Source organism: Lolium rigidum, chromosome 5 (assembly GCF_022539505.1).
Source record: "Lolium rigidum isolate FL_2022 chromosome 5, APGP_CSIRO_Lrig_0.1, whole genome shotgun sequence".
Taxonomy (NCBI): domain Eukaryota; kingdom Viridiplantae; phylum Streptophyta; class Magnoliopsida; order Poales; family Poaceae; genus Lolium; species Lolium rigidum.
In genome coordinates this window covers 35767576-35839664 of record NC_061512.1, presented here as the reverse complement: position 1 = coordinate 35839664, position 72089 = coordinate 35767576, and the positions used below count along the sequence as shown (strand labels likewise).

The following is a 72089-nucleotide window of genomic DNA, read 5'->3' as shown; positions in this document are numbered from 1 at the left end:
CTGCAACAACCAGAGTGAAAACTTAGACTTGTCATAGAAGGGAGCCTTTCCCTAATCCTAGCACCTAAGTAGCTAGATTTCTATAGCAAGCCAATTAGCTCTTAAGCTTAGATTAGCAATAAGTTAGATTACGAGTCGTTCTTCTGGAGCTTTATTTGAAGTTTTACCTCACTGTAAAGTAGGAGGCTGTGTTGATCTTCTGTAAACAGTTTATGTATCCTTCTATAGACATACCTTGGACTCGCATATATTTCTGTTGTACCACTCTGAGGGATGTAATATGAGTGGAACGGTGTTTCACTTGTGTTATGTCAACGACTTGTGTACTACACCATGCAGTGGTACGCTGGGTCGCCACAATATGCAAATACTCTCATGGTATGCAAAGAGTTTTGCCATAACTTCAATACTAGCATGATAAAATTGAGGGATGAGATTGCACAAACCACTCATTATTATTGTCCGTTTTGCACAAACTACTCAATTTATGTGTCTTTTGCACGCACTGCTAACTATATATGCGATCTGTTGCACAAAGGTCCGATTCTCGGATTAAACTATTGACAACAAATCTAATGACAAGGGCCCACATGACAGTGATGATGTGGCGTCCAAGTGTCATCAGATTTTGGCAGAATCTTACAAGCAATGATAAATATTTTAAACGAAATATCTAAATTGTTTCAAAAAGATTCAGATTTTTCATATATTTTTGAAATGTTTGAAAAAGAGTCTAGTTCATAACACGCGGACGCCACATCATCATTGACATATGGGCCCTGGCCGTCTGATTTGTTGTTAAGCAACACAATCCCATATTTTGACATTTATGCAATGGATTACATGCATAGTTGGTGTTTTGTAAAAAAAAAACATATACAAATGAGTAGTTTGTGCAAGGAAGACGGTAATAGTGAGTGATTTATGCAATTTCCGCAAATTGGAGAGTGACTGCATTGTAGATTTTGGGTTCATCTCTTTCTCTGTTTCTCACCTTATTCTCTAAAATTTTCACCCCTTTCTTCGGTTATCTGAAATGCATGTAGTATAGGGGTATTGCACTCCAGTTTTCTAAGTTGCAGATATAGAACTATTCTTTTCCAATTAGTTTATCCTTCAATTTTTTAAATTTATTTTTATAAAATGCACAAAATCAAAAGCGCTAGCCAAGCAAGCAAGTACTGACCCGGCCGCTCGACTGGCAGACCCTAGCCTCCTCCTGGCGGCGGCCGTCTGACCCGGCCGGCGATGGAGATGGAGGCGGCCGGCCGATGCTCGAGGAAGAGGAAGTCCGCTGAGCTGGGCTCGCTCGAGGTGGGGGCGGCTTCAGAAGGTCGGGGTCCGGGACCTACGGCGGGGGACCGGCAGGGACGGAGCCAGCTTTCAACCTTGAGGGGGGCAAAATAGTGTTGTAAACTTCATGAGGGGGGCAGAGTAAGCTAAATCAGCAAGAAATTACAGTTCTAGTGAGCAGTATTCTTCATAAAATCCAAACCATAGGGGGGGCCTCGTCCCCCCTTGTCTCCGTCCCTGGGGACCGGGACCAGGAGCCGCCGCCGCCGCTGCCCGGAGCGGAAGGAGGCGGCAGCGACCGAATCAGCGACCTCCCCGACGCCGTCCTCGGGGAAATCATCTCCCTCCTCCCCACCAAGGAAGGCGCGCACACCCAGGTCCTCGCCTCCCGGTGGCGCCGCCTCTGGCGCTCCGCCCCTCTCAACCTCCACTGCACTCCGCTCCTATTCGACAAGCATGCCCGCGACGCCATCCACCAGGGCCCCGGCCGCCGCTTCTGCGCCCCCGTGTACCATCTCCACGGCGACCGAGCCGAAACCTGGCTCCGGTCCCCCGCCCTCCACAACCTCCAGGAGCTTGAGCTGTGCAGCTACACGTATTACTTACCATTTCCACCGGCAACGCCGCAGCCACTGCCGGCGGCTGCCTTCCGCTTCTCTGACACCCTCCGTGTTGCCACCATCGGAGAATGCCGCGCTTCACTTCCCGAAGCTTCAGAAGCTCGCGCTTGAACGGGTCAGCATCTCCGAAACCTCGCTGCACGCCCTCATTGCTGCTTGCCCCACTATGGAGTGCTTGATGATTCGCAATAGCACTGGCTTCACTTGTGTCCGAATCAACTCCAGTAGCATTCGAAGCATAGGCGTGAGAGGTTTTAGCTATCAGACAGGGCTCGAATTTCTGGAACTTGTTATTGAGAATGCCCCTTCTCTAAAAAGATTGCTCCAACTTGGTTTATGTGATTTCCTGCATATATCGGTAATCTCTGCGCCTAAATTGGAGACATTAGGCTGCCTTTCCTTTTGTTCCAGTTCCAGACTCGTGTTTAACTCCACAGTTATTCAGGTAGCTGTGCCCTTTTCACTTAGCTGCATTTCTTTGCGCTGATGGATTACATAGTACCAGCACTTATATATGGCGTAATGTTATCTTTTATGCTTAATGAAGGGATTTCGTGTTGATAGCTTCACAACAACGGTACGCACTGTCAAGATTTTAGCTGTTGGTATGGAAGCACTTAGTCTGGACGCTGTTATTGACTTCATGAGATGCTTTCCGTGCTTGGAAAAGCTGTACATTCAGGTGACTATTCATCTGTGATGTTGGTTCATAGTATTCAGTGCTCTTTTGATTGATTTACTGCTTTGAAATGATTGGTTTTTATTTGTCTATGTTCATTTTCAGTCGATTGGACCAGGGAAACCCAACTTGTGGCGTCGTAAACACCAGAATCTTATAAGATCTCCCGACATCCGTCTGAAGACAGTTGTTTGGCGGTATTATCGGGGCATCAAGTCACATGTTGACTTTGCCACATTCTTTCTACTAAATGCTAGAGTGCTAGAGTTAATGACCATTGAGGTTGATGACGATGCTTTTTTTGCACAACAACGTGAGATGCTTCAGGTGGATAGAAGGGCCTCAAGAGGAGCACGGCTTCGTTTCACATCAGATTGGTCGTATCGCTATATCTCTTTGGATCCTAGTGTCCATGATTTGGATCCAGCTGATCCCTTTGAAAGGACCCAGCCTCCAAAAGCAGATACCAACTTTATGCTTTGTGGTAACTGTTAGTAGTTCTCACGTTTGTAGCTTGGTTAAGTTTTTGGAACCTTATGGCAGTTAAACATGCTATTCATGATGCTAGTTCTGTTGAAACTAACCTGTGCCGATGGAGACTTATTTGATGAGAAAATGAAGATAAGCGTACCCAAATTGGTGGTTCTGAGTTTTGGTGTCACTACATTTGGTGTATGAAACTCGTCTGATCAAGGTATTACCCGTGGTGCAACAAGCCCCCTTGCCCTATTGCATGACCAAGCAGGTTCCTTGCCCTGTTTCATTCGCCGTCAGCGTCCGTGGAATGTATAATTTGTCTGTCAATTTTGTTGCCTGCTGATGATGTAATGCCGTGGTTGGAACATTGTAAACTTGTACGGCAGTGGAGCCAATTAGTAAACCAATGTATTGATGTTTTTAGGAGTAGGTTGCTGTGCCTCTCCATCCCTCTGATTTATGGTTTCTTAATGCTGAACCCAAGTTTCTGCAATGATCAGCTGCTTTATGTTGTGGTAGTTATCTTGTGTGTTTTGCTTTTGGGTCACACTGTTCTGAATTACGTATTTACGTGGATTTGAGCCACGCCCAACAAGCCCAAGGGCGAAGCTCCCAGTAGCGCAAGGTTGGTGAATATACTTTGATGCTCGTGTTTTTTCTGCAAATTTTGAGTAGTCATACATCGAAAACGGATTCCGTATGTAAAAGTTATGCTTGTTTCAGTGAACATTGCGCAAAATCGATTACAAACCGAAAACATAGACTATTTACCTCCAAATGTAGGCTCATATTCTAAGTTTAATGTAACATTGCTTGTATTACAAAGATTTATCATTCACTGACCTTAGTATATATAAGGTAAACTCGAGTTATTCACTATTTATACTCATAGAATTGCAGACTTTGAAGATTTCTAGATATAAAAGACACATCATACTTTCTCTGACCTTATTGTCACTTCTTTAAGATGACCTTGATTTACCCATGGGCGGCATCAATAATTGAAAGTAATTTTTTGGCAATAAATATAATTAAGATCGAGTTGCCAATCGAACGAGAGATAATCGAACATCTTGATTGTTTAAATACACTAGATTTTTTTAAAGAGGTAAAGCTTTACCATTGAGTTTATATTATTGGTATGTGTTTTTTAATTCTACTTACAATTAAATATATTTTTATTTTTCGTATACTAAAAAATTGTGTTTGAACCATATACGTCATTACTGTTTTAGAATTATTTTGGTATTTGCATCATTCAAGGTTCGCCCTATCTCAGGTTGTTTTCGTCCTTCGCCACTGAACAAGCTTGTTCATGGTGTTCCATGGTTGGCTTTTGCAAGTTGTTCGAACAACAGAGGCTGACCAAGCTCAGCGTTATAGATTTTGCTTTAACATGACCCTGTTATTTCACCTGGTAGCAGCGATAAGTTCATCATTATCTCTAGCTACGCATGAAGTTTTTCATGCTACTAGGTTCATGTATCCTCTGCATGTCTTTCTTCTGAGCGTGACATCTATTTGTGAATGCAAGAACCATTGATTGTACAGTTTAATGGCAGTGCTCCATGATTAAACCTTTAACTGCAATCTTGGTCCGAGCTGCATTGAGCATGTGCCCCCCATACAGCAGCCCCCCAAAAAATTCAGATGTAAAAACATTAAAAAAACGAAATAGTTCTATTTAAAAGTGACTCGAATTTGAATAAAAACTAAAAAAAAACTAGCGGCGTGCGTCGAAGGCACTGAAGTCCAGGTTGTCCGCTCGTCGTCAGAGAAGTCGAAGGACCAGTCGTCCTCCTCCTTTGGCATCGGCGGCACAGATGGACCGGCGAGGTCGACGAAGTTCTCACCGTGGTCCCTGGCGGATCACACCGCCGCCTGCCGCGGTGTAATAACCCAGAACATAGGAACAACGAAGGGTAAATTTAGAAATGGGATGTGCATTGCATCGCAAAACGGGGGAAATTTTCGCGCCTTATTGCAACTAAACCTAAGAGGGATCGAGGTTCTCTCTCATTTTGCACTTAGGGTTAGGCAATGTGAGTTAGGGAAATTTCGACATGATCTCTTTTGTATCTTATTGATTTTGGAAGTTGATTTCATTTGACAAGTGTTAATACATTTAACAATAAACAGTAAACAATATAAATATGAATTCATTATTCAAAAACAAATAATGAAATCAAATGACTTTGAATTTCACATTGAATTTAAATACAATATTAATTCAGAATATAAATATTACATAAACCAAATAGCTCATAAGAAAAACTTGAGCTTTATTAATATACACACACATACATTGTCTTTACATTATTCTTGATACAAGAATTGATAATGTTAAACAGAAAATAAAAATAAAATTACAAGGCTGTTCTAAATTAAAAACCTAGACTAAATGCCTTGAAGAATTCTTCTGGTCATGTTCAACTTCAAAACCTGCAAAACAAATCACAAGTGCTAGCTAGGATACTAAGTGTTAGAAATTCAGTTTGGACAGGGTGAAAAACATCACAGAAATTCAGTTTGGACAGTGCACACTGTCACAGCACACTTGTGCTTGTCCAAATTTCTGGACAGCACAAGATATGCATAGGCAGACCAAAACTGTGGAGCCACAGTGAGCTCAAGTTTCAGCATATGAGAGATGGTGCTGGGCAAGCCACAACAAGGCATGCACAAGCCTAGTCACCAAAGCAAGCCAGGCTTGTGTGTCATTGCAAGCACAGAAGTAGAGTTCATATAAAAGGGGGCCAAACCCTAGAAACAATAACCGATCGACCGATATACGGATTCACAGGGTAAGGTAAAGGTAGCACAGCATAGTTCATCCAGTTCTTGCTTAAGCACAGAACCAACACACACACCACCACCAGAAATCATGGTGACCTGAGAAGATCATCCAAGACCTGGAGGTGAAGGGCTGTGACACAAACCACAAGTCTGCATCAACAAGATATTTCTTTCTAGGAGCTGGAACAAGGTATACCAAGTTCCTGCACAGATCCAATGGATCTGATCCATAAATTATGCATGACATATGTCATGGGATTGAGCAGATGCTCAATGGGTAGATCATCACTTGGTTTTCACCAAGGATCACTGGCAGAAGAGGATAGCTATTAAAACTGAAACCATCTAGACACAAGTCTTGTGCACAGAAGCTAGGATTCATGCATAGAGGCACACACTAGCTAGAACACATGCACAAGCAGCACCAGTAGATGAATTCCTAGGAATAGCAGCTACCAAGACTACACAGTAAGATCCTAAGCATAGAACCATCAGTAACACCCTAGATTTCATCACGAGCAAGCATATTGGCATTCATATTTGTTATGATCCCCAAATATGCAAGCAAAGATGAGTAGCCAACAAGATCCAACCAACCATGTGAGCAACCGATCGGCAGCTAGGCTACTGAGGTCACAGCACACTTTTAACCACCCAAAGAAAAGCCATTTACAAAACATCATTATCCAGAGTGGATTCAGATTCATTTGCTTGTGAAATAATCATGAACAGCAAATTCATATACAAGCAAGACATTTAAAATCATCACTGCATAAGCAGTTCATCATGAATCAATTTATTCAAGCATGAAAATGTAACAGATTCATGCTATTCATTGACAGTAGCACACTGTGAGGCAACAAAGCACAAGTCACTGCATCATAGCCACTGGATCAAGTCCAGTTGAGCTAGGAAGAGCAACAAGACATACACATAGTAGCGATAGCATGCTTGAGCATCAGCATCAGTAAGGAAATGATTCATTTAGCCACATAATTAATCAGTAAACCATCACTGACATTTCATTGATCAAATGGATCAAATGAATCAAGTTAAGCCACACAAATAAGCTAGCCAGCAAGCACTGAATGATCCAATGGATCAATAGTATACACTGGAGGCACAGAAGCATCTCACAGGCATCACTGGTATTCACAAGTGTCACAGATGCACAGTAGTACACCTAAACAAGCAAGTGTAGATTGCCAGTAAGCATAGCAAGCCCATAAGCAATTACATGATAGCATAGCAAGATCAGAGCATGCTAGGAGCAGTAGGCAAGCAACAAATGGCATGTACAGCAAGCAAGGCAACACTGGCCAGTACCAGAAGCTGGTGATTGGCCATAGCTTACAGAAAATGGAAGCACAGGCAGCTTAGGCAGCTATTGCAAGGCTCTGTGTGATCACAGGATCACCAGGGAGCAGTAGAACAGGAGGAAGAAGAAGCACAGTAGCTTGAGAGGCGCACAGAAGAGAAGGAGGAGACGAATCACTTACATGCGCCTGGTGGCAGAGGCTATGGCATGGCGAGGCAGTGCTCGCGCGGCCATAGCAACTGCAAGACCAGGGTAGGCGCCGGCGTTACGCCGACGAGCACGAACACCACCACAGCACGGCACGGAGACGACGGCACTGGTACTGCAAGCAGCACCGCACCAGGTCGGTCTCAGGAGCGCGCATGTCGACGGCGAGGACGAGGGATCACCGGAGACCACCAAATCGTCCAAGGCGATTCTCCAGTGGATCCAGAACGGAGGCGATTCACCCGGTGAGGAAGCAAACGAGGAAACCACGCGGACAGATCGATAGATCGTCGCGTGGCGGTCCAGATCTGCTAGGTGGCGAGGGCAGGGGAGCACAGAGACGGCCGGAGCACGGCGGCGGCCATGGCGGCGACGCCATCGCCACGGGAGTCGCGAGAGGTTAGGGTTAGGTCGAGCGAGTGAGAGACGAGTGAGTGAGCGAGCGAGGTGGGCCGTTCGGCGCCACTGACCCGTTATGGGACACGCCTTAGTGGGTTGTCCCTGGGCTTTAGATAAATGGGCCGGGCCCAATAGGGGTCAGGAGGGCTATTTTAGCCATTTTACATTTAAAAATAACCAGAATTTCACCAAATTTTAATAAATAAAATACAACTCTAAAAATCCATTAAAAATTGGATTGGTGAATGAAAAATTATTCTTAATAAGAATAAAATATGAAATAAAATTTAATGAACAAATTTAAATTTGTGAATTTTATGGATTTAAAATAAACATTTGGAATTTCAAATTATTATTTCCTTGTATTAATAAATCAAGGAAAATCCCAAATAAGTTCAAATACTTATTTTTAAATATTTCAAAAGAAAATTCTATTATTCCAAGTCATTTCTATTTGAAAAAGGTATTTTCCAAAGGAAGATATTCTATTACTCTTTATTTCCAAAAATATAGAGGCAACTCTATTATTTTAAATTATTTTGGAATAAATAATGAATCACCAAGATAAATTAGCTTTACTTTGAATTATGTTACCTTATGTGAATTAAAGTGGTTTATACATTAAAACAATTGCAAATTACTGCCAAAGGCATAAATCTTAACTCAACCCTAAATTCTAAAAACTCATTGGGGTAAAGAGATTCAACATAAAATAATACATCCATGCATGCATCATTTGGATTTTATAACATTGTCCTTACCGGACAATGATGCTTCTTTACAGAACCCGAGGTCCGGGTTCCATCCAACGCATTGAACCGCACTATCTCGCGAGTCCACGGGCAAGTTCACCCTTGCTCATGTCAATTTGAGTATTTTCTATCACTTTAATGCAAAGCTATATTACTTATCATTCCTGCATTGAAAATGAAATGTTACTTTTCCAATTATGAATATGACTATGTGGCTGGCAATGGAACCATGGTATGTGTTGATTGGTGGAGGTTCCATTGCAAGGGTACTATTCATCTAGGACTAAGTACCAATGCCGTCCAGATGATTCTAGCGCCGTACATATCGCGTTGACCATAAGATCTATAATGGCTCGGGGAAGCCAGTGTATCTTTTCCCTCTCGCATGCCAACGGACTGGTAATAAGGGTTGCCCGTATCAGTCTATCTTTGGTAAAGGTGGGGACATGTGGTCCTGCACGATCTACCATTAGATACGGGAGAGGGTAGACTTATTATTGGTCTATGAAGGATTGTAAGGGTTGTCCGGATCGGTCTATCTATGGTGTATAGGACAGGGCACATAAGTTGTTCGGATCGGTCTACCTTAACGGTATAGGAGAGAACAAGTGCCCGTGTTAGTCTACCCATAGATATAGGAGAGGACAGACTTACAAAAGGGTGGGTCTGCGAGGTCGCGGAGAAGGCGGTGTGGGCTTGGATCTTTATACATGGCCTCACACCAAGGAAGTGTGAACGGGGGCAAGTCCCCGCGGATGGCAAAAAGGGTGAGATCTCTTATGGGAAAAGTAACGCACCTCTCGCAGAGTGTATTAAATTGTGGCTGTCACTCCCTGTTCGGGAAGGGAACTGCGAACGCGGCAGAAAGGAACTCCGTGAAGTTCTAGTCAACCTGTGAAGACTGACGGGCATAGTTTTCAGAATAAAATAAATCTTTTGAAGAAATGATTTCGAAACATGCATGACCTAATATTTTCTGATCGAGGGCCGTAGCTAGTGCATCAAACACCTTTTACTCTTTTGAACTTGCTGAGTACCTCTGTACTCACTTTCTTTCGACACCCTTGCTAGACTGTGATACGGAAGTGGAGGCCATCATCGATGGAGCACCAGAAGGAAGCTACGAGCTGGTTTATGAGGAACCTGATCTTACCGGAGGAGTTGAAGGAGTAGACTATGGGATAGTCTACCGACCCGATGACATGGAGGTGGAGGAGTAGTGATATACCTTAGTAGCATAGAGTCGAGCAGCGTAGTGGAATACTTAAATAAGTTGCTGAGCTCTCTTTTCATATCTATGTTGGTTTGTAATAGTACTTAAATAGTGTAGGGTGTTCGCATCGGACCTGTGAGAATACCAACTTGTTAAGACCTTGATTGTAATATATTATCGAGTGTTATGACCTGCAATGTTTCGTTGTACCACTCGAGGGATGTGATATTTGTGAAGAAGTCCCTTCATGAAGATCATATCAACGACTTGTATACTACAACATGCGAGTGGTATGCTCGGGTCACCGCAGCTGGTATCGAGAGCAAATGTTGCGACCTTAGGTTGGAAAAACCTAGTATAGGGAAGAAACCTGTAGGAGTCAAGCTGAAATAGTAAAGGATTCTCTAAAAATATGATGTTTATTCACTTGAGAATAGAAAAATCATATATTTTAGTGCGATAATTCTTTATTATAACTATTATTGTACACTATCACTACTAATGTTCTGCTTTTGTATACAGCCATAATGGCGTACACGTTTCCCAAGAGGACTTTGAGGAAGGTTGATGGCTGGCTCGGTGATTATGAGGGACCACTTACAGATCTCCTGCGTGGGATGCTGAAGGAACTTCATTGTGAAACTCAGATACCTGTTCTCAAGTACATCTATTATGATGGAGAGATAGTAGCCAAGTGCAGAGTTTCGGTTCAACTACCTGCGCAACTGGAGATGAGCCGTATAATGCCATACGGAGAAGCCAAAACCCTTACCACAGCCTTTCACATGGCCATATTCAAGGCAATCCTCGAAATAAGGCAGACACAAGTCGATAGAACTGCTATGTTCGGAGTATTCTCATATACCTCATGCCGAGGAAGATGAGGATCCCACTCCGAATCATCCGCCGATGGCAAACAAACATCCTGAAGTTGCAGCGCAAGCACATGGACAGCTTGTAAGTCTTTGTCGACTACGATGTACCTTCTACACGTGAAGATGGTGGGTGAGATTGACCACATGCTAGCTGAGTTCACGGACCCTGATAAAGTCCAAGCTCGGATGCATGATCTGAGGGCACAACCCCAATATACAACACCCTTCTTTAGCCTAAATAGTCCTGTAGATTGGAGTGGCCAGGCAACCCAGAGAGATCCACTTACACCCAACTTTGTCCCACGCTATCCACATGTGTCAGCATCATATGATTCTGGATATGGGGGAGATAACTCATGGAACCTAAACTGCTCCGAGTCACCAATCGAAAACTCAACCGGTTGGCGTTTCGGGGAACCTTTTGGAGATGAGGAGGAACCTATTCCATGTGACACTCGGAGATGAAAGTGGCGGGGTTAACCAGTATGTTAACCGACACTACGGGAAGGAAGAGAAAGGTACCGATTCCATTTCTTTAGACTTGGAGATGGGGTTCTCAAAACCATCACAGTACGAGGAAGGTGAAAGCTCTGGAGTGAAAAAGAAGAAGAAGAAGATGAGGGGGCAGGTGAATCGAAACCCTTCATGGATGACCAATGAAGGAGGTATGTATCCTACAGGGGATACATACGAGTCATTGTCCAGTTACTTTGGCATGATCGATCTCTCGTCTCGGCACTTCGTCCGATTCAGATTACATACCTACTGGAAGGACCTTTGTTCCGGACGGTGTTCGGAAGATGAGTCGCTGTACCGGATGGACCCCAGGAATGTATGCGGAGGCGAACGAAGACGATGAGGAGTAGAGCTCCAAGGAAGAATAAAGTAGTATAGGTGGTATTGTACTAGAACGTATTTTAAATTCCGTTGGCTTGGGCTTGAAGCCAAATAAGTGGTTATATAAGTACCACATGTAATATATGTGTGTATGTTATGTAAATATACGGTGTATATACATAATAAATGTTTGCTTTGGATTTGCTTCTTGATTTCATTGTGTGACTAGTTCTGGGCAATGAGTTGAGCTCAGAAAGCATTTGCATGGTGTAATTATGAGTAATCGCTCTTTGTTACAGGACTAGGGGGAAATGGCGTTAGTTGAAACCGAAGATGCTCGGAGAGAGCGAGAGGCGAAAGAAAAAGAGGAAGCGGATGCCGCAGCTAGAGCAGAGAATGCACCACCACCACACCCAATGATGCATCCAGATTTCCAACAGTACATGAGAGCAATGGAAGAAGATAGGAGGAGGTACCAGGAGAGTCAAAACAAGAACATGCAAGATTTCTTTACCCACGTCATCAATGATAGGGGTAATGAAGGCAAGGGAGTAACCTTATCGGACTTCCGTGAATGCAAGACCACTACCTTTTGCATCAGCCCCAGTAACCAATGGATGCGAAGACCGGCTCATGGACACCGAAAGAAAGTTGAGGACCGTTGGATGCAATGATGAAGAAAAGATTCGGTATGCCACTTATCCGTTGTCGGGTCCAAGCAAGCATCATGGTGGGAGAATCTTGTGGCAGGACACCCTCCGTAAAAGGTGTTCACCCGGGAGGAATTCAAGAAGAAGTTCCGGGATGCCCATGTTCCGGAGAGCGTGGTGGAGCTGAAGAAGAGAGAGTTTGACGAGCTACATCGAATATCGCACCTATTATGCAAGTATGTCCGAGATTTTAATAGGCTGTCAAGATATGCACCTGAGGAAGTGGACACTGAGGAGAAAAGAAAGAAACGATTCATGAAAGGCATGAATCCATACATGAAGATGCAACTGAGGTTGGCATGGACTGCAGAATTCCAGGAACTGATTGATTCGGCAATCACTTTCGAGGATGACTACAGGCAGGTTCAAGAGGATCGGAGGAAGAGGGCTCGTATCGAGCCAAGGAAGTACCCAGTCAGTAAATTGACTCCAGATCGGAGTTTCAAACCACGATTCCGACCTACTGGTAATCAGTATAACCGGGGAGGTCAGAATCAGAACCCAAGGAATCAGATCATCTGCAACAGCTGTGGGCAGAGGGGACATATCCAAAAGGATTGTCAGAAGCCCAGGATCATATGCTATGGTTGTGGGAAAGAGGGACACATCAAGCCAGAGTGTCCAAACAAGGCGTCATGGAGTGGACAAAGCTCCGGAGGACGAGGCGGAGGTAATAACAACAACAACAACCGGAACTACAACAACAACAATAACAAGAGGGGAAAGCCATATGGAAAGCTGAATTGCACAACTTTGGAGCAAGCGGGAGAGTCGGATCAAGCAGTCTTAGGTACGCTTAGCATCCTTACCCATCCTGGCAAAGTATTATTTGATACTCGGAGCAACTACATCATTTCTTGCACGGGAATTTGTGGAACAATTCGGGCTTAGATGTTCTAAGTTAGAAACACGTATAACTGTCTTATCTGCGGGGGGACGATCTTAGTAACCCACGTGAAAGAAGCACAGGTCATAACCATTTGTGACTGTGTATATTTCGCGGACCTATTCATCATCCCCATGAAGGATATATCAGTCATTCTAGGGATGGACTGGTTAACAGAGAATGGCGCAGTAATCAACTGTGGAGACAAGACAGTATCACTCCGAAACTCCATAGGAGGTCAGATAGTGTTTCAAGGAGACAAGTACACTCAGTTGGAGATAGGATTGGAGCTGAATAGTCTGAAGGAGGTGAAGATTGAAGATATTCCTGTAGTGAATGAGTTTCAAGATGTATTTCCCAAGGAACTACCGGGAATGCCACCCGATAGAGAGATCGAGTTTACCATAGATCTGATTCCGAGCACAAGCACCAATAGCTCAACCACCATATAAGATGGGGCCAAAGGAGTTAGTGGAACCGAAGGCTCGGATAGATGAACTAGAACGAAGGGATTTATCCAAGAAAGTGTGTCACCATGGGGTACACCAGTTATCTTTGTGGATAAAAGAGATGGAGGAAGGAGAATGTGTGGAGATTACAGGAATCTTAACAATGTAACCATCAAGAACAAGTACCCTTTACCCGAATACAAGATCTTTTTGATCAAGTTCAAGGAGCTGGAGTCTTCTCGAAGATAGATTTAAGGTCAGGATATCACCAAATCAAGATCAAGAAGGAAGATGTGCCAAAAACAGCGTTTGTATCAAGGTATGGACACCATGAATACTTGGTTGTACCATTTGGACTAACAAATGCACCAGCTATTTTCATGAATTTGATGAACAAGATATTCATGAAGTACTTGGACAAGTTTGTGATCGTGTTTATCGATGACATTCTGATCTATTCCAAAGATAAAGAAGAACATGCCAAGCATTTGAAGATAGTTCTGCAAATTTTAAGAGAACATCAGTTATATGCAAAGTTCAGCAAGTGCAAATTTTGGTTAGATAGTGTTGAATTTCTTGGACATGTCATAACCAAAGAGAGAATAGCAGTGAATCCAAGCAAGGTTCAGTCAGTATTGGAATGGAAGTCACCTAAGAATGCTAAGGAAATCAGAGGATTCCTTGGTATGGCAGGTTATTATCGGAGATTCATTGAAGGATTCTTGAAGATTGCAGGACCAATGACCAAGTTACTCAAGAAGAATACCCCATTTGTGTGGACTGATGAGTGTGAAACCAGTTTTCAAACACTCAAGGAGAAGTTAACCACGGCACCGGTGTTAGCAGTTCCGGAACCCGGAAAGGATTACACGGTGTATTGTGATGCTTCCAAGAATGGACTTGGATGTGTTCTAATGCAGGATCGTAAGGTGGTAGCTTACGGATCAAGACAACTAAAGCCACATGAACATAACTACCCAGTACATGACCTAGAATTGGCGGCAGTTGTGTATGCTTTGAAGAGTTGGAGGCAATTTCTCTATGGATCCAAATGTGAGTTGTATACGGATCACAAAAGTTTGAAGTATTTCTTCACTCAGAAGGAATTAAACATGAGACAAAAGAGATGGTTAGAGTTGATTAAGGACTATGAACTGACAATCAACTATACACCAGGCAAGGCTAATGTAGTAGCAGATGCTTTAAGCAGGAAGAGTACCGAGAATCAACCTACGGAATGGGAGATTCCGAAGGAACTTCGGAAAGAACTAGAAGAAGCTCAGATTCTGTTTATCCAAGGTGATACAGTGGGAAGCATAGCAACCATGAGGATCATGGATGAAATGTACTCAGACTTAAAATATGAAATCATTCGGAAACAAGTAGATGATTTATTCATCCAAGAAGAAATCAAAAGGATTGGAGAAGGTAAACCATCAGAATTCAATCTCGGAGAGTTTGATTCTCTATACTTTCAGAAGAGAATATGTGTACCAGATGATCCAGAAGTGAAGTCAATCATATTAAAGGAAGCACATGAAACCCCTTATTCAATACATCCGGGAAGTACTAAGATGTATATGGATTTGAAGGAAATGTTCTGGTGGAACAACATGAAAAGAGAGATAGCTCAATATGTCTCTGAATGTCATACATGTCAGCGAGTGAAAGCAGAACATCAGAGTCCTGCTGGATTACTTAAACCTCTAGAGATACCAGAATGGAAATGGGATTAAATCGGAATGGATTTTGTTACTGGTTTACCAATGACCAGTAAAAAGAAGGATATGATATGGGTAATCGTGGATAGACTTACCAAGAGTGCTCATTTCATACCAGTAAACCAGAAAGATGACTCTGAGAAGCTGGTAAACATATATGTTAAAGAAATAGTTAGCAAGCATGGAGTACCAAAGAAGATAGTCTCGCATCGAGGTTCGATCTTCACATCGGCATTTTGGAAACAACTCCAAGAAGCTTTGGGATCCAAGTTGGATTTCAAGTACAAGCATATCATCCACAAACCGGAGGACAAACCGAAAGAACCAATCAGATACTTGAAGACATGCTTAGAGCTTGTGCTCTAAACTTTGGAGGCTCATGGGAAGACCATCTACCATTGGCGGAATTCTCATATAACAATAGTTATCAGAGTAGTATCCAGATGTCACCGTACGAAGCATTGTACGGAAGGAAGTGTAGATCACCAATCTGTTGGTTTGAGACAGGTGAGAACAAGGAGTTTACACCAGACTACATCAAGGAGAGACAAGGAGTCATCGAGGTGATCCGAGATAGACTCAAAATAGCCCAAAGTCGACAGAAGAGTTATGCCGACCAGAAGAGACGAGTTTGGGAACCAAAAGTAGGAGACATGGTATATCTGAAAGTTAGCCCAATGAAAGGACTCAAAAGGTTCGGAGTAAAAGGAAAACTAAGTCCTTGATACATAGGACCATTCAAGATACTCAGTCAGAATCGAGAAACAGCTTTTGAGTTGGAACTACCGGAACAACTCAGTCTAATTCACAATGTTTTTCATGTATCACAACTCAGAAAATGTTTGAAGGCACCTTATGATCCCATTACACATGAAGAAATAGAGCTACAATCAGACTTAACCTATGTGGAGAAGCCTGAAAAGATTTTGGAAGTACAGTGGAAGAAGTTAAGGAATAGAGCAATCAAATACTGCAAGATACAATGGCAACATCATCCTGAACGAGAAGCAACCTGGGAAACTGAAGAAGAGCTCAGGAAGTCCTACCCCGAGTTATTCAGGTACCAATCTTAACTTCGGGACGAAGTTTCTATTAAGGGGGAGAGGCTGTAATAACCCAGAACATAGGAACAACGAAGGGTAAATTTAGAAATGGGATGTACATTGCATCGCAAAACGGGGGAAATTTTCGCGCCTTATTGCAACTAAACCTAAGAGGGATCGAGGTTCTCTCTCATTTTGCACTTAGGGTTAGGCAATGTGAGTTAGGGAAATTTCGACATGATCTCTTTTGTATCTTATTGATTTTGGAAGTTGATTTCATTTGACAAGTGTTAATACATTTAACAATAAGCAGTAAACAATATAAATATGAATTCATCATTCAAAAACAAATAATGAAATAAAATGACTTTGAATTTCACATTGAATATTAAATACAATATTAATTCAGAATATAAATATTACATAAACCAAATAGCTCATAAGAAAAACTTGAGCTTTATTGATATACACACACATACATTGTCTTTACATTATTCTTGATACAAGAATTGATAATGTTAAACAGAAATGAAAAAGAAAATTACAAGGTTGTTCTAAATTAAAAACCTAGACTAAATGCCTTGAAGAATTCTTCTGGTCATGCTCAACTTCAAAACCTGCAAAACAAATCACAAGTGCTAGCTAGGATACTAAGTGTTAGAAATTCAGTTTGGACAGGGTGAAAAACATCACAGAAATTCAGTTTGGACAGTGCACACTGTCACAGCACACTTGTGCTTGTCCAAATTTCTGGACAGCACAAGATATGCATAGGCAGACCAAAACTGTGCAGCCACAGTGGGCTCAAGTTTCAGCATATGAGAGATGGTGCTGGGCAAGCCACAGCAAGGCATGCACAAGCCTAGTCACCAAAGCAAGCCAGGCTTGTGTGTCATTGCAAGCACAGAAGTAGAGTTCATATAAAAGGGGGGCCAAACCCTAGAAACAATAACCAGTCGACCAGATAAGGATTCACAGGGTAAGGTAAAGGTAGCACAGCATAGTTCATCCAGTTCTTGCTTAAGCACAGAACCAACACACACACCACCACCAGAAATCATGGTGACCTGAGAAGATCATCCAAGACCTGGAGGTGAAGGGCTGTGACACAAACCACAAGTCTGCATCAACAAAATATTTCTTTCTAGGAGCTGGAACAAGGTATACCAAGTTCCTGGACAGATCCAATGGATCTGATCCATAAATTATGCATGACATATGTCATGGGATTGAGCAGATGCTCAATGGGTAGATCATCACTTGGTTTTCACCAAGGATCACTGGCAGAAGAGGATAGCTATTAAAACTGAAACCATCTAGACACAAGTCTTGTGCACAGAAGCTAGGATTCATGCATAGAGGCACACACTAGCTAGAACACATGCACAAGCAGCACCAGTAGATGAATTCCTAGGAATAGCAGCTACCAAGACTACACAGTAAGATCCTAAGCATAGAACCATCAGTAACACCCTAGATTTCATCACAGGCAAGCATATTGGCATTCATATTTGTTATGATCCCCAAATATGCAAGCAAAGATGAGTAGCCAACAAGATCCAACCAACCATGTGAGCAACCAGTCAGTAGCTAGGCTACTGAGGTCACAGCACACTTTTAACCACCCAAAGAAAAGCCATTTACAAAACATCATTATCCAGAGTGGATTCAGATTCATTTGCTTGTGAAATAATCATGAACAGCAAATTCATATACAAGCAAGACATTTAAAATCATCACTGCATAAGCAGTTCATCATGAATCAATTTATTCAAGCATGAAAATGTAACAGATTCATGCTATTCATTGACAGTAGCACACTGTGAGGCAACAAAGCACAAGTCACTGCATCATAGCCACTGGATCAAGTCCAGTGAGCTAGGAAGAGCAACAGCACATACACATAGTAGCAGTAGCATGCTTGAGCATCAGCATCAGTAAGGAAATGATTCATTTAGCCACATAATTAATCAGTAAACCATCACTGACATTTCATTGATCAAATGGATCAAATGAATCAAGTTAAGCCACACAAATAAGCTAGCCAGCAAGCACTGAATGATCCAATGGATCAATAGTATACACTGGAGGCACAGAAGCATCTCACAGGCATCACTGGTATTCACAAGTGTCACAGATGCACAATAGTACACCTAAACAAGCAAGTGTAGATTGCCAGTAAGCATAGCAAGCCCATAAGCAATTACAGGATAGCATAGCAAGATCAGAGCATGCTAGGAGCAGTAGGCAAGCAACAAATGGCATGTACAGCAAGCAAGGCAACACTGGCCAGTACCAGAAGCTGGTGATTGGCCATAGCTTACAGAAAATGGAAGCACATGCAGCTTAGGCAGCTATTGCAAGGCTCTGTGTGATCACAGGATCACCAGGGAGCAGTAGAACAGGAGGAAGAAGAAGCACAGTAGCTTGAGAGGCGCACAGAAGAGAAGGAGGAGACGAATCACTTACATGCGCCTGGTGGCAGAGGCTATGGCATGGTGAGGCAGTGCTCGCGCGGCCATAGCAACTGCAAGACCAGGGTAGGCGCCGGCGTTACGCCGACGAGCACGAACACCACCACAGCACGGCACGGAGACGACGGCACTGGTGCGCGAGCGGCACCGCACCGGGTCGGTCTCGGGAGCGCGCACGTCGACGGCGAGGACGAGGGATCACCGGAGACCACCAAATCGTCCAAGGCGATTCTCCAGTGGATCCAGAACGGAGGCGATTCACCCGGTGAGGAAGCAAACGAGGAAACCACGCGGACAGATCGATAGATCGTCGCGTGGCGGTCCAGATCTGCTAGGTGGCGAGGACAAGGGAGCACAGAGATGGCCGGGGCACGGCGGCGGCCATGGCGGCGATGCCATCGCCACGGGAGTCGCGAGAGGTTAGGGTTAGGTCGAGCGAGTGAGAGACGAGTGAGTGAGCGAGCGAGGTGCGCCGTTCGGCGCCACCGACCCGTTATGGGACACGCCTTAGTGGGCTGTCCCTGGGCTTTAGATAAATGGGCCGGGCCCAATAGGGGTCAGGAGGGCTATTTTAGCCATTTTACATTTAAAAATAACCAGAATTTCACCAAATTTTAATAAATAAAATACAACTCTAAAAATCCATTAAAAATTGGATTGGTGAATGAAAAATTATTCTTAATAAGAATAAAATATGAAATAAAATTTAATGAACAAATTTAAATTTGTGAATTTTATGGATTTAAAATAAACATTTGGAATTTCAAATTATTATTTCCTTGTATTAATAAATCAAGGAAAAATCCCAAATAAGTTCAAATACTTATTTTTAAATATTTCAAAAAAAAATTCTATTATTCCAAGTCATTTCTATTTGAAAAAGGTATTTTCCAAAGGAAGATATTCTATTACTCTTTATTTCCAAAAATATAGAGGCAACTCTATTATTTTAAATTATTTTGGAATAAATAATGAATCACCAAGATAAAGTAGCTTTACTTTGAATTATGTTACCTTATGTGAATTAAAGTGGTTTATACATTAAAACAATTGCAAATTACTGCCAAAGGCATAAATCTTAACTCAACCCTAAATTGTAAAAACTCATTGGGGTAAAGAGATTCAACATAAAATAATACATCCATGCATGCATCATTTGGATTTTATAACATTGTCCTTACCGGACAATGATGCTTCTTTACAGAACCCGAGTTCCAGGTTCCATCCAACGCATTGAACTGCACTATCTCGCAGATCCACGTGCAAGTTCACCCTTGCTCATGTCAATTTGAATATTTTCTATCACTTTAATGCAAAGCTATATTACTTATCATTCCTGCATTGAAAATGAAATGTTACTTTTCCAATTATGAATATGACTATGTGGCTGGCAATGGAACCATGGTATGTGTTGATTGGTGGAGGTTCCATTGCAAGGGTACTATTCATCTAGGACTAAGTACCAATGCCGTCCAGTGATTCTAGCGCCGTACATATCGCGTTGACCATAAGATCTATAATGGCTCTGGGGAAGCCAGCTGTATCTTTTCCCTCTCGCATGCCAACGGATTGGTAATAAGGGTTGCCCGGATCAGTCTATCTTTGGTAAAGGTGGGGACATGTGGTCCTGCACGATCCTACCATTAGATACGGAGAGGGTAGACTTATTATTGGTCTATGAAGGATTGTAAGGGTTGTCCGGATCAGTCTATCTATGGTGTATAGGACAGGGCACATAAGTTGTTCGTATCAGTCTACCTTAACGGTATAGGAGAGAACAAGTGCCTGTGTTAGTCTACCCATAGATATAGGAGAGGACAGACTTACAAAAGGGTGGGTCTGCGAGGTCGCGGAGAAGGCGGTGTGGGCTTGGATCTTTATACCTGGCCTCACACCAAGGAAGTGTGAACGGGGGCAAGTCCCTGCGGATGGCAAAAAGGGTGAGATCTCTTATGGGAAAAGTAACGCACCTCTGCAGAGTGTATTAAATTGTGGCTGTCACTCCCTGTTCCGGGAAGGGAACTGCGAACGCGGCAGGAAAGGAACTCCGTGAAGTTCTAGTCAACCTGTGAAGACTGACGGGCATAGTTTTCAGAATAAAATAAATCTTTTGAAGAAATGATTTCGAAACATGCATGACCTAATATTTTCTGATCGAGGGCCGTAGCTAGTGCATCAAACACCTTTTACTCTTTTGAACTTGCTGAGTACCTCTGTACTCACTTTCTTTCGACACCCTTGCTAGACTGTGATACGGAAGTGGAGGCAATCACCGATGGAGCACCAGAAGGAAGCTACGAGCTGGTTTATGAGGAACCTGATCTTACCGGAGGAGTTGAAGGAGTAGACTATGGGATAGTCTACGGACCCGATGACATGGAGGTGGAGGAGTAGTGATATACCTTAGTAGCATAGAGTCGAGCAGCGTAGTGGAATACTTAAATAAGTTGCTGAGCTCTCTTTTCATATCTATGTTGGTTTGTAATAGTACTTAAATAGTGTAGGGTGTTCTCATCGGACCTGTGAGAATACCAACTTGTTAAGACCTTGATTGTAATATATTATCAAGTGTTATGACCTGCAATGTTTCTGTTGTACCACTCTGAGGGATGTGATATTTGTGAAGAAGTCCCTTCATGAAGATCATATCAACGACTTGTATACTACAACATGCAGTGGTATGCTGGGTCACCGCATGCGGGTCAAGCGTGATTTGCCGGTAGTCCTTGTCGACGGACCAACCGGAGATGACATGGTGACCAGGGAAGTCCTCTGGGTCGTCGCCGCCACGGAGGGCCGCCTGCATCTCCGCCTCCATCTCCCACCACCTCTTATTCACCGGCGGAGGTGGTGTCGAGCCCGCGGCGTCCTCCTCCTTGGGGCGACAACGTTGAACCATCCCTGTCGTCCTCCGAGCTGGAGCCGAAGATGTTCGCCTCGGGCCGTCGTGGATGACAACGCTGCCCGAAGGAGGCAACTGCACGGCCAAACGCGTGCGGCCACCAGTGGTCGACGATCCGGTGCGCGAGTTTCCAGAGGCTGTCGTCCTTGCCGACGGCCTCTGTAGAGGCGGCGCCTCCGGTGCCATGCACTGCGCCTGGGGGTAGTACAGCGAGACGAGCGGGGGGTCACCGTGGACGCGCGGAGGGTAGTCGTACTCCGCCAGCGTCGTGGCCTTTCCACCAGGCCCGACGGCCGACGCGGTTGAAACAGCCGGCGTCGCGGCCGGCCGGACGCTTGAGCTCGATGTGGCGCTTGCCTTGGAAGCTCCCCGGACACACCGGGTTGTTCTACGTGTTTGCCGGCTGGCCTCGGTCGGCCGGCGACATGTGCATCCGCCGCTCGGCGATAAGGGCGCGCGTCTCCGGTCCAGGGGTGGCGGCGGCACGGCGTAGCCGTTGTTGGATAGATGCCGCCAGTGCAGCAGCTTGAACTGCAGCGGCACGGGGATGCTCTGCCAGTACATGACGTCGGCCTCATCGTAGGTGAGTTGCAGTGACCGGAGTCTGCTGCCGCCGGCCTCGGCATTGTGCGCCATCGCGAGGTGTTTTACGCCGGTGGGTGTGTCGCGCGATGTGTGCGAGATTGGTGGTGGCGGCGGCTAGGGTTGGAAGACGGGGAAGAAGTGCGCCGACGTGGTTTTAAGGGCGGCGGCAGACGCACATTGAAGGCACGTGGGGGGGAGTGGATGCCGCGTGGCCAGTCGCCTTCCTCATCGCAACTTCGGTTTCCTAGCGGAGCTATTGACGCCGACGACCCTCCGGCACGCGTCATTTTTAATGCGACCCGTTGCCTCCTACCACTGCCAAGGCGGCCCCACCTGCGAAAACCGACGTGCCGCAAGGCAACAGCGTGTCCGATTCATGCCCTTTGCGAAGGGGCGGCGCCGGGTTGCCTACGCTTCTATTGGGCTCGAAAACTAGCCGGCGCTTTTTGGGGCGCCGGTGTGAGCCATTTTGGCCGCCGGCCGCCAAAAAGCTATCGGGGCCGCTATGGGGTGCCCCGGTGGAGATGCTCTAAGGGCATCTCTAACCGCCTGGCGCGAAGCATCCGTTTGCGACCACGCGGTCGAAAAATGCGTCTGCAACCAGGCCAAGCTATTTGACGCATAGTGATCGGGGTGTCTGTCGAGACGCAAACGCGGCCCAAATATGCGCCTCCATGCGTCTGGGCAGACGCGGTCGCGTGACTGCTCGCTTCTCCCAAGGACCGACCTAGGTCAATGCATCTTCTCAGGCGCGCCAGTATTGGCGACGAGGCATCGTTTCGGCACTCTGCGCCACGTTAATGACGATGCCTCGCCTGCCGAGCGACCTTCGCCCACCTCTGCCAATGAAATTAATGTCGTTGCCAAGCGTGTCGTGCCCCTCGGCTTCCTCCTGCGTAAATAAAAAGGGGCGCGCCCTCGGCTGCCTCATCCCTGCCTCAACCCTAGCAGCTGCAAAATCTCCCTCGTAGTGCCGCCTCGCACCTCTCCTCTGCCACCACCTTTGCCATGATGAGCAGCGCCGGCGGTGGCCAAGCTACTCCGCCTGCACCTCCTCTGACCGACAGCACCAACAAATTCGACGGTGAGAATGAAGATAGCGTGACGACGTTATCGACGCGGCGATAAACGCGAAGTTCATGGGCTGACGCGAAGCAAGAGGCGGAGGAGGAGCGGGCGGCCCACGTAGCGTTCGTCGCGGAGTAGCAACCCCGCTGGGAGGCGGCGGCCGTAGAGGAGGAGTCGGACGATGACGGCGATGACAACTAGATTGGGTCTGACCCGCAGAAGAAAGTAGCAGAGCAGCGAGCCTTAGTTGTGTCCTTCGAGACGCTAAAAAAGGCCAAGGATGACCGCCAACACGACGTTGTGGCAACGGCTACTGGAGGACGCGGCAGCCCACTGAGCTCTGGCGACCGCGCATCGAATGCAGCAGCGGGCGGCGGTGGAGAAGCGGAGGAGGGAGGGATGCAACGATGGGGCGGGGTCATCAACCGCTCTGAGGGGCGACAAGTAGGCTAGGGGCCTAGCCGTTTTCATTTTAGCATTTGTTTCTTTCTATTTTTCATTTATTTTATATGTAAATTATGGTTTTCAATTGATGAATGAAAAAATGTTAAAAAATAATATGTGTCGGCGGGGGCACCCGACGCAGATAGACGCGTAGTCAAAAATAACTATTTTCGTGTCTGCGAGCCGACGCAAAACGGAGACACGTGGGCATTTTTACGTCCGATTTGTGTCGCCCCCGTCGGCCATGGACCATTGTACAGGGTCTTCGGGGACGTTTTTTGGCATGAGGTTTCTGCTTTGGAAGGGGAAAATTCACAATAACCGCGACGAACATACACTAATCGAGTATGCCATACCTTGTTTATGCTCTTTTCAACGGTTGTCCAAGAGCATACATTTGTGCACGTTATGAGCAATTTGTTGACAAAATAGGTTTGCTCCTCCCAATCTTCTCTCAAGAATCATACGATCTGACAATGAAAATAAATTGAGGTTTCATATTCCTTTGTGGCTGCCTTCCCCCTGGGTCGCCTCACGCGGGCGACTCAACCCTAGAAAGGCTCGGCCCGAGCTCCTCCCCTCGGCTGTTGCCAGCGCCGGCCACGCCCGGCCACCGAAGGCGGCGGGTGAGGGTGGGCGCGCCTCGACGCCCCCCCCCCCTACGCGCGGAGGTGTGACGTCTTCTGGGCGGCGCTGGGAGGTCAGGCGGTCGGCGACGCGTGTTTCAGTTGTCCGTGCTGGCGCATTGCGGGTGCCTTGAGGAGTGGCAGATCTCGGCGAGGTGGCCAGCGGAGGGGAGCAACGAGATGCGTCAGCAAGTCCGGCGGCGCTCGCGAGCTCTTGGGCTCGGTGGCGGCGGCGCGGAGTGTCTCTGCCAGGGAGGAGTCCTTGGCGAGCAGAGGTTCGTCGCTTCCGCGCTCAGTGCGCCCGTGGTGGTTCCCGGCGGCGCTGGCATGGAGGGAGCGGGAGGAGTTGGTGTGGGCCCGATCTAGGCCTATCCGGGCCTGATCTGGGCCAGCAGGGTTGGGGCTGATGTAGCATGGATGTCGCCTAGAGCTGGCGACGACTGTGGTGGGCACTCCTTGCTAGGATCGAGGTGGAAGGTCATGGTACTATGTCGAGCGGGGTGTATCGGAGTGATGCGGCTTTGCGACCACATCGACGAGGCGCTGCGGTGGTGGCGGTGCAAGGCTTCATGGACGGTACTGCCCCAATTCCCATTCCCAAAGTGTGGGAGATGTGCGACGACCTTGCGTCAAGGCTGCCTAATACTCCACCCATAAATACTAAATCGGATATTGGTTGAGCTAGCCCGGACATGGGCCTCTGGGTTGTCCGACTTGCCACCGAAATGAACACATTTTGGTTTGATTTGGCTCGGCCCGTTAGAGATCACTAGTAGAAAACTGGGCATCTATCTAAGCCATAAATACCGGATCCCTTACGAACCGGTACTAAAGGGGGCATTCGTACCGGTTTCATGCGTGGGACATCTATACCGGTTCGTTAAGGACCTTTTATACCGGTTCGTGTTACGAACCAGTATGAAAGGGTTTGAGCCCAGTTTCCAGGCGGAGGTGGGGCCAGGGCTGCACCTTTAGTACCGGTTCATGTAAGGAACCGGTACTAAAGGGTTTGTGCCCTTTATCACCGCGCCGCCGCGCGCCCGATCCCCTACATATCTCATTCTCCTTCTCCTCCTCTCACATTTCCAAATATTTTGCACCTCTCACACTCCAATAATCTTCATTTTTCTCCACCATTTTAACAAGATTAACGGCATACATCTATCCAAGGGTTAGCAATATCATTCTTCCTTCCGGCGTTCCTAATTTAGCTTATTTTCTTTGGTAGTTTTAACTCGTACTATTTTTCTAGTGCTAGCAAGGTGTTCGATGAAATGCCTAAGTTAGGGATTTTATTTTTTTATATGCAATTTGAGCTGAAATTATGGTATGTTTTGTAGGTTTTAATTATTATCATCCCGTCCTCACCGCCGTCGATCGCCAGCGTCGTCCCCTAGCCGGCACGGTACCACCTCGGTGAGCCTCTTCTTTTTTATAATTTATTTTAGTATTATGTGATGAACTTGAATATTAATTAAGTTGGTCACTCATATATCCACGATGTTGTGTACTTAACGATTTTTTATATACATATAAAATGCAGATGAGTCGACAATGGATGTACGGTGACCGGTGCCATCCCGAGTTCATTAATGGCATGCATTATTTTCTCAGCGTGGCTGAGGCAAACAGGCGGTCAAATGGTTTCATGTATTGTCCATGTAGTTCCTGTAAGAATATGAAGGATTACTCTACCTCAAAGACCCTTCACGTCCACCTGCTGGCGAACGGTTTCATGCCCAGCTATAATTGTTGGACCAAGCACGGAGAAAGAGGGGTTATATTGGAAGACAACGAAGAAGAAGAGGATAGTGACAACTATCCCTTATTCACTGGAGACGGTGATAGTAGAATGGGGGAAGACGAAGCTGAAGAAGAGCCCATTTTCGATGAGCTGATTTTTGATGACCCGGATGACGATTTGGGTCGGGCCATTCTTGATGCGAAGATGAACTGCGGAAATGAAAAGGAGAGGTTGAAGTTGGAGAAAATGTTAGAGGATCACAACAAACTGTTGTACCCAAATTGCGAGAATGGTCAGAAAAAGCTAGGTACCACGCTGGAATTGCTGCAGTGGAAGGCAGAGAATGGTACTTCTGACAAGGGATTTGAAAAGTTGCTGAAAATAATAAAGAAGATGCTTCCAGGGGAGAACGTATTGCCCTCTACTACGTACGAAGCAAAGAAGGTTGTCTGCCCTCTAGGATTAGAGGTGCAGAAGATACATGCATGCATCAATGACTGCATCCTCTACCGCGGGGAGTACGAGAATTTGAATGCATGCCCTGTATGTAGTGCATTGAGGTATAAGATCAGGCGAGATAACCCTGGCGATGTTGAGAGCGAGTCCACCCCTAGGAAGAGGGTTCCTGCGAAGGTGATGTGGTATGCTCCTATAATACCACGGTTGAAACGTTTGTTCCAGAACAAAGAGCATGCCAAGTTGTTGCGATGGCACAAAGAGGACCGTAAGAAAGATTTGATGCTTGAGACACCCCGCTGACGGGTCGCAGTGGAGAAAAATCGACAGAGAGTTCAAGTCATTTTCAGATGACGCAAGGAACTTAAGATTTGGTCTAAGTACAGATGGCTTTAATCCTTTCGGGGAGCAGAGCTCCAGCCATAGCACATGGCCAGTGACTCTATGTATCTATAACCTTCCTCCTTGGTTGTGCATGAAGCGGAAGTTCATTATGATGCTAGTGCTCATCCAGGGCCCGAAGCAACCCGGCAACGACATTGATGTGTACATGAGGCCATTGGTTGAAGAACTTTTACATTTGTGGCGTGACGAAGGTGTACGTGTGTGGGATGAGCATGAACAAAAGGAATTTAACCTACGAGCGTTGTTATTTGTAACCATCAATGATTGGCCTGCTCTTGGTAACATTTCAGGGCAGTCAAACAAGGGATACAATGCATGCACACACTCGTTGAGGTGAGATCGACAGTAATTATTTGGGAAACAAGAATGTGTACACGGGGCATCGTCGATTTCTTCCAAAACAACATCACGTAAGAAAGAGAGGAAAGCATTTCGAAGGTGAGGCAGATAACCGAACGAAGCCTACCCGCCCTATCGGGGAAGTTATATATGATATGGTCAAGGATTTAAAAGTGATCTTTGGAAAGGGTCCCGGCGGACAATCTGTTCCGCATGATGTTGACGGACACGTACCCATGTGGAAGAAGAAGTCGATATTTTGGGAGCTACCCTACTGGAAATTCTTAGAGGTTCACTCTGCAATCGACGTGATGCACGTGACGAAAAATCTTTGCGTGAACCTGCTAAACTTCTTGGGCATGTATGGGAAGACAAAATATACACCGGATGCACGGCAGGACCAGCAAAGTATCCACGAAGGAAACAACCTGAATCCAGAGAAGTATCAAGGTCCTGCCAGCTATGCTCTTACCAAAGAGGAGAAGGAGATCTTTTTGAAGTCCCGAGTAGCATCAAGGTCCCGTCCGCTTCTCGTCGAATATAAAGGGAATAATAAACATGTCAGAGAAAAAGTTTCAAAACCTAAAGTCTCATGACTGCCACGTGATTATGACACAATTACTTCCAGTTGCATTGAGGGGGCTTCTGCCGGAAAATGTTCGAGTACCCATTGTGAAGCTATGTGCGTTCCTCAATGCAATTTCTCGAAGGTGATCGATCCACTTACTCTACAAAATTTACGAAGGATGTGGTCCAATGTCTAGTCGGCTTCGAGTTGGTGTTCCCACCATCCTTCTTCAATATTATGACACATCTCCTAGTTCACCTGGTCGAAGAGATTGGCGTTCTCGGTCCTGTATTTCTACACAACATGTTCCCCTTTGAGAGATTCATGGGAGTCTTAAAGAAGTACGTTCATAACCGTGCTAGGCCGAAGGAAGCATCTCCAAGGGCTATGGAACGAGAGGAGGTCATTGAGTTTTGTGTTGACTTTATTCCTGACCTTAAGCCGATCGGTGTTCCTGAATCGCGCTATGAGGGGAGACTCGCGTGGAAAAGGCACGCTAGGAAAGAAATCAACAACGTGTATGGACGGACATTCTTTCACTCAAGCACACTACACAGTTCTACATAATTCCATCTTGGTGGCTCCGTACAAAGAGGAACACAAGGATATCTTACGCTCTAAATAATCGGAGCAACGTGAAGATTGGATTGTTGGAGAACACATGAAGACTTTCGGCGGTTGGTTGCAAACACACATGAATGTCACCGATGACGAGCAGCTGTACTTGTTGGCCAAGCAACCATCTTTGACTATATCGACTTTTCAAGGGTACGAGATTAATGGGAACATATTTTACACGTTCGCCCAAGACAAAAAGAGCACCAACCAAAACAGTGGTGTCCGCTTTGATGCAGAAGATGACAATGGGAACAAGGTCACATATTATGGGTACATAGAGGAGTTATGGGAACTTGACTATGGACCTAATTTCAAGGTCCCTTTGTTCCGGTGCAAATGGTTCAACCTGAAAGACGGGGTACAGGTAGACCCGCAGTATGGAATGACTACAGTGGATCTCAAGAATGTAGGGTACGACACCGAATCATTCGTCCTAGCCAGTGAGGTGGCTCGGGTTTTTTATGTGAAGGACATGTCTAGCAAACCGAAAAAAAGAAAAGAAAGGCAAGAGGACACATCATACGATGAGCCAAAGCGGCACATAGTTCTTTCAAGAAAAAGAAACATCGTGGGAGTAGAGGACAAGACAGACATGTCAGAAGATTATAATAAGTTTGATGATATTCCACCCTTCAAGGTAAAAATTGACCCAAGCATCATCTTAAATAATGAAGATTGTCCATGGTTGCGTCGCAGTCAGAAGAAAGGGAAACAAACGAAGAAAACTCAGAAGACTAGCTAGATATAGGGATCATAACTTGCGTATCTCAATATGGAAATCACTTTTGTGTAATGATGTTACTGTATGTAAGATATTAACAATGGAGATGGTTGGCTTGTTTTACTAGTTAAGTAGCTTTCACGGGCTTGCAGGAAAAAATTTCCGAGGCGGAACTTCCGAATATGCCATATATAGGGCATGTGCACCAAGGGCATATTCGAGAAGTTCCGCCACGGGAGATTTCCCAACCCTTTCCCCAACATTGTTAGAGGAGATGGAGTCTTTCACGGGCTTGCAGGGAAAATTTTCCGAGGCGGAACTTCTGAAGATGCCATAGGGCGTGTGCACCAAGGGCATCTTCGAGAAGTTCCGCCACGGGAGATTTCCCAACCCTTTCCTCCATCCATGGTGATGAAACTCTCCATCCAGCCATGTTGGCTTGTTGAGCTGCTTGCCATGGTGTATCGATGCTCCTTTTATAGGCACGACGCCGCGTCTACATTCTCTTCTTCCTCCGACAGGGCGTCGTGCGCTACATGCTTTATCTCATCGAGCAGGGCGTCCTTATCCTGCCGACAGCTTTAGTACCGGTTGCACCCACCAGCCGGTACTAAATGTTACCCACGCGTCCTTATTCCACCGACAGTTTTTTTACATGACAGAAAACCACCTTTAGTACCGGTTGCACCCACCAGCCGGTACTAAATGTTACCCACGCGCCCTTATCCCACCGACAGTTTTGTTACATGACAGAAAAACCACCTTTAGTACCGGTTGCACCCACCAGCCGGTACTAAAGGTTTCCCGCCTATTTTCTTCCCGCGCTTTCCACCGGTTCCCGCCTCAGTCTTCCCGCCATTTTTTCACTATATATATGTAGGCTTGGCCTACATTTACATCTCACATCTAGACTCATATCTGCAAACCTCATCATTCTCTCCCATGGCTTCCATCGTATCTCTAACCCCCCGGGAGGCGGAGGCGCTTTGCGCCTCGAACTACCCCTGCCCGCCGGGCTACCGCGTCCCGACCGGCTGGTTGCTGAGCGTCGGAGGCGTACCGGTCCCTCCTGTCCCTCTAGGTGTGGCGCGCGAGATGACCATCACGAACCACTACTACTTGGAGCTCACGCCAGAGCAGCGGAGGAATCCCCAGTGGCATCCCGACTACAGCTCGACTTGGGAAAACTTCTTCATCAATCGGCGTGAGAGGGCGCTTGCCAGGCACGAGGAGGGCGGCCCGCCTCCTTCGAACTTCAACGAGGCCGGCCGTCGGCTGTGGTGGCGCGGCCGGACTCTCCAGGACGTCATGGCCTACCGTGGCCCCCGCCTACGCTACCCTCAGTCCCAGCCCACGCGTGCTCACCCGCCGACGTTCGACTACCGCGACCCCGATGCCAGCGACGATGATGACGGCGACTACGACGACTACAGTGGCGACTACTACAGGGCTAGGCACGAGTATGACTGAATGACTCCAACAGTAGAATCTGGCCATGTATCTTTAATTTTCAGTTAAGCTATGTACTTTTAATTCGAGTTCAATCGTAACAAAATTTTATTTCCGCCCTTTCTTTCCCGCATTTTTTCTCCCACGCGCGGCGTCGTGGAGGGAAAGTTTCCCGCGCGGACGACGGGAGTAAAGAAAAGAAATAGAAAAAAAATAAGAAATAGAAAAGAAAATGAACATAAAGGAAAAAAGAAAAAGAAAAGAAAAAGAAACAGTAAATTAGAAATAGAAAAAGAAATAGAAAATAAGAAATAGAAAAGGAAATAGAAAATAATAAATAGAAAAGAAAAGAGAAAGAAACAGAAAAGAAAAAGAAATAGAAAAGAAAAAGTAAATAAGAAATAGAAAAAGAAATAAGAAAATGAACATAAAGGAAAAAGAAAAAGAAAAGAAAAAGAAACAGTAAATAAGAAATAGAAAAAGAAATAGAAAATAAGAAATAGAAAAGGAAAAAAAAGAAACGGAAAAGAAAAAGAAACAGAAAAGAAAAAACAAACAGAAAAGAAAACAACAAAAGAAAAGAAAACAGCAAAAGAAAAAGAAAACAAAAAATACATTTGGTACCGGTTGGTATCACCAACCGGTACGAAAGGCCTTTCGTACCGGTTGGTCCGGTTGGTGGTACCAACCGGTACCAAAGGGGGTTCGCCTCCATTTTCACTTAGCCACGCACGAAAATCCCCCAATTCCCCACATACGCACAGACGCAGACGGCGCCAAGACGAGACGCTGATCGACGACGCCGCCGACGCAGCCACACCATCCGCCGCCGCCCGCTCGCCGGTGCCGCAGGTAGCCTCCCCCTCTCCTCCTTCTTTACCTTATCCTCTCTGCGAGCATGGCCGGGCGGAGAGCTCGTCGTCGCCGCCGCTCCGCCCACCTTATGCCATCGCCGCCATCGCCGCCGCTCCGCCCACCGCCCGCGGCCACCTCGCCTTCGCGCGCCGCGCCTTCGATGGCGCCTGCAGCCTCGCTCCCCACCGCCCACGCCAGGGCCGGCCAGGTGGACGGAGCGCGCGCCCGGTGTTCGACGAAATGCCGCGGCGGAGCGAGAGCAGGCCGCGCGCGCGCCTCTGGACGTAGGACGCCGCCGACGCGGCCACCTCGTACGCCAGGTGGTTGGAGCGGTGGATCGGCCGCCGCGGCTGCGGCTCCGCGGCCACCTCGTACTTAATTGGGCGCGTCGTCCGTCGGCTGGGCGGAGTCGGTGGCCACCTGGACAGCACGCGGGCTCCTGGAGCAGCAGCCGCCGCCATCGCTGGACGTCGGGCGCCAACTTGGCGACGCTCCTCGCCGCGACCGGCATGCTCTGGATGCAACCCTGCCCCCTCACGCGCGCAGCCTTGGGTTCTAATCCCCATGGGCGTAAACCAAAACCCTTTTTGTTTCTTTTTGTTGTTTCTGAAAATTTGAAATCTGGATACTTTTCAAAGTATTTAAAACTACAATTTTGAAATCGGTTGCTAGTTTGAATAAGAAAGAATTCTGGGTTCATGGTTGTTTTAACATATGCTCGAAAATGCTCATTGGATGTACCTTGCATGGTTGACATTTGTAGGAGATAGACGAGTATGAGTTGATGATGTATGTGTGCAGTAAATCTATGCATGCTATTTACTTTGCTCTTTTAGGATGATGATGTGTATGTTGGCAGGTTCAAACTTGCTCGTGGAAGCAAATGTAGCATGTACGCTTGATTGTAGGTGTAGGCCAGTAGCTAGAAAATGCACAAAGTAGGATTGCATATACCCCTGTTTTGATTGATCAAATGTAGATTCAAAGCACTGAAAACAAGTGTCGACTGTCATTTGTGTATTTTCAGTTGCAACAGCTGTTGGCCATGCTGAAGTGATAGTTTCTGAATTTTCTGTTATCTGTAGGTGATTGTCATTTCTCAGCCTTGCGCGGCTATCCTCGGTCTGACCAGAGGATATAATTGCTTTCTAATCTTTTATATGATCATGACATGATGAATGAAATATAATTGCTTTCTTAATTTTGTAGTGACATTGAGGTATGGAGGACGGCACCTTCGTCCGAGATGAGGAGGGGGAAGAAGCGGTGCAGAAATTGATCTATGATAGTGCCCGTGGTACGGAACCCGATGGAGATGACAACGAGTTCCAAGACTTTCTGAATCATTTCGGCGAGGGACTTGAGTCTGAACAAATTAGAAGAGACAACGAAGTGTCCATCACAAACTCCGGCGAGGTGTATATTTATGTATCAATTAGTCTATGTTCATCCCTAGATGCATTCATTTATTTGTATTTGCAATCCTTTGTGCGCTATATTATGCAGATCGAAGATGCTCGAATACAAAAGGGACGAAATCACGGACATTGGGTTCATTGACCCGCACACAATGCATGTTAAAACCATAGAAGATCCCCTCTATAACAAGGATACACCGGAGACTTTGCTAAGGTTTTTGAAGCGACAACGTGACAAAAGGCTAATAATTTGGCCTTACAACTTCCAGTGAGTTTTACTATCTTGTAACACATTATATTTTGCTCACCGTATGTCAAAATTTTAACTAATGACTTATATATATGACACTACATATTTAAACGTGCGTAGGTTTCACTTTATTCTTCTCGTCATCAATATGCACATTGGAGAAGTTGAAGTCTTTGACTCACTAAGCAAAGAATCGGAACTATACTTGTCTTATTATTTAATGCTCAAAAGGTAATTTTAATTCTTATCGGTTTGTTTCGTTAATTTCCTGCTATGAACTAATTGATAACTCTTTTATGCATTTTCTTTTGTCGGACAGCGTATGGGAAACTTTCATCAAGGAAGATAAGTCCCATGAATGGACACCGAAGCTGCGATGGCGTGCGAAAGTAAGTAGTACTACCTAGGTCCACACACCTTTAATTATCATATATACTTGACTATTGTTTGATTGAATTATATTCTTGTAAAGAAATGCCCGCAACAACCGCAAGGGACTGATCTCTGTGGATTCTACGTTTGCGAGTACATCAACAGAATTGTCAGCGAGAGAATGAATAATGAAAAAAATAAAGAGGTACGAAAACAATATTCACAAATTTGTTTTCTTATCATAAGTTGTGCTGAGTTTCAGTAATAGTTGTTTCATTGTGGTTTGAATATATATATATACACACACACATAGCTCATGTATTCATTTGTATCTTATTCTTTTATAGTTGGCAAGAAAGCAGAACAAGCTCTCAATCGATGACCGCTTCATAGCAATAGGCGAGGAATTGGCGGGATTCTTCCTTCGGGACGTCATACCACCATTCGCAGAGTTCCACTATGAATGAAGATGTACATGTTACATATATAGTTGACTCGAAGAGTACCACTATGCTACATGTGTTATCACCAAGATTTAACCGAGTCAGAGGTGGGCCGCAGCCAAGATGGGCTTAAAGAAATATATGTGGAGAATTATGTGGATCGGCCTTTTATACCAAGTTGGGCTTAATTGCCCGTGTATCTGTAATATATTAGATCGTATTTTAGTTTAGAGATAGAATCTTGGTCGTGCACGGTTTAGTGCATGCCCACATTAGAAAGTCCCCTGGACTATAAATATGTACCTAGGGTTTATGGAATAAACAACAACTCACGTTCAACCCCAAAAACAAACCAATCTCGGCGCATCGCCAACTCCTTCGTCTCGAGGGTTTCTATCGGTAAGCGACATGCTGCCTAGATCGCATCTTGCGATCTAGGCAGCACAAGCCCCACGTTGTTCATGCGTTGCTCGTACCGAAGCGCTTTTGATGGCGAGCAACGTAGTTATCATTAGATGTGTTAGGGTTAGCATTGTTCTTCGTTTAAGCATGCTTACGTAGTGCAACCCTTGCATATCTAGCCGTCCTCACGCCTATCCCGGGTGTGGGGGCGGCACCCCGCTTGATCATTATTTAGTAGATCTGATCCGTTACGATTGCTCCTTGTTCTACAAGGATTAGTTTAATATCTCGCAATAGTTTGGCCTTACAAAGGGGGGAGGATCCTGTGGCACGTAGGGTGGCGTTCGCAAGTCCTAAACGGGATGTTCCTAGGATCAACTTCATGTTGGTTTTCCGGCCTTGTTTAGGATCGGCTTACGAGCACCGTGCGTGGCCATCCGGCCCAACCTGGAGTAGGATGATCCGATTATGTGGTGAAAACCCTAAATCGTCGTAGATCTCATTAGCTTCATCTTGATCAAGCAGGACCACCAAGTATTCGTACACCCCGTACGGATCATGGGTGGATCGGCTCTTTGAGCCGATTCACGGGATAACCCGAGAGCCGATCGAGGCTCGTATTTAACGTTTACATGTATGCCCCGCAGAAACTAAGCGAGGCAATCTCATCACCTTCCCGACCAGGTATAGGTCAGGTGGCACGCCCTGCACTTCGCAACGCCGCGTGTGACCGGAAGAGCATTGCGGGCCGTCGCTCGGAGGGGTCTCAGCCAGCCGCAGCTCTAGGCTCCCCCGGCTCTACAAGTGTTGACAAGGCCGCCGCCCGCCGGTGGGTTTTGGCAGTCAACACATTCTCGGCACGCCGGTGGGACAATCGTCTACATCAACCACATCGCCATCTACATCCGAGATGGCGGACGGCACGCCGGCTCACCTACGAGGATCCGCTCGACGACCTCAAGAAGCAATACAATGAGATCAAGGCTACCCTCGAAGCCGACCTCATCGGCTCTTTTCGGAGAACCCGTTCTGGTGGCATCGATGGAAGGGGTTCTCACCGAAGGTGCACTCGATGGGATAGACCTTTCTTCCCCGTCGGAGGAACGCACCGTGGGTCCGCGGCAGGAGATCAACTACCCGGTGGCTCACTCGCTACACCGCCACTCGAGAACTTGGTTAACGTGCCGGAGCGTGTCGCTCGCGCGTGATCCAGGAGATCATGAGCCACCGCACTCGCCGTCGGACCAGCTCTCGGGACGCATCAAGGAGAATTGCCATTCCAGTCCCGTCCACCGCTGCCATTTGCGTTGGCAGCACTCTGCTGAAGTGCCGACTACACCGGCATTCCTCGTCTGCAGAATTGGTGGCGACCCCGGTGACTACCGGTTCTTAATGGAGGCGCCTAAGGAGATCCCTCATGGGTACGCATGCATGTATGTGCCGGATTGTGGTGATCGGGCACTCACAAACCAGGCCACAACATCGGGGACTCCGGCGAAGACAGGAGGAACGTCGGCGGCAGAGCGTACGTGGTTGACTAAATACGCCACACCGACGAAACTCCCGAGCCCGGCTCCTGCAGCCGGCTCGGAGCCGGAAAAGCAAACGTGGCAGGCCAAGTACGCCACCCCGGCGAATCTTCGAGTGCAACTCCTACGGCCAGCACGACGGATCGGATCGACACCATACCGAGAGACCAGTTCGGCATGATGCCGAAAAGAAGGGCGGTCGGCTATTCCAAGCCGTACCCGGACGATTACGAGATGATCCCGCTGCCACCAAAATATCGGCTCCCCGACTTCTCCAAATTCGGTGGATCGGATGGCTCCAGCTCCATCGAGCACGTCAGCCGATATTTGGCTCAACTAGGACCGGCTTCAGTGTCGGATCAGCTACGCGTGAGGCTCTTTTCACAGTCCCTCACGGGATCGGCTTTTGGATGGTACACCTCTCTACCAGCGAACTCCATCCGGTCTTGGAAGCAATTGGAAGAACAGCTCCATATGCAATACCATACGAAGCTTCCGAGTCCGGCATTGCCGATCTAGCACAACTACGTCGAAGCGCGGGGAAACGGTGACGGAATACATCCAGCGCTTCAGGAATCTTAGGAACCGATGTTATTCGGTTCGTATAACCGAAAAGGAAGCGATCGAGTTGGCAGTAGCGGGACTTGCAACACAGCTCAAGGACATGGCCTCCCAAGCAGATTATCCCTCACCGGCGCACATGGTTCGAAACTATCGGCATATGAACAGCGCCACCCCGACCTGTACCAAGACAAGTTCAAACGTGCAGTAGTCATGGTCGATACGGAGGAGGATGAAGTGCCTCGCGGGAGGCCAAGAGATAGCGAAGTGGCTGAGTGGACGCAGGAGGAACCCCGTGGCCTGCAAATGGGTAAAGCCGCCGGGGCCGCCCAGGGGATTTGATTTTGACGTGACCAAGACCGAACAAATCTTCGACCTCCTGCTCAAGGAGAAACAGCTTGACGGTTCCTCGAAGGTCTCAAGTTCCCCACGGCGAAAGAGCTAAACGGAAAGCCGTACTGCAAATTCCACAACTCGCTTTCCCATGCCACCAACGACTGCCGGGTGTGGCGTCAGCACATCCAAGCGGCGATAGAGAAGGGGCGACTAATTTTCAACCAGTACGCCATGAAGGTCGACACCCAACCCTTCCCCGCCGTTAACATGGTAGGAATCACCTACCCTGAAGGTTGCCAGCCAGGCCCCTCGTTCAGCATCAATATGGTAGGGCCTGGAAACCACTCTGGCAAAGATGGAGATGAGGGCAGCTGCTCTCACAGCAAGGATACAGATGAGGCCGCTCCATGCGATCGGCTCCGTCATGATGGCAAGCGCTATGTCACAGAGGGAGAGGTGAAGAATATAAGATATCGGCGACCCTCTCTCGATCACCTCCTCAACAAATATGTTAATCAACATGGTCAACGCCGGCAACCCTATTACGTAGAAGATCGTTTGGCTAGAGAAGCCGAAGATATCGTCGGCAGGATCACGATGAGGAGGAGCATGAGCGCTATGCCACGGAAGCATCAAGGGAGCAAGACGACAACGCCGGGCATTGGGACCGCCCCTTCTTCGTACACCGCCGGGATTCGGGAATGAGCCGATTGCCTACAATCGGCAATTGCCCGGAATGCAATCGAAAAAGAAGGAGGCAGCCAACGTGTCCGTGTTCGAGCGCTTAGGGCCTCTCCCACCACAAAGCAAACGCGCCGAGTCACCTCGTTGGGCAGATCTTGAAGATTCGAAGACGAGGGAGAAGTGGAAGAAGACAGTACCACCGGCCAAGGTGGTGCCCCGACGGACTCAGCCGTTCCCGTAAGCGCAGGGTTCAGCGATTGCGCGGCCCGGAGGAAGCCGAAAGGTTGTACCTGCATACGCTAAGAAAGGCACGGCCCGATCCGGCTGCAAAGGTTCAACGAACCCCGGATGAAGAGGGTCGTCCACGGAAAATGGAGCGGCGCCCTAAACAGAGGAAAGCCGATGATGAGACATCGGCCGGCACAAACATGGTACTCGTCTTGCCGACAGAGCGTAGCGCTCCACGACTCTACGGAGCACACAAGGTGGACGACAGCAGGCGCATCAAGTCAGAGGTTGGGTTGGTTTCATCCAGCCTGACCAAGTAGCAAGATCAAACCAATGGGCAAACCAGGAGAGGCTGATCCTTGTGATCGGCCCCAAAAATTTACGAAGGGAACTTACAAAACCTTCAACGAACAAGCAACGTGGAGGCCGATTCCAGCAATCGGCCAAAATTATCCTCACCTACCTCTCTGCCTGGATTCAACATATTTTCCAACAGAGCCGATACCATCAATTTTCTTGACAGAATCGGCTCGGGGGGGCACCCAGGTATATGGAAATATGAGGGTATACAACAGAAGCATCTCATCTTTTGTTGATGGTTATTGAAACATTGGGGGCCGATTAAGAAAAATCGGCCAAATAAAAAAAAATTTTTACAGCCGATGCGAGGGCATCGACTTTAGAATTGAGAGGCAGCCGATGCGCAGCCATCGACTTTAGTGGAATTATGCAGTGTTTATCGAGTCTCCACCAAATCTAGACCAATGGTGGTGCTTTCTGTTGCCTCGAGGGAGTAAAGCAATGGAAACTTCTCCAGCTGCTTCGAGCCGATCCGGGTTCCCGAACCTTTTCCGTCAAAGAGGAAACGGAGGATTATCGGCTGTCGGAGGAAGAAAGAGGATCGGCCGTGGCGCATTCTCTTCGACATTCTCGCCTCGAGTAAGGCTCGGGGGGCAACAGACCTAGTGGATACTCTGTTTAAAGAACCGATGAGGATACCATCGGCTGATCCTTCATTGCAACCCTCTTCACAATGATGGGTACCGAAAAGGATTATTTGGTTTGGTTGGAAAAATTCGAAGGTTGTTTCGAAAGTCCGAGCACCTTCCACCGGATTTAGAAAATCATCGGTTGAAGAAGAGAAGGGTGAATTTCAAAGGACCGATGCGGTGCGATCGGCTCATTACGCATTGGCAAAGGGGACGAATCGGCAAGGTCAGTAGAAGAGAGAATCGGCTCAATTAAAAGGAATCGGCAAAATCAAGATTGGGGAAAAGTTCTTCATTGATTAAGAGGAGATTTCTTACATAAGGAGCTAATTGCTCTCAAAAGGGGAATACTAGGGGTTCCACTGCCCCATCTACTACTACCGGCCCTATTCTAGGGGTCCTATCTATGGGCCATCACTGCCCTCGTCGTCGCTGTCGTCGCCATTATCGGCGCTGCTCCCGGCGGACTCGTCGTCGCTCCAATGGCCGCCGACCGGGCCCTCGTTGTCTTCATCTTCTTCATCAGCGTCGTCCTCGTCGCTGCCGAGTCGCTAAGATTGCCCGGCCAAGGGCAGAACCGCTTGGCCGGCGGCTCGTCGGAGGAGCCCTCGTCGTCGTCCTCCTCCTCCTCTTCCTCGCTCCTCTTCCTCCCCGGGAGAGGTGAAGTCGCAGGAGAAGGCTGTCGTCGTCACTCCCTCTTCCGTTTCCCCAACGGCGAGGAAGCGGAGGTCGCTCTCCCCGTCCGTCAAGGACTGGTCGTCCTCGGACCAGACGGAGAAGTCGTGGTCTGATTCCTCCCCCGCCGCAATGGCGCGGCGGGTGTTGGCCGCGTGGACCGCCGCCGCGTCGTACTCCGGCGTCGGCTCACGGGACGTGGAGGATTGGCTAGCAAGATCCGATGGAGCAGAGGAGGAGGAAGACATGGTGGCTGGGAGGGTTTTTGGAGTGCTAATGCGGAGGAGATACAAAGGAAGAACTGTTCAGAGCGGTTAAATCAAAGGAGGATATAGTGGAAATTCAATGCCACAGCAGTTTCCGAGGAAGTGGTGCCTAAAAAAAAAAAAAAACTGCCAGGTCACGCGGAGAAGTTGAGAAGGCAAGGCATCATCATGAGGGATACTGCGACGGTTCTGCCACGACATGACCCGACGAAGGAAAGCAGAGTGATTTTGGAATTACCAATTCCAAAACCAGGGGGGCATGTGTTATCACCAAGATTTAACCGAGTCAGAGGTGGGCCGCAGCCAAGATGGGCTTAAAGAAATATATGTGGAGAATTATGTGGATCGGCCTTTTATACCAAGTTGGGCTTAATTGCCCGTGTATCTGTAATATATTAGATCGTATTTTAGTTTAGAGATAGAATCTTGGTCGTGCACGGTTTAGTGCATGCCCACATTAGAAAGTCCCCTGGACTATAAATATGTACCTAGGGTTTATGGAATAAACAACAACTCACGTTCAACCCCAAAAACAAACCAATCTCGGCGCATCGCCAACTCCTTCGTCTCGAGGGTTTCTATCGGGTAAGCGACATGTTGCCTAGATCGCATCTTGCGATCTAGGCAGCACAAGCCCCACGTTGTTCATGCGTTGCTCGTATCGAAGCGCTTTTGATGGCGAGCAACGTAGTTATCATTAGATGTGTTAGGGTTAGCATTGTTCTTCGTTTAAGCATGCTTACGTAGTGCAACCCTTGCATATCTAGCCGTCCTCACGCCTATCCCGGGTGTGGGGGCGGCACCCCGCTTGATCATTATTTAGTAGATCTGATCCGTTACGATTGCTCCTTGTTCTACAAGGATTAGTTTAATATCTGCAATAGTTTGGCCTTACAAAGGGGGGGAGGATCCTGTGGCACGTAGGGTGGCGTTCGCAAGTCCTAAACGGGATGTTCCTAGGATCAACTTCATGTTGGTTTTCTCGCCTTGTTTAGGATCGGCTTACGAGCACCGTGCGTGGCCATCTGGCCCAACCTGGAGTAGGATGATCCGATTATGTGGTGAAAACCCTAAATCGTCGTAGATCTCATTAGCTTCATCTTGATCAAGCAGGACCACCAAGTATTCGTACACCCCGTACGGATCATGGGTGGATCGGCTCTTTGAGCCGATTCACGAGATAACCCGAGAGCCGATCGAGGCTCGTATTTAACGTTTACATGTATGCCCCGGCAGAAACTAAGCGAGGCAATCTCATCACCTTCCCCGACCAGGTATAGGTCGGGTGGCACGCCCTTGCACTTCGCAACGCCGCGTGTGACCAGAAGAGCATTGCGGGCCGTCGCTCGGAGGGGTCTCAGCCAGCCGCAGCTCTAGGCTCCCCCCGGCTCTACAGTGTTGACAAGGCCGCTGCCCGCCGGTGGGTTTTGGCAGTCAACAACATGTAATAGACATTTATAGAGTATGCCTCGGAGAGTACCACTACTATGCATGAAGATCGATCTTCATGCATAGTGCTTCTTAATTTGCGATCTTATGCAATTACATGTGTGTTATATTATATGCACTAACTTGCTATGCATCATCTTGATCTTCATGTACTACCTAAACCCAAACGCGTTTCTGGTGCATCGACGCGATATGAAACAAACCGATATCCCTAAACCCCTCCAAAAACCCTAAAACTTCAATTCTCCGCCGCGAAGAGATTCGTGCAAATTCCCTGCCGCGGGTGGGAACCTTTGGTACCGGTTCGTATTACCAACCGGTACCAAAGCTCCTTGGCCCCGAGCTCTCCCGGTGGCCCACGTGGAGGCCCCTTTTATACCGGTTGGTAAGCAACCGGTACGAAAGGGGGGGGGGCTTTAGTGCCGGATAATTTATACCGGTTGCTCAACCGGTACGAATGCCCCTCTGGAACCGGTACGAATGGACGTTTTTCTACTAGTGGATGCTCCAAGAAGTGTTCTGTAACCCTAATACGCCAATCCGAATATTCGTTGAGAAATAGTATAACCCTAATCCGCCGCCTCTCGGCTCGGAGCTCATCTCTTTTTAATTTTTTCTCACCTTATATTCTCATAAGTTCTCAGCCCTTTCTTCATGTATATGAAATAGGTGCGTAGAATAGGGTGTTGCGCTCGATTTGGATTTGGTGGACACGGGACCGGGTGGACCTAGTTTTTCCAAAATAAAAATTCTATTTCAAATTTTGAAATAATTCACGCATGTAAATATTGTCTTGATACTTTTACTGTGCACAAATTTTAAAGCAAGCCGTATGTGGTGTACAAAAAAGTAAGAATCTGTACTTATTTGAAAAGTAGAATTCTAATCATTAAAGTATTACTTTTTTTTAAGAATCATTAAAGTATTGCTTGAAGTGACATTTTTGTATAGGCCACATATATTGGTATTTTCTTAAAAATTATTCACCAATGCGCAATGTAAAAGTAATTCATTTTTTTGAAATTTTAGAGTATTGCACTCCTCTTTTCCAAGTTCTACTATGTAGCAAACGTGCAATATAGGTCTTTTTTTAACTCCCTTCGTCTCAGCAAGAGCTGATCCACTGTTTTTAGATACACGTGTATCTATAACTAAAATATTATTGTATACCTTCGTATCTAGATAAAGTTGAGCATTTTTTTTTAGAAATGGAGGGAGTAGTTAGTTTTTTTAAATCCAAACCACTTCATTAAAAAAGCAAACAAGCCGCCTCACTAAAAACCTTCCAATCCCCTTGGTACCCTGGTAAGGAAAAGAGTGCGAAAGAAACTTGCCGCTTATAGTATCGTTACATCGTTTGTCAGCACACTTACAATAAAATCAGGGGGGTCTTCGTGCCACACAGTTGACACGTCGCCAACACTATTTCTAGCAAACATATGTGCTGCCAAATTTGCCTCTCTAGGGGTGTGACTAAAGCTAACCTAAGTAAAACTACGACAGAGGAGAGTACAATCTTCATAGATAGCTGCCGCTGGACCTAGAGAATTCCCACCATGAGTCATCGCCTCAATAACATCCATACAATCAGAATTCACCTCAATACGGTTGCATCCTACTTGACCTGCCAAGATAAGACCATCCCGAAGAGCCCGGTTTCCGCCGTGGACGGGTCAGAGACATGAGGAATTCCACAGCAACTCGCAGCGATAAACCTTCCATGATCATCCCTAATAATAGCACATGTACTTCCTGATCCCGAGTTCACACAAAACCCGCGTCCACCTTCAGCTTGACATAGTCCTCTCTTGGTTTCACCCAGCCGGTCCTATCAACCCCATCTTTCTTCTTCTTTGCCCCGCAATAATTGAGAGTTAAAACAGCGATTGCCTCGTGCCGATCAAGGAGGAGACTGAACAGTTTCGCCATGAGGAACTTGCCTGCGTTCCCACCATATATACCACACAGCCACCACTAGCAGATCATTACGAATAATTTCAGTGCATAGAATTCTCGCTGCTTGTCTCGAGATACAGTAACCACTCTAGCCAAAGGCATTCTGACGTCCAGTCGAACTCTGACGTGAACGAAATTACCCATCCCTTGCACATCTAGTTCAACAGATAGGCACTTACCGACCTTCTTCTCAACCAAATTCCTGACCAAAGACTCCTTTCTATAACCTATTGGAAGTTTATGAATCTGAACCCAGACATTGATGAAATTCAGGTCGACTGAATCAGTTGGAGCCAACCCATCATATGGTTCAATCGATACAGCATTCTGTCGGAATAACCAAGGCCCCCCTTGTTCAACCTTAATCCAATCCCCAAGGCAAGAACATTGCTCACAGAAAAGCTTATCTTCTAGTGGTGTGAAAATAATTTCCTGAGTCGGACTCCATGCCACACGCATATGTTGTTCGAAGGTTTGGAAATTAAAACTGTTTGCTGTATGAACCCTAGCGAGAGCAGTCCACTTCATACCTTGTTTGGGCACGTCCTCCTCATCCTCGAAGACGAGATCATCTATCTCATCCTCTTCTATCCCGAGCCGCATCAACAGATCATCCAGGTTGCCATGTTGCTTCGAACCAGAACCGCCAAACGGGATCGTAGCACTTCCTTGAGACGATGACATACTCGATCACTAGTAACGGGAGAGAACCACGCAGATCAACTGGAAAGAGAGGACTCCACGCCGACGAAAGCCGACGAGGAGGCAGGAAACCCTAGCCGCCAGCCGATCGCCGATCGCCCGACTTCTAGGTCAAGAAAACGTTTCGCCGGAGGGAGTAGTTAGTTTCTCCTTTAAAGTTTGATTTTTTTTCTTTCAGTAAAATGGACAAAATCCATAGCTCTAGACTAGCAGCCACTGGACCGGGCTCTAGTACTGGGCCGTGCTGGGCCTCCATTTCATTTCACCATGTACCTCTCTCCAAACCGCCGCAACACCAACTCGTCGGCCGCTCTGGCGGCGGGCGAAACTTATTCTCCGCTTACTTCGGGCGCTATCTGGCGCTCCGCCTACGTCGATCTCTCTAATGGGCCGGCCCATTTCCTCGTCTTCTTCTTTTCTTGTCACGAGCAACAGGGATCGCTAACCGTACGTTTTCCTTTTCTCGGTTCACTGCTTCTTTCAACGTGTTTCAGTCCGCGAATTTATGGATTTTCACGGATTTGATAGCATGTTTTTTTATATTTTGACAGCATGCTTCTTTCTGGGTTATCCGTTTATTTTTTGAAAGGTTTTTTCTTTCTCAATTCTTATTTTTCTTGCATTTTTATTCTTTTTATTTTCTGTTTTCCTTTTCCTTTTCCTTTTCTGTTTTTGTTTTTTACAATGTAATTCTCTATGCTTTTCAGATTTTTAATTTTTTTTTAATTCTAAACAGTTTAATTAAAAAATTAATTTCAAAAAATGTTCAAACTTTTCAAAACTTTGAATTTGGGTAAATGTTCATTTCTAAAAAAATGTTCACTTTTGAAAATGTCCAGTTTTGAAAATTGTTCTATTTTGAAATTTTCCCTATTTTTGAACCTATTTGATTTTATGAAAATTTCTCATATTTTGAAAATCAAAAATCTGTACAAATTTCAAATTTGAACACTTTTTCATATTCGAACAGATTTTAAAAATGAACAATTTCAAAACATGAACAAATTTCAAATTAGAACATTTATTATATCCGAACAAATTTTAAATATGAATAAGATTTTAAAATTTGAACTTTTTTTTAGGTCCGAACAAAATTTTACCTATGAACATTTCAAAACATGAACGAATATGAAGTTAAACATTTTTTCAAATTCAAACATTTATTCAAACAATATAAAAAAGGAAATAAAATATGAGAAAAGAAAATTTTGCCAAACCTTTACGTAACAATTTGCAGCGAAAGTACGTAAGCAGCAGCAGAGTACGTACGTAACATGGGCCAAGCCCATCTTAACCAGCACATCGGATTCCCTAAGCGGAGCAGATAGATATCGCCGCTTAAGGCGATCAATAGGAGCTCCCCCGGCGGCGCCGCCCCAGACAGACCCTAGCCTCTTCCTCGTGGTGCTCGTCTGACCCCGCCGCGGTGGTCGCCGAAGATGGAGATCGAGGCCAGCGGCCCGTGCTCGAGGAAGAGGAAGTTCGCGGGACTGGGCTCGCTCGAGGCGGGGGCGGCTCCAGAAGGACCTACGACGGGGGACCAGGACCAGGAGCCGCCGCCGCCGCCGCTGAACGGAGACCGCATCAGCGAACTCCCCGACGCCGTCCTCGAGGAAATCGTCTCCCTCCTCCCCACCAAGCAAGGTGCGCGCACCCAGGTCCTTGCCTCCCGGTGGCGCCGCCTCTGGCGCTCCGCCCCTCTCAACCTCGACTTCCGTCCGTACCTATTCGACAAGGATGCCCAAGACGTCATCATATCGCGCATCCTCGCCGTCCACCAGGGTCCCGGCCGCCGCTTCTGCGCGCCCGCGTACCATCTCCACGGCGACCGAGCCGACGCCTGGCTCCGGTCCCCCGCCCTGGACAACCTCCAGGAGCTTGAGCTGTGCAGCTACACGTTTTACTTACCATTTCCACCGGCAACGCGGCAGCCACTGCCGGCGGCTGCCTTCCGCTTCTCTGACACCCTCCGCGTTGCCACCATCGGAGAATGCCACATTACCGACAGCACCGTCCAAGCGCTTCACCTCCCCAAGCTTCAGAAGCTCGCGCTTGAACGGGTCATCATCTCCGAAACCTCGCTGCACGCCCTCATTGCTGCTTGCCCTGCTCTGGAGTGCTTGCTGATTCATGATAGCACCGGCTTCCGTTGTGTCCGAATCAACTCCAGTAGCCTTCGAAGCATAGGCGTGAGAGGTTTTTGCTATCAGAGAGGGCTCAAATGTCTGGAACTTGTTGTTGAGAATGCCCCTTCTCTAAAAAGCTTGCTCCAACTTGGTTCGTGTGGGTTCCTGCATATATCTGTAATCTCTGCGCCCAAATTGGAGACCTTAGGCTACCTTTCTCCTGATTCTAGCTCCAGACTCGTGTTTGACTCCACAGTTATTCAGGTAGCTGTGCCCTTTCCAATTAGCTGCATTTCTTTGCGCTGATGGATTACATAGTACCAGCACTTATATATGGCGTAATCTTATCTTTCATGCTTAATGAAGGGATTCAAAGTTGATAGCTTTACAACAACGGTGCGCACTGTCAAGATTTTAGCTGTTGAAATATATGCTCTTAGTCTGGATGCTGTTGTTGACTTGATGAGATGCTTCCCGTCTTTGGAAAAGCTGTACCTTCAGGTGACAATTCATCTGTGATGTTTGTTCGTAGTATTCATTACTCGTTTGATCTATTTACTGTTCCGAAATGATTGGTTTTTATTTGTCTATGTTCATTTTCAGTCAGATGGACCAGGGAAAACTAACTTGTGGCGTCGTAAACACCAGAATCTTATAAGATCTCTCGACATCCGTCTGAAGACAGTTGTTTGGCGGTATTATCGGGGCATCAAGTCACATGTTGACTTTGCCACATTCTTTCTACTAAATGCTAGAGTGCTAGAGTTAATGACCTTTGAGGTTCATGACAAAGATTACAATGATGCGTTTTTTGCACAACAACGTGAGATGCTTCAGGTGGATAGCAGGGCCTCGAGAGGTGCACGGCTTTGTTTCACATCAGATTGGTCGTATCGCTATATCTCTTTGGATCCTAGTGTCCATGATTTAGATCCAGCTGATCCGTTTGAAAGGACCCAGCCTCTAAAAGCAGATACCAACTTTATGCTTTGTGGTAACTGTTAGTAGTTCTCACGTTTGTAGATTGGTTAAGTTTTTGGAACCTTATGGCAGTTAAACATGCTATTCATGATGCTAGTTCTGTTGAAACTAACCTGTGCCGATGGAGACTTATTTGATGAGAAAATGAAGATAAGCGTACCCAAATTGGTGGTTCTGAGTTTTGGTGTCACTACATTTGGTGTATGAAACTCGTCAGATCAAGGTATTACCCGTGGTGCAACAAGCCCCCTTGCCCAATTGCATGACCAAGCAGGTTCCTTGCCCTGTTTCATTCACCGTCAGCGTCCGTGGAATGTATAATTTGTCTGTCAATTTTGTTGCCTGCTGATGATGTAATGCCGAGGTTGGAACATTGTAAACTTGTACGGCAGTGGAGCCAATTAGTAAACAAATGTATTGATGTTTTTAGGAGTAGGTTGCTGTGCCTCTCCATCCCTCTGATTTATGGTTTCTTAATGCTGAACCCAAGTTTCTGCAATGATCAGCTGCTTTATGTTGTGGTAGTTATCTTGTGTGTTTTGCTTTTGGGTCACACTGTTCTGAATTACGTATTTACGTGGATTTGAGCCACGCCCAACAAGCCCAAGGGCGAAGCTCCCAGTAGGGCAAGGTTGGTGAATATACTTTGATGCTCGTGTTTTTTCTGCAAATTTTGAGTAGTCATACCTCGAAAACGGATTTCGTATGAAAAAGTTAGGCTTGTTTCAGTGAACATTGCGCAAAATCGATTACAAACCGAAAACATAGACTATTTACCTCCAAATGTAGGCTCATATTCTAAGTTCAATGTAACATTGCTTGTATTACAAAGATTTATCATTCACTGACCTTAGTATATATAAGGTAAACTCGAGTTATTCACTATTTATACTCATAGAATTGCAGACTTTGAAGATTTCTAGATATAAAAGACACATCATACTTTCTCTGACCTTATTGTCACTTCTTTAAGATGACCTTGATTTACCCATGGGCGGCATCAATTATTGAAAGTAATTTTTTGGCAATAAATATAATTAAGATCGAGTTGTCAATCGAACGAGAGATAATCGAACATGAGTGTGGATTTTGTACACCCACGCCCATGCGTGGGTGTACTCTGTACCGTTCGTTTGGACCTGGAGATTCGCGCGCGGAACAGCTGGTTGAACATTTTCCACACCCTTCGTCAATTTTCCCGTCGCATCACAGCTCCTTTTCCTTTGGCTTTTTCGCCGCGCGACCCGCTGCCTGCGCGTAGGATCTGTTCATGTCGGGGAAGTAGCCCCTAAGACCCGCGCGACCCGCTGGGTCTGTCCCAAAATCGGTAGGGCACCGGTCCTCCAATCCCCCCAACTTCTTCCACTGATTCCTAGCTTTCTTGCCGCTGGCCAAGATTCGCGATTTCCTCCCCGCCAGCCATCTTCCCCAGGCGCGGCGGCTGCTCCGTCCTCTACCGCGCCGCCGGCAGTCCTCCACCGCGCCGCCGGGAGGCCTGGAATAGAGCCATCTCCACCGCGCTCACGCAGGATTCGTCGTGCTCTCCCGCCGGCCATCTTCCCCCTTTCTGCTGGAGGCTGCTGAGTCGCACACCGCACCGCCGGGAGGCCTGAGAGCTCCACTTCGCCAGGCGTGGCCTAGCGCCATCTTCCCCGAAATTACTCCGACCAAATCCCTTTGCTGCCGGCAAGAAAATGTTTTTCTGTCCATCCCCACCTTGCCGGCTCGCGCCGCCTGCTTTTTGCCGGCGCGGCTGCTCCGTCTCCCACCTTCTTCGCTGTGCCGCTGATGCGACTGTTGTGCGGTGCAGCTACTCCACCACTTGTTCTCTCTGTGGTGCCCCCGTGCCGTCGGTGCGCAAGTACAGTATCTCGTGAGGTAACATGGGCGTGAGTAGCCATTGACTCCATTGACCATTGTTGGATGGCCCTCTACAGGAGAACATAGCTTTGGTAACACAAGCCTGTAACAGAAGAAAAACTGTGTTACCAATAAAATTGTAGTAACACATCATTTGTGTGGCAAGTTTGGCCAGTAACATATCTTTACTATTAAATTGCAATAGGTGGCTGCCTGGTATCACAAACGGGCCAAAGTTTTTTTCTATAGGCCCAAAAAAAGATCCGCCCGGTTCCGATCCAAAAATTCCTAAGTTGTACGTGCTTGTGGACTTTATTCGAACCCAACACAAGGAAACGATCGATCGGGTGATGTCTGGAGGTGTAAACAAGTGATCTATCATCTGTCTAAGTTCAACACGTCTCTTATGCAGACACATTTATCTCCTACCGTACTAGAGCCCAAAAGCAAACAATAGCTGCAGATAAACTAAAAAGAAATTGCACGCTGTTACAGACCGAAACTATCACAAAATTGAGGTACCCAACAAATAGCAATAGTGAGTGTCTTCAAGTGCAATGGGAGGAGGCGGTGGAGGGGCTCCGCGTTGCCGCCGCCAAAATGAAGGCTAGGCGGGCACCATGCATGCATGGCATCGCGACGTGCGCGGACAACACCGTAGACTGATCTCTTCTGGCGTACACAATTGGAGCTCCTCCCATACGATCCTCCGGCTGAGGACAGTGGTTGCGCATCGAGGATGTAGGCCAAGGGCTGCATCCTTCGACGTTGCAGACAGCGGCAACCCGCATGCCCCAAGGTCTCAAGGATCCCTCCGACCTCTCGCGGGCTCTCCTGCTCACTCCGACCATGGTTGCCATGGCGAAGGTCGCTTGAGCCGGCGAGTCGTCTGCCCCCATCATCCACGCGCACCCTTCTGAACTTGCTGGGCGGGACGTCTCTCTCTGAACCTCGCGGCCGTGCTGCTCTGAAAATCTCCAGCTGGAGGCCATGGGTGCAGGCTGGAGTTTAGCGCCTCCGCGTGGAGAACTTGCCGGACGGGACATGCCTTTGAATCTCCAGCTAGAGGCCACGGGCGAGGCTAGACTCTGGAGTTCAGCGCCTCCCGGTGGTGGGAGCTTCTACCGGTGATACGAGCTAGAGGCGATTTTCCATTTTATTTTTGAGTGGAAGCGGAGCTATCCTCCAGGGATCCCTCGCCAAGCAAGTCAAGTCAATAAAAAGTATCTCATGTCTTGGTTCAGTTCAGAATTGGGGCCAAGTGTAGCTTTACTATATCATTTTTGTCAGGATGGCAACAGAAATTAGAGAATATCAAGTCAGGTCAAGACATAAACTTTAACAATATGGTGACTTTCAATTCGGGTTAAGGATATGAAATATATACATTTACAATCAGAATGTAGATTATGAATACCAGGTCAAGATACAAATAGAGAATTCGAGATTCTTTTGCCATTGAAGTCCAGTGTAGGAATAATGCTATTTAGCATCTACATCTTCTAAACCGGGAATTGATTGGGCTATATGGTTGTTCCTTCTGCTGAATCAGGGTTAGGGTGGGGCTGGTTCTGAACTTATATTTAGGGGCACCTATAACCATAAGTCTACATTGACAATTTAAGCATGAGAAGATAAAAGTTTTCGGTATATCAGCTGGGCAATCAATCAAATGGAGCCAGTTCAATAATAACCATCAAACCTATAGTTTTGGTAGTACTGCACATATTTTTGTGGGTTAATATGGGCCATGCATCTTTTTCTATTCGTACTCCCGCTCTAGGCCTAATACAATTTACCACCACTCTTCTAAAATTAAATTTAATATAAATTAAATTGGAATTTTTAGGTTAAAATCAAGGTCGAGCATACAGTCAGACCAGCTAACCAGTAGACCATTCACCAGCATGTCTCCTTTATGCCGACTTAGCCAGAACTCTCCGTTCAAAAATAAAAGTACATCAAATTAAAAGATATTTAAATCATTATTGAACTCTCTGTCTAGGATTTTATTTCATTTGTACAAAACAAATGAAATGATGGTTGCGAAACTAGCTTTTACAGAGTTCATTGAAATGTTGATCCAAGCCAAAACGGCAATTCTTATTACACAACTCTACAAGTGCACATATAAAAAGATAACTCTACTACTTCAATTAGACATTCTATAAGGATATAAGCCGCCTCTTGTGCTCTCCTCGACAAGAAAATGGGGAAAGAGCGAGCTAATTCTAGGGTTACTAAGATCAATGATTTTGGGCCCGATTACTGTATGCATCGATTGTTGCACGATATCGCACCATGTTAAAATAAAAATCAGGCCGTAGCAACGCACGGGTATATTTGCTAGTCCTACGTAAGATCTGAAAACGTGTTACAAAGATACTAGTACAGTAACATGTACTTTTGTGTTACCCAAACAGTGTTACAAATTTTAGATTGTAGTAACACAGAATCATGTGTTGTATATAGTGTTACACAAGATCCCACAAGTATATGGTCAAAGGATAATAGAAGAGGTTGTTATCCAAGAAGAAGGTGGCAAATGCTAAGAGAGATGGGACATTGGGAGAAATGGACCTAAAAAAGAGAGCTCTTCAATTGTAAGCCATTGAGACCGAGGTCAAATTGCTCGCCAAGGATAACAGGATCATGTTCGCTAGCTTGAGCCTCATGGACCGGATAAACCGGGCTTGGTTCGAGAAGAAGAAAATTAGCGTCCGCCAATGCGATGAGTGATCTTCCTCGCAAATCTATCTTACTTTAGTATATTTCATATGCAACTTGTGTCCTTCTGCACTCTGATTCGGTACTGCGTATGAACTATGTGATTCACTAATTACTTGTAATTTGTTAGCACTATATTCTATTTTTGTGGCATTTTTCATTCATATGTTACCAATTGGGTTAAATATGAGAAAAGGCAAAAGACCACGCGAGCGGTGGCCATGTGGAGCAGCAGCCTCGCCAAAGAGTGATTTGCATTCAAGAAGATTCAGCGGTATGTATCTCACAACCAATGTTCAATGAAAGCATAGTGGTGCTCACTGAGAGAGAGAACACTAACAACGAAGCATAAGGAGGTTAGTGTCCAACATGATATACCACAAACATGTTAGTTGTGACATGATAATAGTGTTCAAGTAAGAATGTTCGATATATGGCATGTGATGAGAGAAGGTCGATTCGATTAATTAATCCTCATATAACATATGAGATTACTAAAAATCCTCATGTAATCTTCAATTACGCTAAAGTTGTACACCATGCATTCATTTTTGATGGGAAGCCCATCAACCACCATCATATTGCCTTCCTTGTTTCCAAATCTTTTTTAATCTACATGTTTCCTATCTTATATTTATATTAATTCAAATATTATTAGTTTTGTATTTTATCCGGTAAGACCATCGCCTTGATTACTTTCCTCTGCATGATCAACCATGACTAGTTGGCTCCGGCGATAAAAAGATAGCGAAGGCAGCGCATGATCGGCCGCTCGAGAGGAAGAACACGATCGTGCGAGGGATCTTGATTTATTTTATTTATTTATTAGGAAGGCTATCTTGTTCGTTTGATCAACAAATCTGATGTCTTTTGAGGAAAAAATTCCTTTCCCTCCATCTATTTGGTTATTTTGGTTGAGAGGGAAAATCACTGGATGAATTTTTTAGTTATTCGCGCTAACACAAATTTTTCCCTCCATTGATACCTCCTATAAATCCAGCCCTTCTAATTATACTCTTTTCGCCAGAGACATACCAATCTCTCCCGGAAAAAACGCATCTTTTCCCCTCCATCGCTCTCCACCGCGCCGCCACCACGAGTGCTCCTCCCTGTCGCCGCCCAGTGAGCTGTCCACCGCCGTGCCTCGCACCACTGAGCCACCCATCACCGCGCTTTCCTCCCTGTCGCACTGGGAACTCGATTCCCCAACTCCCGGTTGCGCCTGACGGCTCGCCCGGCCCCCTCCATCTCCCAGGCCTCAACATCGCGTGGAGTACAGACATTTCTTTAGCCCCCTGCAGCTTGTGGTAATTGGCCAGCCACGAGCGCTTCCTCAATTTGATGCTTGAAATTGATTTGGAACATCGTTGGTAATTTCTTGCATTCACATGTTTCTTGTGGTAGTATTACTCAGTTGTGCCACCCAAATTGCAGAGGGGACTCCACAACTTGTTATTCTTGATTTCCTTGTCCGTGAGTACAAACTTGTTCTAGGTTGTTTCTCCTCTATGTGCTGATGATACCACATTACTTCTATTACTTCCTTCATTTGAAGATGTCTCAGATCATGCACAAAAACGTAGCAGAGTTTCAGATTACTTAGTCAGTTCCTTCTCTGAGAAAAGATGAATAAAAAGGACAACTACGTTGCACTATGGCTATGGGCCTAGCTGAACATAGATTATATTCTAGGCTTCAGGTACTGAAACCAACAGTAGTGTTACCCTTAGGTTAAATTCGTCAGTTATAAGTTAAAAATTTGAGACTAAAACAGAACTAACACCAATTAGTTTGAGGCACTGACTTTACTGGAAGGCTCCTGCAATCTGGAGCTATTCCTGTGGGTTCCATTTTCTTTTCCTTCCTGAAACGTGAACATAAGCTTCTACAGTTCAGTTAACTGCTACTGACAAGAAAATTTACATCTGCCTTCTAACTTCTCTCAGAAATTATGGGTCATATCAACTCTTTACTGGTTGTACAATTTGATCGACCAACCATACAAGTAGGGTTTCTTTCTCAACCAGTCAGATCTCCATTTGGCAACGGGGAGAGAAACCGCTGGTTATTACCAAACCAAAACCATCCCCGTGAGGCGAAGTTCTTCCCGTCCCCGTCCCCAATAACTGTCACGGGGACAGATTACATACCATAACCATCACCATCGGGTAAACGGCTAACCAACGGTTACCCATCCCCAACAATAAAAGACATCCTTAACTATCAAGTTCAGGATATGTGCACAACAACGCATGTGAAGCAATGTACCTTTGAGCATGAGCTTGTCTGCCCCCAGTTTCTTCACCAGCAGTTCAATAGCCTTGTCATTCGATGTGCAATTATCAACTGTGACAGTAGAGAGCTTCTCATCAAGGTTCCATTCAAGCAAAGCTTCAGCCAGTTCTTCAGCAATAACCTCTGCAGTGTGTGGTGCTGGCACATAAATGAACCTACAAACAATAGTAAAAGTCATAACCAACAAGGATATATGACAAAAACGCCAATTTGTATCATAACCAGCAAGGATATATGACAAAAACACCCATATGTATCATGCTACAGCAAGCCTTTGTCACAAAACAAGACTAGAAATCATAGCTAGCAATGATATATCTCAAAAACACCACTATATATCATATTCCAGCAAGCATATATCACAAAAACATCACTATATATCATATTCCAGCAAGCTTATGTCACAAAATAGTACTAAATAGCACAAAACAGCAACCATATATCATACTCCAGCAAGCATATATCACAAAAACATCACTATATATCATATTCCAGCAAGCATACCTCATCACAACACTTCTCAGCTTCCAACCATCATCAATGAAATGGGCTGTTATCACCATATAACCCTTCTTCTGATTGTCCGAAGTCCACATGTCAGTAGTGATGGCCACTCTTGAACTGCAGGAGCTCATGTATTTGATAGCCTTTTTTGCTTCTTCTTCGTAAAACTTGATAATATCACTCCTATCAAACAACAGTTCATAATCAGATATTGAAAGCTATCTAGCATAATCATACAGTGATACAAAAGTACATGAAGAGACATAAAGAGGGTAACTATACCTAATAGTATTCCTATGCACGAGCTTGAATTTAGGCTGCAGTGCACTAACGAATCTTCGGAATCCAGCATGATCCACCATACACAACGGATACTCATGCAGAATTATCATGGCAACAAGAGCTCTCCTAGCAAAGTCTTGATCAAATATGTAATTCTCCAATGAAGCATTGCATCCATCCTTAGCAGCAAACCTCAAGGAAGATTGAGCCATCATTTTGCCATTCATCAAGGCCTTGCTATATGGGCATGTATCATTATGGGCTAACAGATGTGATGTTCCATTCTTCGTTTCTCCTCCAAGTAGCTTACCACATTTAAGACACTTTGCTTTGATTTGGCCATCAGCCAATTTAACACGCTTGTAGGAAAGCCAAGCCTTTGAAGTCAGCTTCCTTTTTGACCGAACAGAGCCATCTTCATTCACCTCTTCATCATCAGAGATTTCAATCTCATCTCTCTCGATGTTCAGAATTATTGGTGAACCAACCGGCTGTGAAGATGATCCTGCTGGACTGCTGCTCCCAGCCCGAGGACTAGAAGTCATCTCTCTGTGCAACAAAACCAAGAAGATGGAGTCATAATCCAGCAGCATATGTCAATAGGAACATCCATCACATGAATAATAAGCACATATAGTAGATAGAAAAATAAAATTGTTGGATTATATGAATGCTTGCATATTGCTGTTCAAGTCTTTGTTCTATATATGAATGCTTGGCTTGCATGTTTCATATTTTTCTAACTAAGGTGGGCAGTAGCATACCTTCTGGTTCTAGTATACATATTGCTGGAAGCTAAATTGGAGCTAACTATTTGTTAAGATCATCCATAAATGTACATAAACATTATTACTCAGAGAACTATAGCTATAATTTAACATACCAGTAGCATACCTTCAGGTTCTAGTAAATAAAATTACTATAATAAACTAGTCTGCACTTGATAATTTACCATGGTAGCTATAATTTAGCATAAAAACTAGTCTGCACATGAATCAATAAACAGCAAGCACATGTCATCTCGAATTCACAAAATACAACATCTATCAACCTTATGAATACACAGATCTGAAGAAAATGCCTCACTTGTTTGGACTTGGAGTAGCAAGACGGGCCTTGAGGCCGGTGCCGACGTTGCTGGCCGTTGGAGAGGCTAGTGCACGGCGTGGAGGGCGTTGGGGAGGACCTGCACGAGCACGACCGGGGGTGCTCTGACCTTCTGGGTAGCGGAGACGATTGATGATAGAGGAGGCGGTGCGGAGATTTCTCGGGCCGACGGGGTCATTGGCTGGTGGTCCAGGGTCGACGGCGACTGCCGGATCAAGCGGGAGCTCGGCGGCACCCGACACCACGACAAGGTCGAGTGACCCCGTCTCCACCGGAGGAGCAGGCGAATCGAATGGGGGAATCTCGCCGGACTTCGTCGTCGTTGCTGTGGTGCCGGATCAAGCAGGTGCGGGGGCGGGGGGATGTTGCTGTGGTGCCGGATCAAGCAGGTCTGCAGGTGCGGGCGCGCGGTGGAGACTGGAGGCGGGCGGAGACGTGTGCGGGACTGCGGGCGGGCGGAGACGTGGCCACGTGGGCGTGGAAGGCGTGTGCGAGTGCGACCGACGGTGTACGGCTCCGCTCGGGCTCGAATCGCTTGGGCTCGCTAGGGTTTGCGGGTTGGTGTGCTGCTGCGGCGGCTGAGAGCAGAGGAGCGGAGGGCGAGGGGCGGATTTTAGGGCTTCCCTCTCGCTGGCTGGCTGCTTATATACGTGGTCTAATATGATGGCTCCCACATGTCATAGTATTATCGGGGAATTCACCGCTGGGTACTGGTCAGCCGTATCCATCCCCGCTTACCCAATGGTTAGTGATTTAGCTCTGATAACATCCCCGTGGGGATCAAATCGCTACCATAACCGTCCCCTAATAGGTGAATTAACCGCCGGGGAACGGGGAACGGGGCACCATTGACAAATTGAGTCAGATCCGCTCTAAGCTATTAGTAGTAGGAACTTAATTATCTTTCTGCATTTCAGAGCTATGCAGGCGATTTTATAATTGACAAGCAAATGTATAAGCTAAAAGTAGCTCTCACACTAGTATTGCTTAGCTGCAGCAAATTAAGAAGAAACTCTACTATGAACAAATTAGCAACCGTAGAACAAGGCTCCCATGTGTGTATGTAAAATCGAAACTGTTTACAGAACTTTTATTTTTTAGCTGAGAGTTATTTTATAACTAAATCATGTTCTCTTATTTTGAGATGCACATGATACTACAATATGTGTGTGTGCTTCGAGGCTTGCCTACATAATAGTCATGGCGTAAATAGATTTGATTGGTCAACTTGAAATAATTCGATTGGTATTCTTAGTCATATCTAGGGTTGTGATGGACATGTTGACCATATACCTGCACTATGTAGATGTAAATCAAGGGGTCAAAATTCTACAAATATTTATGATAAGGCTATGAGAAAATTTTCGAATATAAGAAGAGGTTAAAGAATTTCTTTTCTCTTTCCTTGTATGCATTTCTGTCGATATTTTACTTTCTGTAGGAAATTCTCCAATCAAACAATAATGCTATTTAAGGAGCCTCTGCAGTTTGGATCGGGATCCATCTCGGCACCTTGCTCTGGTCTGCTGCCGTCGCCAGAAGATCCCACGGTACGCCTGGTGTTCATACTGCAGAGGCTATGCTATTTGCTGATTGTTGAATCCACCGAATAACTCGTGGACAAACTGCATAGGTGGGGTATTTGCTGATCTGTCATGTATGGCTCTGTCATGTCGAGGCGTACAGGACTACAGGCAAACCATACCACAGTAAGTTGATGTTCGCATTGTTTAGTCTATCTGGCCCAAGGCGCATATCCAAAGCCCTTCTCTGTGCCAAAATTCATGCTTTGGTGTACCATGGCCTAAGCATCAGAGATGGATTGATAGTCAAATCTTTGGTCCTTGCTCTGCACAAGTACTCATCCGTTGGTTCTGTCTCATCATGGTGGCATACAGGTTACTACGCTAGAAGGTGCCCTGGTTTGTGGAGCGCATGTGCACTGGAAGAGGCAGCTGACCGTCGTGGTTGCAGTTGGGAGCTTCACGGCTCCGATTGCTGTGTCCTTCCGCATTGACAACTATGTCTGCAAAGCAAGGTTAGCCCTGTGGTATTTTAGATGAGTTCCAATTTTTATATTTTTGTTATATTGTTAGTTGAGCTAAATAAGAATATCTGCTTAGTTGTGCTTGCATCACATTGTGAGATATAGGATTCTTGGGAACAACAAGCATATTTTCTTCCTTTTTTTCTTCGAGTAGTATAAGATGAGGTTAAATTAGATAGTTTCTTAGATGTGTCTACATCACATTCTGAGATATAAGACAATACACAGCATGAACAGCCAAGAGACGGGAAACAATTGAACTAATTGTAAAAATATTGAAAATTGGAACATTGTAGTTGTGGTATGGTTTAAATCTTGGTCGACAGTTCATGAACTAAGTGCTGTTAATGTTCATCTTCTATTACTGAAACTATATACAGTTTTTTCTGTCTCTGTTTATCATTATGACATTATAAATCATTGTCCAAGCATAGTCTGGAAGTACTTCTATGTCCATCACTAAGAGTTGGCAGATCAATATATATAATATTAGTTAGCAATGTGTTCCATTTCATCACATAATTGACTACAAAATACTATCCTTGCATTTGGTCATTCTATTCCCGGTCATGGTACTCCAGGCGGTGGTTTGATTCTATTTTGTAGCCAAGCGCTATTCTATACCTTGCCTTTTTTTCTTTACCACGGCTCATTTAGCAATATTCAGGGCATTCCTATGATATGCAGCTACACGGCCATTGTGCTCCCAAGATTAAGACTGTAATAGCATTTGGACGATGAAGATGCTATTTCACCTAAAAAAATACTCCGGGTTCTACTATTGGAACAGAAATCTCAACTGTCAAGAACCTTTAATAGATTCCACAAATGTACTTGCTGCATACTAGCAGTCTAGTGGATGCAAGTTCTGCATGCCTTGGTTTTCTTTATCTCCATATAATTATTTTAAATTTACATCAAGTTTTGCAAGTTCTGCATGCCTTAGTACGTAATATGCTTTTTTTTCGCACATTTCTAGATTTAAAAAATTGATGTGACAAACATTTGTTATCTTCATTTAAACTTCACTATGCAAGGTTCATGACTAGTATTCTTGAATCATATTTCTGTACATTTAATCATAGCTATAACGTCTTGTTTCCTTTTGCAGATTCATAAGAAGGATCATTGCAGTTGAATTATCCATATAGGTTGGAAGCACAAAAATTTCGAAGATTTCACTTACCAATATATATATTTTACATTGATGGATTGAAAATGTAATACATTGTAGTTTTTTTGTAGATGAAATGATGCAAACACAATCGTGTAATATTCTTCGTGACGCTATTTTTCTGTACTCAAATCGATATGAATGCTATGGTGTTATATGGATAATACTGTATTCACTTCATTATTGTAACAGTCTTGTATATATATTCATAATATCTTATGTTTTCAATTTGTGAAAGTGTCATGTTTCAATTTCTATGTTATTTTCATGGTATCAATCATCAATTCATTTAATAATAATAAATTAATAAATCATTTATGATTATTTATATTTAAATAAAAATATTCTATAAAATGGGGTTTTTATGTTTCTATTTAACAATTAAATCAAATAAAAAATTATAGTGTGGTACTAATATAATAGTGTTACTATGGTGTTACTATAGTTACATAAATGTGTTACTTGCCTAGTTGACAACCTTCAATTCTAGTGTTACAATATGTGAAATATTATGTGACTAATTGTGTTACCAATGCTAAATAAAAGTGTTACCAATTATGTCACTATAGTTACAAAAACGTGTTACTAGCCTATTTAGTAACACGTAAGATACATGTTACTACAAAATAATTGTAACACTGTTTTTAACATATAGTATTAGTTATTATGTGTGACAATGGACACTTCCTAGTAACACGGCCTAATGGAACACATATAGACATGTGTTACAGTTTGGCCTAGTAACATAGTTTTGGACCTGTGGTAACACAAGCCAGTGTTACCAAAGCTATGTCCTGTTGTAGTCCGTGTATCCATCTTCTTCCTCAGGTATCGAAGGTGGGAAGGAATGCCGAGTGGGGAAGAGATCCCGCGACGTTTGACGCCGGGAAGCAGCGTCTCGCGCGAGAAGGGACTAGGGAGGCGGTCAGCATCCAGAAGAGAAGCAGGGGCCGGAGGTAGGATGGGAGGTGACGACCTGGAGCCTGGTTTGTTCTTCTCATTTATTTTCTGATCCGATTTGGTTTCTTTTACGATCTAGACTTGCTCCCACTTTTGCTGGTGTATCTGGAGGGAATCTGTTGTTCGCGATGTGTTCCGGTTCGACCCAGATCCAGTAGTTGTTGTTCAGCTTTCATCTTCATGTTCCATGCATGCATTACAGACGCACTACTTTTTCCTTCCATTTACTGAGAAAAACTACTTGAGTACTATGTTTTTCTTCCATGTAGCATGCGTTCGCAGTCACATGTACAAGTCGACCATCTTTTCCCTGTGGAATTTCTGATGCTGCACATTGTTTGACGTAGTCCTGTGCACTTGGCATATATGCATATTTTTGGGACAAATCCGAATGTGGTGTCTCATGTTTTCCAGATTCATTAATTTTGGATCCAAATCTGCAGTATTCTATACCTCTTATCTTCTCTCTTTCACCTAGGATTTGTAGCATATGGTTTTTGTATCAGATTATTCCCGTGACGTGAGTCCCGAATTGTTTCCAGGTTGATGGTATAATTCTTGCATATTTGTTTCCAAGTTGATTTATTAGTTCACAAAACAAAGGCGCAAAGGTCTTCAATATAGAATATAAAACTGGGCAGCGGCATCTAGCAATCTATTATGTCAATGCTCAATGTTCTATCGATGCAAAGAACACTAGCAATCTATTCTGTCCATGCAAAGAACACTAGCAATCTGTCAATGCAAAGAACACTAGCAATCAGTTTTCCATTTTCTGTTGCAAACAAATGCTTGCTCTGTACCTCAACTTGCTACCCTGGTTCCACTTAGAAAAAGTAAGTAGGTAAAAAACAGTAGGAATCTCTTATGTAATTGCTAATTTTCTCAGTCTAGCAACCATGCAAAAAAATAAGATGTTGCCATGCATCTCTTCTGTCTAACTGTCTATGCTAATTTTCTGACTTTAGGTTACGAAACAGACAGCGTTCGATACGATGGCCGCTGAAGAAGCATACCCTGCCGATGGGGAGGAGAACCCACGCTATTTTCGAGTCCATACAGTGTCTGGGTTTCAACAACAACAAAAAACGATGATCGTTTGTACATGACGAGGTGAGTTCGATTCTCCGTCGATTGTAATCTGGAAACCCACGCTATTTTCGAGTCCATACAGTGTCTGGATTTCAACAACAACAAAAAACGCAGGTTGTTGCCGGCCATGTCGTCGAGGAGGAGCATGTGGCGGAGAACATGGGCGCCGGCGGCGTCGAGCTTGCAGCCGTGATTGTACAGCTTGAGGAAGGCAACTCTTCTTCATATGCTGGGTACCAAGCATCGACGGGTTCTTAGCCACCGTCAACGTTTTGGCGACCAAGGCGTTTGGAGCATCATGCTGCGACGGGTCCGCGCTCGGCTCCTTTGATTCTTATTTGGTCGTCCCGCAGGAGTTTGTCGTCAGTTAGCGTTTTGATTGCCAGTTAGCAATGCAGTCAATATTTTAACTGTGATGTTCCTCTCGTTCAGTACCGAGTTGTCAAAGTAGTTCAGGTGTTTATTTTGGGATCCTTGTTAGCCGATGACATCTAAGGAAGGAATCATTCTTGTACCGGATAGGTGTGATGTGTAATATCATCCATGTCTTAGATGTGTTTATCAATGATAATTATCAATGCCTTGTCGGGAGAGAGGAAAAGCAGCAGCGGGGCGTGGGCTCAAAAGCCTTGTCGGGTGGCTTTTGCCCCCGTACATGACCCACTACCTTTCCAGAAAATGGAGGAAATAGATGAAAATGGCTTCTCTCACATGGCATCTTGCACGGATCTCCAACGATCCAACAGCAAAGAGTACACCCACACCCATGCTTGGGTGTACAAATGTATTTCCGAATGAACATCTTGATTGTTTAAATACACTAGATTTTTTTTAAAGAGGTAAAGCTTTACCATTGAGTTGATATTATTGGTATGTGTTTTTAGATTCTACTTATAATTAAATATATTTTTATTTTTCGTATACTCAAAAATTATGTTTGAACCATATACATCATTACTATTTTAGAATTATTTTGGTATTTGCATCATTTAAGGTTCGCCCTACCTCAGGTTGTTTTCGTCCTTCGCCACTGAACAAGCCCGTTCATGGTGTTCCATGGTTGGCTTTTGCAAGTTGTTCGAACAACAGAGGCTGACCAAGCTCAGCGTTATAGATTTCACCTGGTAGCAGCGATAAGTTCATCATTATCTCTAGCTACGCATGAAGTTTTTCATGCTACTAGGTTCATGTATCCTCTGCATGTCTTTCTTCTGAGCGTGACATCTATTTGTGAATGCAAGAACCATTGATTGTACAGTTTAATGGCAGTGCTCCATGATTAAACCTTTAACTGCAATCTTGGTCCGAGCTGCATTGAGCATGTGCCCCCCATACAGCAGCCCCCCAAAAAATTCAGATGTAAAAACATTAAAAAAAGGAAATAGTTCTATTTAAAAGTGACTCGAATTTGAATAAAAACTAAAAAAAAAACTAGCGGCGTGCGTCGAAGGCACTGAAGTCCAGGTTGTCCGCTCGTCGTCAGAGAAGTCGAAGGACCAGTCGTCCTCCTCCTTTGGCGTCGGCGGCACAGATGGACCGGCGAGGTCGACGAAGTTCTCACCGTGGTACCTGGCGGATCACACCGCCGCCTGCCGCGGGTCGAGCGTGATTTGCCGGTAGTCCTTGTCGACGGACCAACCGGAGATGACATGGTGACCAGGGAAGTCCTCTGGGTCGTCGCCGCCACGGAGGGCCGCCTGCATCTCCGCCTCCATCTCCCACCACCTCTTATTCACCGGCGGAGGTGGTGTCGAGCCCGCGGCATCCTCCTCCTTGGGGCGACAACGTTGAACCATCCCTGTCGTCCTCCGAGCTGGAGCCGAAGATGTTCGCCTCGGGCCGTCGTGGATGACAACGCTGCCCGAAGGAGGCAACTGCACGGCCAAACACGTGCGGCCACCAGCGGTCGACGATCCGGTGCGTGAGTTTCCAGAGGCTGTCGTCCTTGCCGGCAGCCTCTGTAGAGGCGGCGCCTCCGGTGCCATGCACTGCGCCTGGGGGTAGTACAGCGAGACGAGCGGGGGGTCACCGTGGACGCGCGGAGGGTAGTCGTACTCCGCCAGCGTCGTGGCCTTTCCACCAGGCCCGACGGCCGATGCGGTTGAAACAGCCGGCGTCGCGGCCGGCCGGACGCTTGAGCTCGATGTGGCGCTTGCCTTCGAAGCTCCTCGGACACACCGGGTTGTTCTGCGTGTTTGCCGGCTGGCCTCGGTCGGCCGACGACATGTGCATCCGCCGCTCGGTGATAAGGGTGCGCGTCTCCGGTCCAGGGGTGGCGGCGTGATACGTCTCCAACGTATCGATAATTTCTTATGTTCCATGCTACTTTATTGATGATACCTGCATGTTTTATGCACATTATATGTCGTATTTACGCATTTTCTGGAACTAACCTATTAACAAGATGCCGAAGAGCCGATTCTTTGTTTTCTGCTGTTTTTGGTTTCAGAAATCCTAGTAACGAAATATTCTCGGAATTGGACGAAATCAACGCCCAGGGTCCTATTTTTGCACGAAGCTTCCAGAAGACCGAAGAGATAACAAAGTGGGGCGACGAGGCGCCGCCACCATAGGGCCGCGCGGCCAAAGGGGGGCCCGCGCCGCCCTATGGTGTGGGCCCCTCGTCAGCCCTCCGACTTTGCCCTTCCGCCTACTTAAAGCCTCCGTCGCGAAAACCCCAGTACCGAGAGCCACGATACGGAAAACCTTCCAGAGACGCCGCCGCCGCGAATCCCATCTCGGGGGATTCAGGAGATCGCCTCCGGCACCCTGCCGGAGAGGGGATTCATCTCCCGGAGGACTCTTCATCGCCATGATCGCCTCCGGAGTGATGAGTGAGTAGTTCACCCCTGGACTATGGGTCCATAGCAGTAGCTAGATGGTCGTCTTCTCCTAATTGTGCTTCATTGTTGGATCTTATGAGTTGCCTAACATGATCAAGATCATCTATCTGTAATACTATATGTTGTGTTTGTCGGGATCCGATGGATAGAGAATACTATGTTATGGTAATTATCAATATATTGTTTATGTGTTGTTTATGATCTTGCATGCTCTCCGTTATTAGTAGAGGCTCTGGCCAAGTTTTTACTCTTAACTCCAAGAGGGAGTATTTATGCTCGATAGTGGGTTCATGCCTTCATTGACACCTGGGACAGTGACAGAAAGTTCTAAGGTTGTGATGTGTTGTTGCCACTAGGGATAAAACATTGATTCTATGTCTAAGGATGTAGTTGTCGATTACATTACGCACCATACTTAAATATTTGGGATCGCTGCGCAGAAACCTTTGGGGAGGATTGATAATGTGCACATTACGGTTAACAATAACCTTGTCCCCGTGGATTTTGTTGTCTTGGATATTGAATGCAATGCATCTTGTCCTATTGTGTTGGGAAGACTTTTTCTTCGAACCGTTGGTGCTGTTATTGATATGAGGGAAGGTAATATTAAATATCAATTTCCTCTCAAGAAAGGTATGGAACAATTCCCTAGAAAGAGAATGAAGTTGCCTTTTGATTCTATTATTAGAACAAGTTATGATGTTGATGCTTCATCTCTTGATGTTACTTGATTTGCACTTTCTGCGCCTAGCTGAAAGGCGTTAAAAAAAGCGCTTATGGGAGACAACCCATGTTTTTACTACAGTACTTTATTTTATATTTGAGTCTTGGAAGTTGTTTACTACTGTAGCAACCTCTCCTTATCATGTTTTTGTGCCAAGTAAAGTTTCTATGTCAAAGTTGATGTTATATTTGGGATCGCTGCGCAGAAACAGCATTGCTGTCTGTCACGAATCTGGGCACAAGTCTCTGTAGAAAATTCGAAAAAATCTGCCAATTTACGAGCGTGATCCTCAGATATGTACGCAACTTTCATTAGTTTTGAGTTTTTCCATTTGAGCAAGTCTGGTGCCATTTTAAAATTCGTCTTTACGGACTGTTCTGTTTTTGACAGATTCTGCCTTTTATTTCGCATTGCCTCTTTTGCTATGTTGGATTTATTTCTTTGATCCATTAATGTCCAGTAGCTTTATGAAATGTTCAGAAGTGTAAAGAATGTTTGTGTCATCTCTGAATATGTGAATTATTAATTGTGCACTAACCCTCTAATGAGTTTGCTTGAAGTTTGGTGTGAAGGAAGTTTTCAAGGGTCAAGAGAGGAGTATGATATACTATGATCAAGAGGAGTGAAAGCTCTAAGCTTGGGGATGCCCCCGTGGTTCACCCCTGCATATTTTAAGAAGACTCAAGCGTCTAAGCTTGGGGATGCCCAAGGCATCCCCTTCTTCATCGACAACATCATCGAGGTTCCTCCCCTGAAACTATATTTTTATTCAATCACATCTTGTGTTCTTTACTTGGAGCGTCGGTTTGTTTTTGTTTTTGTTTTTGTTTGAATAAAATGGATCCTAGCATTCACTTTGTGGGAGAGAGACACGCTCCGCTGTTGCATATGGACAAATATGTCCTTAGGCTTTACTCATAATGTTCATGGCGAAGTTTCTTCTTCGTTAAATTGTTATATGGTTGGAATTGGAAAATGCTACATGTAGTAATTCTAAAATGTCTTGGATAATGTGATACTTGGCAATTGTTTTGCTCATGTTTAAGCTCTTGCATCATATACTTTGCACCCATTAATGAAGAAATACATAGAGCTTGCTAAAATTTGATTTGCATATTTGGTCTCTCTAAGGTCTAGATAATATCTAGTATTGAGTTTTGAACAACAAGGAAGACGGTGTAGAGTCTTATAATGTTTACAATATGTCTTTTATGTGAGTTTTGCTGCACCGGTTCATCCTTGAGTTTGCTTCAAATAACCTTGCTAGCCTAAACCTTGTATCGAGAGGGAATACTTCTCATGCATCCAAAATCCTTGAGCCAACCACTATGCCATTTGTGTCCACCATATCTACCTACTACATGGTATTTCTCCGCCATTCCAAAGTAAATTGCTTGAGTGCTACCTTTAAAATTCCATCATTCACCTTTGCAATATATAGCTCATGGGACAAAATAGCTTTAAAAACTATCGTAGTATTGAATATGTACTTATGCACTTTATCTCTTATTAAGTTGCTTGGTTGTGCGATAACCATGCTTCGGGGAACGCCATCAACTATTGTTGAATATCATGTGAGTTGCTATGCATGTCCGTCTTGTCTGAAGGATCTATCACTTTAATGGTTGGAGCATGCAAATTGTTAGAGAAGAACATTGGGCCGCTAACTAAAGCCATGAATCATGGTTGAAGTTTCAGTTTTGGACATATATCCTCAATCTCATATGAGAATAATAATTGTTGCTACATGCTTATGCATTTAAGAGGAGTCCATTATCTGTTGTCCATGTTGTCCCGGTATGGATGTCTAAGTTGAGAATAATCAAAAGCGAGAAATCCAAAATACGAGCTTTCTCCTTAGACCTTTGTACAGGCGGCATGGAGGTAACCCTTTGTGACACTTGGTTGAAACATGGCATGCAAAGATCCGGTAGTCCAAGCTAAGTAGGACGAGGTGCGGGCACTATTAGTATACTATGCATGAGGCTTGCAACTTGTAAGATATAATTTACATAACTCATATGCTTTATTACTACCGTTGACAAAATTGTTTCATGTTTTCAAAATAAAAGCTCTAGCACAAATACAGCAATCGATGCTTTCCTCTTTGAAGGACCATTCTTTTACTTTCATTGTTGAGTCAGTTTACCTATCTCCCTCCACCTTAAGAAGCAAACACTTGTGTGAACTGTGCATTGATTCCTACATACTTGCATATTGCACTTGTTATATTACTTTATGTTGACAATATCCATGAGATATACATGTAATAAGTTGAAAGCAACCGCTGAAACTTAATCTTCCTTTGTGTTGCTTCAACACCTTTACTTTGATTTATTGCTTTATGAGTTAACTCTTATGCAAGACTTATTGATTCTTGTCTTGAAGTACTATTCATGAAAAGTCTTTGCTTTATGATTCACTTGTTTACTCATGTCATTACCATTGTTTTGATCGCTGCATTCATTACATATGTTTACAAATAGTATGATCAAGATTATGATGGCATGTCACTTCAGAAATTATCTTTGTTATCGTTTTACCTGCTCGGGACGAGCCGAACTAAGCTTGGGGATGCTGATACGTCTCCAACGTATCGATAATTTCTTATGTTCCATGCTACTTTATTGATGATACCTACATGTTTTATGCACATTATATGTCGTATTTACGCATTTTCCGGAACTAACCTATTAACAAGATGCCGAAGAGCCGATTCTTGTTTTCTCGCTGTTTTTGGTTTCAGAAATCCTAGTAACGAAATATTCTCGGAATTGGACGAAATCAACGCCCGTGGTCCTATTTTTGCACGAAGCTTCCAGAAGACCGAAGAGATAACGAAGTGGGGCGACGAGGCGCCGCCACCATAGGGCCGCGCGGCCAGAGGGGGGCCCGCGCCGCCCTATGGTGTGGGCCCCTCGTCAGCCCTCCGACTTTGCCCTTCCGCCTACTTAAAGCCTCCGTCGCGAAAACCCCAGTACCGAGAGCCACGATACGGAAAACCTTCCAGAGACGCCGCCGCCGCGAATCCCATCTCGGGGGATTCAGGAGATCGCCTCCGGCACCCTGCCGGAGAGGGGATTCATCTCCCGGAGGACTCTTCATCGCCATGATCGCCTCCGGAGTGATGAGTGAGTAGTTCACCCCTGGACTATGGGTCCATAGCAGTAGCTAGATGGTCGTCTTCTCCTAATTGTGCTTCATTGTTGGATCTTGTGAGTTGCCTAACATGACCAAGATCATCTATCTGTAATACTATATGTTGTGTTTGTCGGGATCCGATGGATAGAGAATACTATGTTATGGTGATTATCAATCTATTGTTTATGTGTTGTTTATGATCTTGCATGCTCTCCGTTATTAGTAGAGGCTCTGGCCAAGTTTTTACTCTTAACTCCAAGAGGGAGTATTTATGCTCGATAGTGGGTTCATGCCTTCATTGACACCTGGGACAAGTGACGAGAAAGTTCTAAGGTTGTGATGTGCTTGTTGCCACTAGGGATAAAACATTGATTCTATGTCTAAGGATGTAGTTGTCGATTACATTACGCACCATACTTAATGCAAATGTCCGTTGCTTTGCAACTTAATACCGAATGGGGTTCGGATGATAACCTGAAGGTGGACTTTTTAGGCATAGATGCAGTTGGATGGCGGTCTATGTACTTTGTCATAATGCCCGGATTAAATCTCACTATATTTATCATATCATGTATATGCATTGTTATGCCCTTCTCTATTTGTCAATTGCCCGACTGTAATTTGTTCACCCAACATGCTTTATCTTATGGGAGAGACACCTCTAGTGAACTCGTGGACCCCGGTCCTATTCTTTACATAGCATACAATCTCATCGCAATACTTGTTTTACTCGTTTTCTTGCAAACAATCATCTTCCACACAATACGGTTAATCCTTTGTTACAAGCAAGCCGGTGAGATTGACAACCTCACTGTTTCGTTGGGACAAAGTACTTGGGTTGTGTTGTGCAGGTTCCACGTTGGCGCCGGAATCCCTCGTTGTTGCGCCGCATCACATTTCGCCACCATCAACCTTCAACGTGCTTCTTGGCTCCTCCTGGTTCGATTAAACCTTGGTTTCTTTCGAGGGAAAACTTGCTACCGTGCGCATCATACCTTCCTCTTGGGGTTCCCAACGAACGTGTGAGTTACACGCCATCAAGCTCTTTTTACGGCGCCGTTGTCGGAGAGATCAAGACACGCTGCAAGGGAGTCTCCACTTCCCAATCTCTTTACTTTGTTTTTGTCTTGCTTTATTTTATTTACTACTTTGTTTGCTGCACCTAAACAAAACACAAAAAAATTAGTTGCTAGTTTTACTTTATTTACTGTCTTGCTCTCCATATCAAAAACACAAAAAAATTAGTTACTTGCATTTACTTTATCTAGTTTGTTTTATTTACCGTTGCTAAAATGAATATCCCTAAAAAATACTAAGTTGTGTGACTTCACAAATGCAAATAATAATGATTTCCTATGCACACCTATTGCTCCACCTGCTACTACAGCAGAATTCTTTGAAATTAAACTCGCTTTACTCGAACTCGGTTATGAGAGATCAATTTTCCGGTGTTAGTTCCGATGATGTTCGCTGCCCATCTCAATAATTTTGTTGAACTATGTGAAATCCAAAAGTATAAGGATGTAGATGGTGATATTATTAAATTGAAAGTGTTTCCTTTCTCATTAAGAGGAAGAGCTAAAGATTGGTTGCTATCTTTGCCTAAGAATAGTATTGATTCATGGACTAAATGTAAGGATGCTTTTATTGGTAGATATTATCCTCCCGCTAAAATTATATCTTTGAGAAGTAGCATAATGAATTTTAAGCAATTAGATACTGAGCATGTTGCTCAAGCATGGGAGAGAATGAAAACTTTGGTAAAGAATTGCCCAACCCATGGACTGACTACTTGGATGATTATCCAAACCTTCTATGCAGGACTAAATTTTTCTTCGCGGAATTTATTGGATTCAGCTGCGGGAGGTACCTTTATGTCCATCACTTTGGGGGCGGCTACAAAACTTCTTGATGATATGATGATAAATTACTCTGAATGGCACACGGAAAGAGCTCCACAAGGTAAGAAGGTAAATTCGTTGAAGAAACCGCTTCCTTGAGTGATAAGATTGATGTGATTATGTCTATGCTTGTGAATGGTAGATCTAATGTTGATCCAAATAATGTTCCTTTAGCTTCATTGGTTGCTCAAGAAGAAAATGTTGATGTGAATTTCATTAAAAATAATAATTTCAACAACAATGCTTATAGGAACAACTCCGGTAATAACTATAGGCCATATCCTTCGCTAATGGTAATGGTTATGGTAATTCTTATGGGAATTCTTACAACAATAATAGGAGTGTACCCTCTGGTCTTGAATCTATGCTTAAAGAATTTATTAGTACACAAACTGCTTTTAACAAAACTGTTGAGGAAAAGCTTGATAAAATTGATATTATTGCTTCTAGAGTTGATAGACTTGCCTCCGATGTTAATCTTTTAAAATTGAAAGTTATGCCTAATAATGATATTGATAATAAGATTACTACTACAGCAAATGCCATCCAAGTTAGAATTAATGAGAATATAAGATTAATGGCTGAATTGCGTGCTAGGTGGGATAGAGAAGAAAATGAAAAACTAGCTAAAGAGAATAATGTAGCTAAAGTTTGGACTATTACCACCATTAGTAATGATAATGATTCACATGTTGCTGCACCTCCTACTATCAATGGTAAAATAATTGGTGTTGGCAATGTTTCTACTTCTAGTGCAAAGCGTACAAAACTGCCTGAAATTGCTAAAACTGCTGAAACTGTTTGTGATAAAACTGCTGAAATTTTTTCCAACCTTGGGAACAATGATCCCATTGCTGTAGCTCATAATGATTTAGATTTTGATGATTGCCACATCTCTGAAGTTATAAAGTTCTTACAAAAACTTGCTAAAAGTCCTAATGCTAGTGCTATAAATTTAGCCTTTACAAAACATATTACAAATGCTCTCATAAAAGCTAGAGAAGAGAAACTAAAACTTGAAACTTCTATTCCTAGAAAGTTAGAAGATGGTTGGGAGCCCATAATTAAAATGAAATTCAATGACTTTGAATGTAATTCTTTATGTGATCTTGGTGCAAGTATTTCTGTTATGCCTAAAAAGATTTATGATATGCTTGACTTGCCACCATTAAAGAATTGTTATTTGGATGTTAATCTTGCCGATAATGTTAAAAAGAAACCTTTGGGGAGGATTGATAATGTGCACATTACAGTTAACAATAACCTTGTCCCCGTGGATTTTGTTGTCTTGGATATTGAATGCAATGCATCTTGTCCTATTGTGTTGGGAAGACTTTTTCTTCGAACCGTTGGTGCTGTTATTGATATGAGGGAAGGTAATATTAAATATCAATTTCCTCTCAAGAAAGGTATGGAACAATTCCCTAGAAAGAGAATGAAGTTGCCTTTTGATTCTATTATTAGAACAAGTTATGATGTTGATGCTTCATCTCTTGATGTTACTTGATTTGCACTTTCTGCGCCTAGCTGAAAGGCGTTAAAGAAAGCGCTTATGGGAGACAACCCATGTTTTTACTACAGTACTTTATTTTATATTTGAGTCTTGGAAGTTGTTTACTACTGTAGCAACCTCTCCTTATCATGTTTTTGTGCCAAGTAAAGTTTCTATGTCAAAGTTGATGTTATATTTGGGATCGCTGCGCGAAACAGCATTGCTGTCTGTCACGAATCTGGGCACAAGTCTCTGTAGAAAATTCGAAAAAATCTGCCAATTTACGAGCGTGATCCTCAGATATGTACGCAACTTTCATTAGTTTTGAGTTTTTCCATTTGAGCAAGTCTGGTGCCATTTTAAAATTCTTCTTTACGGACTGTTCTGTTTTTGACAGATTCTGCCTTTTATTTCGCATTGCCTCTTTTGCTATGTTGGATTTATTTCTTTGATCCATTAATGTCCAGTAGCTTTATGAAATGTTCAGAAGTGTAAAGAATGTTTGTGTCATCTCTGAATGTGTAAATTATTAATTGTGCACTAACCCTCTAATGAGTTTGCTTGAAGTTTGGTGTGAAGGAAGTTTTCAAGGGTCAAGAGAGGAGTATGATATACTATGATCAAGAGGAGTGAAAGCTCTAAGCTTGGGGATGCCCCGTGGTTCACCCCTGCATATTTTAAGAAGACTCAAGCGTCTAAGCTTGGGGATGCCCAAGGCATCCCCTTCTTCATCGACAACATCATCAGGTTTCTCCCCTGAAACTATATTTTTATTCAATCACATCTTGTGTTCTTTACTTGGAGCGTCGGTTTGTTTTTGTTTTTGTTTTTTTTGAATAAAATGGATCCTAGCATTCACTTTGTGGGAGAGAGACACGCTCCGCTGTTGCATATGGACAAATATGTCCTTAGGCTTTACTCATAATGTTCATGGCGAAGTTTCTTCTTCGTTAAATTGTTATATGGTTGGAATTGGAAAATGCTACATGTAGTAATTCTAAAATGTCTTGGATAATGTGATACTTGGCAATTGTTGTGCTCATG

The 72089-nt window shown here is 45.0% G+C and overlaps 1 protein-coding gene across 1 annotated transcript; it reads left to right on the top strand.

The window, feature by feature from the left end:
• Nucleotides 1-45191: 45191 nt before the first annotated feature.
• LOC124655848 (F-box/FBD/LRR-repeat protein At3g26920-like) lies at nt 45192-47420 on the top strand. Its single transcript, XM_047194683.1, has 3 exons — nt 45192-46179; nt 46282-46416; nt 46519-47420. The coding sequence occupies exons 1-3, from the start codon at nt 45229-45231 to the stop codon at nt 46918-46920; spliced, it is 1488 nt and encodes a 495-aa protein (XP_047050639.1). The 5' UTR covers nt 45192-45228; the 3' UTR covers nt 46921-47420.
• Nucleotides 47421-72089: the final 24669 nt, after the last annotated feature.

Excerpts from the sequence above, each read along its gene's own strand:
- LOC124655848 (XM_047194683.1), top strand. The coding sequence starts at position 45,229 with ATGGAGATCGAGGCCAGCGGCCCGTGCTCGAGGAAGAGGAAGTTCGCG. Across the intron at positions 46,180-46,281 it reads TTGACTCCACAGTTATTCAG|GGATTCAAAGTTGATAGCTT; the intron begins GTAGCTGTGCCC and ends TGCTTAATGAAG. Across the intron at positions 46,417-46,518 it reads TGGAAAAGCTGTACCTTCAG|TCAGATGGACCAGGGAAAAC; the intron begins GTGACAATTCAT and ends GTTCATTTTCAG.